Source organism: Siniperca chuatsi, linkage group LG21 (genome assembly GCF_020085105.1).
Source record: "Siniperca chuatsi isolate FFG_IHB_CAS linkage group LG21, ASM2008510v1, whole genome shotgun sequence".
Taxonomy (NCBI): Eukaryota; Metazoa; Chordata; class Actinopteri; order Centrarchiformes; family Sinipercidae; genus Siniperca; species Siniperca chuatsi.
This window is the reverse complement of record NC_058062.1, coordinates 13,102,925-13,163,872: the sequence shown is the minus strand read 5'-3', so window position 1 is coordinate 13,163,872 and position 60,948 is coordinate 13,102,925. Positions and strand designations below refer to the sequence as shown.

The 60,948-nt window shown below is 40.7% G+C and overlaps 7 protein-coding genes and 1 non-coding gene across 11 annotated transcripts in view; 3 read left to right on the top strand and 5 right to left on the bottom strand.

Moving 5' to 3' along the window:
- The first annotated feature begins 585 nt into the window (after window positions 1–585).
- sdr42e2 (short chain dehydrogenase/reductase family 42E, member 2) lies at window positions 586–14,265 on the top strand. 3 transcript variants are annotated; one of them, XM_044182526.1, is made up of 12 exons: window positions 586–1,120; window positions 2,070–2,514; window positions 4,028–4,123; window positions 6,924–6,981; window positions 7,328–7,446; window positions 7,696–7,771; window positions 8,905–8,987; window positions 9,589–9,651; window positions 10,080–10,145; window positions 10,911–10,974; window positions 11,091–11,164; window positions 13,429–14,265. In XM_044182526.1, the coding sequence occupies exons 2-12, from the start codon at window positions 2,071–2,073 to the stop codon at window positions 13,672–13,674; spliced, it is 1,389 nt and encodes a 462-aa protein (XP_044038461.1). In that variant the 5' UTR covers window positions 586–1,120; window position 2,070; the 3' UTR covers window positions 13,675–14,265. The 3 variants fall into 3 exon arrangements, with proteins under 3 accessions (XP_044038461.1, XP_044038462.1, XP_044038460.1); XM_044182525.1 differs by having other exon boundaries at window positions 588–1,120; window positions 9,589–9,726; XM_044182527.1 differs by lacking the exon at window positions 9,589–9,651.
- Window positions 14,266–14,621: 356 nt separating this feature from the next.
- Window positions 14,622–14,703, bottom strand: trnal-uag. The gene has a single exon. It is a non-coding gene; the product is annotated as a tRNA-Leu (tRNA).
- Window positions 14,704–16,944: 2,241 nt separating this feature from the next.
- Window positions 16,945–24,419, bottom strand: cdr2a (cerebellar degeneration-related protein 2a). The gene is made up of 7 exons (XM_044181040.1): window positions 24,287–24,419; window positions 22,529–22,641; window positions 20,680–20,828; window positions 20,362–20,538; window positions 18,821–19,135; window positions 18,414–18,696; window positions 16,945–18,211 (listed from the first exon to the last, which is right to left on the bottom strand). Exons 1-7 carry the CDS (start codon window positions 24,363–24,365, stop codon window positions 17,927–17,929), a joined length of 1,401 nt encoding a protein of 466 aa, XP_044036975.1. The 5' UTR covers window positions 24,366–24,419; the 3' UTR covers window positions 16,945–17,926.
- Window positions 24,420–24,458: 39 nt separating this feature from the next.
- Window positions 24,459–31,877, top strand: mfsd13al (major facilitator superfamily domain containing 13a-like). 2 transcript variants are annotated; one of them, XM_044181041.1, is made up of 9 exons: window positions 24,459–24,563; window positions 24,751–25,341; window positions 25,865–26,179; window positions 26,272–26,700; window positions 27,076–27,230; window positions 27,341–27,424; window position 27,838; window positions 27,975–28,117; window positions 29,695–31,877. In XM_044181041.1, the coding sequence occupies exons 2-9, from the start codon at window positions 25,132–25,134 to the stop codon at window positions 29,834–29,836; spliced, it is 1,479 nt and encodes a 492-aa protein (XP_044036976.1). In that variant the 5' UTR covers window positions 24,459–24,563; window positions 24,751–25,131; the 3' UTR covers window positions 29,837–31,877. The 2 variants fall into 2 exon arrangements, 1 of the variants encoding a protein (XP_044036976.1); XR_006376171.1 differs by lacking the exon at window position 27,838.
- On the bottom strand, window positions 31,047–33,777 carry si:ch211-139g16.8. The gene is made up of 6 exons (XM_044181042.1): window positions 33,620–33,777; window positions 33,161–33,469; window positions 32,967–33,061; window positions 32,783–32,830; window positions 32,438–32,560; window positions 31,047–32,295 (listed from the first exon to the last, which is right to left on the bottom strand). The coding sequence occupies exons 1-6, from the start codon at window positions 33,717–33,719 to the stop codon at window positions 32,242–32,244; spliced, it is 729 nt and encodes a 242-aa protein (XP_044036977.1). The 5' UTR covers window positions 33,720–33,777; the 3' UTR covers window positions 31,047–32,241.
- Window positions 33,778–37,151: 3,374 nt separating this feature from the next.
- Window positions 37,152–43,090, top strand: LOC122868762 (ER lumen protein-retaining receptor 2-like). The gene is made up of 5 exons (XM_044181038.1): window positions 37,152–37,439; window positions 39,354–39,454; window positions 39,560–39,718; window positions 39,868–40,120; window positions 41,641–43,090. Exons 1-5 carry the CDS (start codon window positions 37,349–37,351, stop codon window positions 41,673–41,675), a joined length of 639 nt encoding a protein of 212 aa, XP_044036973.1. The 5' UTR covers window positions 37,152–37,348; the 3' UTR covers window positions 41,676–43,090.
- A 928-nt stretch (window positions 43,091–44,018) lies between these two features.
- LOC122868763 (lipid droplet assembly factor 1-like) lies at window positions 44,019–45,819 on the bottom strand. The gene is made up of 5 exons (XM_044181039.1): window positions 45,649–45,819; window positions 45,336–45,452; window positions 45,004–45,172; window positions 44,749–44,894; window positions 44,019–44,399 (listed from the first exon to the last, which is right to left on the bottom strand). The coding sequence occupies exons 2-5, from the start codon at window positions 45,441–45,443 to the stop codon at window positions 44,337–44,339; spliced, it is 486 nt and encodes a 161-aa protein (XP_044036974.1). The 5' UTR covers window positions 45,444–45,452; window positions 45,649–45,819; the 3' UTR covers window positions 44,019–44,336.
- A 15,079-nt stretch (window positions 45,820–60,898) lies between these two features.
- Window positions 60,899–60,948, bottom strand: part of gpr139 (G protein-coupled receptor 139) — a 19,011-nt gene continuing 18,961 nt past the window's right edge. The window contains exon 2 of the mRNA XM_044181756.1: window positions 60,899–60,948. This exon is cut by the window's right edge and continues 5,161 nt beyond it. The gene's annotated coding sequence lies outside the window, so the exon portion shown is untranslated.

Below are 60,948 nucleotides of genomic sequence, written 5' to 3'. Positions count from 1 at the left end.
CCATTAAGAATGTACAGTTTATTATTGCCAAGAACCAGGGGTTTAAATTTGAGTCTTAACACATTTTTACTCATTTCCCAAATGTGCCCCCCTCTTATTTGAATCTGTGCCCCAGTCTACCAGTTTGTGTAAAAAAACAAAATGCTTTGGTTGGTTGGACCATTTGACCTTTTGGAAAAGGGTCAACATCTAGTTAACAATTACAACTGCAGACTAGGTGTATTAAAAAACATTTTATTAATGATAACATTTATAACTATAGATGTGACTGCTTCTTAGAAAGGGAAAAACTCATGTGCATTTAGTGATGGATTACTGACATTTATAACTGCATTGTTACAGAAACAACAGAAAATATATACAGAGGGAGGGCAACCTACAATTTGCTAAATCTATCTATAAAGAAAGATCTATAAAGCATTAGTAAATGAGTTATTAACAATAAGAAAGCATAGTTACAACCTATAGACACTAGTTATTATTATGAGTATTAAAGAGAAACCAAATTAATATTTGGATATAACATTTACATCTAGCATTACATGGGGGCTAATCGATTTTTACAAGGAAAAACTATAAATGTGACTTTTTAAACATTTTAATTCTGCAATTTGAAAGTTACAGCTAAATGTGGCTAAATTTGAAGAGTTAACTTGAGCATGGACGTTTGTGCCACCTCATCCACGTAGGAATAAGTTAATTTTTCTCTCAGGGTAACAGTGGCATTTGAGCTTTAACTGGGAATTTTGGATCGACCAGAGGCCTACTCTGTTGTGACATTAGGGCAAATAAAAAAACATTTAAATGCCCCATAGGGAACAGACACATCCTGATTAAAACTGTTTCCGGAAGAAGGGCACTTTGGCGCTCAGAAAGGCCAGGAGAGGTTGCCGCTTGTCCACCTGATGCTCCTGGAAACGCGATCCTCACTGCCGCGGGGATGCGCGCTGAATCCTGACATTACGGTAGGAGAGTCCTCAGGTAAAGATGCAGGTGATTGACAGGTGAAAGAGGTGACGCATCGGGAAGGACCACGAAAGCAAAGGGAGGGTATAGACTGGATTATTTCATGAGCCAACCGGCACAGGTATGGATGTGAGAGGTCGAAAGGAACATTAAGGTAAGTGAATTAAGGAGTATTAAAGTGTTCACGTGATGGCAATCTGATCCGCGTATCGGCTATTAATCACTGAATGCTAAATGTGCTATTAGCTGATTCGTTTTGGAGAAAAATACAGCAGAGGTTTTTATTATGACATGTTATAGGATGGGTATATTACTGACTTCTGACTGATGACAACCTGTGAAACATTTCTTGAAAAGTTCAATTCACAGTTGACATGGCCTTTGACATAAACTTTTAGCTTGCTGTTGAATATTGTACATTCAGTCATTCTGACTTTATTCAAATTTTGATGTCCATGACCATCAGGTTGTTATCATGAAGTCTAATTTTAACACATAAGAAGGAATACTGCAGGTTTATTGTGGGTTTGCACAACCACAAATGGGCAAAATCCCTTTTTGGGAGATTCTGGCATTCTGTCCATTTCAACATTTTCTACAATTTTCTTTATTTAGCCCCTTATCAAGCAGCAGTCAGTCATCACAAACTCATGCCATGCAGCTAGGGCTGCACGATATGGAAAAAAATATCGCGATTATTTTGACAGATATTATGATTGCAATATGATTCACGATTAATGGGAATGATTTTTGCATCACAATTTTCATTTTCATTGAAATTGTGCAGCCCTACATGCAGCCAGACATTGTTCAGATCCACAGTACTTTATTTCAAAGACCAGAAAGTTTCCAAATATACCAAATATACCTGGCTAAATTTGGGGAAATGTTATTAAAATGAAGACATCTGACGGAGTGCCACAGCCATCAAAAGTATTCACCCAGTGTAAACATCATATACTGTATCTTCAATAAAGATCTGGAGCAAGCTGATACAGCATATACAGTTCATGGTACTGAGACTGAGACTGAGTGTATGTGTCAAACATTAATGATACGAAAACAATGTATAACCAATATTTCCCTGCCCTTCAACCCATCAGGATGCCTATGGAGCTGTGCGGTCCCAACATGAGTGAGAGTGGAGGCTCTCTGTGCCAGGTGAAGGAGCTTCCCCGCCACAGTGTCCCCTTTTGTCACCTGCAAGCCAGTGGACACCACATGCACATTTTCCCCCACCTCACCCACCAGCCGTGGCTCAACCCCCCTGCCCGGGCCATCGCATCCAACCCAGCCGTCGCTATCCACCACAGGGTAACTGGACCCATGGCGTCCAGCTGCAGCAACCCTGGGTGTGCGGTCTCCAGACTGGGAGAGGAGGCAGCACAGGCTCGGGGTGTCTCCACAGGGAAGGTGGTGGTGACAGGAGGAGGGGGATACTTTGGGTTCAGGCTGGGGAGAGAACTGGCCAGTCAGGGGATGTCAGTGATCCTTCTAGACATGAACAAGCCGTCCTGTGATATCCCTGATGGAAGCATCTTCTATCAGGTATGGAACAGTGGAGAGGGACCTGACTGTTGTGTCCTTGTACATTCTCTCTGTGAAGCAAAGTGCTGTATTTGTTTGAAATCCTGCTATTATACCGATTCTTATTTCTCTATTTTTCCAATTTTCCCTGCATTTTACCCAATAACTTTTCTTTCTTTCTGGTAATTCACCCAATACCACTGTCCCCTCACCAGGGGCATAGGACTCGGGGGAAAAGGGGGGCTGAGTGTGCAGGGCCCTCATATGAGGAGGGCCCACAAAGATACTAGAATGAACAGCCGTGGATGTAGTGAGGGGCCCATAATGCTTCTTCTTTTAAAATGTTTGCATCGCCGCCCTTCACTATGACAAAGAGCAGTCTATAACAGGACCTCATATTAAAGGCCTAATACCTGCCACATGGTTTGGTTGCTGAATATGGGATTTGAAAGGTCTTTTGTAATCATTCAAGATTTTTCTTTTCACTTAATTTTCAATGAACAAACCCTGCTACATATTAATTAATAGTCCAGATATTGTTCACTGTTAACTGTTCATTTAATTTCAACTTAATCTTTTTCTCATTTGGTTAAAATTTCCCACAGAGTAAATTTTCAAAAGACTTTTATCAAAAAAATGGTTTATAATCTTGTCTTGTCATAACACACACACACACACACACACACACACACACACACACACACACACATATATATATATATATATATATATATATATATATATATAAAAATGCTAATTTGGTGTAAGTGTAGATCATTAAACGTCCGGTGGGCCTTTTTTTCTCTCCCTGCACATTAATTTTGATTGTTCATTCATCATTTGTTAGAATTTAACCTGTAAATAAACAAAATTCAAACCACTGCTGACTGACACACGTGGGACCTCACATTTACTGTCACATGTGCACTGACGTAAAGGCAAGCTGCTGTAACAAAAGAGTTTCCCCTCGGGGATCAATAAAGTATTTCTGATTCTGATTCCGATTCAGTGAGAAAAAACATTGTTTCTTGGTTTTTAATGTTCTTCTAGCTTGGGTTATAAACAACATGAAATACACAGTATGTGTTTTCCTTCTAACTTACACTGCTCCGTGCAGACTTGAAAATCAACTATTTCCTTGCTTCAGCCAGCATCAGTGTGTCTCTCTGGTTAATCTGCGTGCTGGCTGGAAACAGACACAGGTGAGTGACCTGCCTCAGAGCACCAGCTGCTGACTGGGTCAGAGTGGGTGGAGACATGATTCAGGTTTCACTTGCAGGCCTCATGGCACACATACCTTAATTACAACTGTCCTTTCATGGGATAGTTATTGACTCACACTGAACCTGCAATGCTCACAACTTGTCAAAGTGCTGATGTGTTGAGAATACACAGTAAATATAATAAGCACTAGTGATAATAGCATATAAAAGCAACACTTTGTCTTCTCTTATGGATGGAGCTAAATAGGACAAGTGTCCTCCAAGTTGACATTAATTCAGTGAGGGTAATTTTTCCTCCCTTTTTCTTACAGAGCGACATCCGGGACTATTCTTCCCTCTATAAGGTGTGTGAAGGGGTCGACTGTATATTCCACACAGCGTCTTACGGCATGTCCGGACCAGAGCAGGTGACTTATTCTTTAGCCTCTTCTCACCACTTCTCATTCAAACAAAAGTCAGAGAATATCAAAGACTGTATGCAGTGAGGATGTTCACAGAATGATGAAGAGCTGCAAGTTTCACTGTAGAAAGTGTACTCTATTCTCTTCAGTGGCAAAATTAAGAATTTAAATAAACTTTTCATTAATTCAACCTTTATATTCAAGACACATTGAGGAATGGAAATGTGTAATTGAATGCTTTTTAGGATTAATTATGTACTTAAAGTATATGACTTCTCTGAGCCTCAAAATCCTCAGCTCAGTAATTAGTGTAGAAATCAGTACCTGAAGTTAATCCACAGAACAAGTTTGATAAGTACCAGAACTCCTTGTGAGAAGTGAAGATGAATACAATGATGGTCTATTTAGTAGATGTTAATAAATAAATAAGAGCTAATAAGACGGTGTAGTCCCTCATTCGTCCAGGAGTGTTCTATCGTAGAAAAGGTTTCAGTCGTAGTCATCTGGACACTGTTTTCAGAATCAAGACGTTTCGGCTCCCATCCGGAAGTCATTCTCAATTGTGAAAAAATTGGACGGGAACTGGAAATTTAAACTACTCTGAGTTACATAAGCCCTGCCCTCAGGAAGGAATCTGCCTGAGTATCTGTAAATAGCTAGTTTCACCTGAAACTGACCTAATAGTTTCAAGATGGCCCAGTAATCAGTAATCAGGCCTATTGTTCTCTGGCTGCATCTACTTCATCACTGTTAAGTGCCTGATTAGCATGTGATTGGTGTGACCAAGGTGATAATACACTCTGATAGACTTTGGGCAGATTAAATCTCAGACCACCATTTCTGTTCAAAGAGGGGTTCTCTTTCTTCACAAAAATGGCTTCCTTGACGCCCCGTTCAAACCAACTCTTCTCTCTACTAAGAATCTTCACCTCGCTGTCTTCAAATGTGTGGTTTGTAGCTTTTAAATGCAAATGCACGGCGCTCATGTGGTTTGTAGCTTTTAAATGCAAATGCACGGCGCTACAGGAAACCAACACATACGGATCAATACCTGCTCTTTGACTCACACCATCCACTACAGCACAAGCTGGGTGTAATCCGGACATTACAGCACAGAGCCAAAGAAGTGCCCACAGGCTCAGAGGGTAAGAAGAAAGAGGAAAGGCATGTCCAGAATGCACTCTCAGCCTGTGGTTATCCTACTTGGGCTATCAACAAAGTTAAAAGAGCCAAAAACAGGACAAAAGTGTAACTGAACCAAGAAGGAACGGTGTCTCCATTCCTTATGTGTCTGGACTGTCTGAAAAACTACAAAGGATCTTTAGACAGCACGATGTTCCTGTCTTCTTTAAACCAGGCAACACTTTAAGACAGAAACTCGTTCACCCTAAGGACAGGTTACCCACACAGAAACAGAGCAATGTTGTCTACTCCATTCAGTGCAGTGAGGAAAACTGCAAAGAACGGTACATAGGCGAAACCAAACAGCCACTTCACAGAAGACTTTATCAGCACAGACGACACGCTAACTCAGGATTACAGAGCGCCGTGCATTTGCATTTAAAAGCTACAAACCACACATTTGAAGACAGCGAGGTGAAGATTCTTAGTAGAGAGAAGAGTTGGTTTGAACGGGCGTCAAGGAAGCCATTTTTGTGAAGAAAGAGAACCCTCTTTGAACAGAAATGGTGGTCTGAGATTTAATCTGCCCAAAGTCTATCAGAGTGTATTATCACCTTGGTCACGCCTATCACATGCTAATCAGGCACTTAACAGTGATGAAGTAGATGCAGCCAGAGAACAATAGGCCTGATTACTGATTACTGGGCCATCTTGAAACTATTAGGTCAGTTTCAGGTGAAACTAGCTATTTACAGATACTCAGGCAGATTCCTTCCTGAGGGCAGGGCTTATGTAACTCAGAGTAGCTTAAATTTCCAGTTCCCGTCCAATTTTTTCACAATTGAGAATGACTTCCGGATGGGAGCCGAAACGTCTTGATTCTGAAAACAGTGTCCAGATGACTACGACTGAAACCTTTTCTACAATAAGAGCTAATGTTGTTCTCCTCTTACATAGAGACGAGCACTCCACTGATTTAGCATTGCATTATCATAGCACTCAATAACATCGTCAGACTCATGATGGATAGTTTTTTATTCCACATATTCTTCTTCCTTGTCAAAATCTGGCGCCTACATTAGCCACAATGCACCTCGACCGCTGACATTTCTTTCGGAGATTCGTGTGCGTTATGCTAGTAGCGGCTAAGCAGAGATGTGGCGCGAGCTACAGAGGACTGGTGAGCTCCCTTCTCTGTAGCTCCACACCCCCAGATTTTTTTCATTTTCAAACTTCTAGTCTTCAGACCCAACCGACGCTGACTCAAGTGACATCACTTGAGGTAATTTATCAGACTTCATGCAGCTTCCTCTGGAGCCACAAAAGGCTTTATACAGCACTCCCCAACACCTGTAGACAGACTTTGATCGGTGGAGTTCTCCTTTAAGGCTGATCTTTGTCGCTGAATGTTTCGGTTTTGTTCACAAACGTGTAAATAAATACACTAATACAGGGACATACCTCCCTGCTAAAACCCTCAGTGCTCCACCAATGAAGCAAATTTAAGCAAACACACCTCACTACAATTAGTCTATGTTTGGTTGCTGGCTTGTTTAAGATGAAGTGTATCTGTCATCCAACATGATGGGAAAACAACGCTGATTAGGATTTCTGTTACCATCCAAAAACCCGAACAGAGGCATAAATAAGCTTCTTGATGTTTTTCTGTCGTTCTGTCTGCCAGCTGAGGAAAGAGCAGGTGGAGTCAGTCAATGTTGGAGGGACCAATAATGTCATAAATGGTAAGGATACATATAACAATGATCTTATTTGTCATAGCCAACACCAAGCATCCTACTGTGATGAATACATTTAATGAATTCTGAATATCATTTGAAATCTGTAAATACACTTTTTTTAACGCTACAACTTTTTACTCTGTTGTGTGTTTTTAATTAAGATTTTCATAGCTCAATTAGCTAAAAAAGCAGAGCAGAGATATTTTAAATTTTTCATACAATCAGTGTCCACAATAGCAATACTTAATTTGATATTCTGAAGTCAGAAAAAAAGTTTATTTTTAATCTGCACACCCATAAAACATCCTGGTAGTCTGTTAGCTTTGCTGCACGATCTTCTCTCTTTCAGTGTGTAAGGAGAGGAGCATCCCAAGGCTGGTGTACACCAGCACCATCAATGTGGTGTTTACTGGGAAACCAATTGAGGAGGGTGAAGAGGCTTCAGTGCCATATGTGCCCCCCGACGTAGTGAGTAAAAAACGGAATTAATCAAACTGAAGTATGACTATTGCTAACCTACAATGGCAAACCATATCAACTGAAATGTTACCCGTAAATTCCTACAAATGTCCCATCCACCCATGTATCACCAAAACTTGGAATGAAGAACCCAACAAAAGACCAATATTTGTAAATATCCCTTACATTTGCCAACAAAAAGACATTTTCAATACTTGTGAAGCCAATATAATGCAACTATGTTTCTTTTTGTTCCAGCACATCGACCACTACTCCAGAACTAAAGCGATTGCAGAGCAGATGGTCCTCTCTGCCAACGGATGCTCCCTGAAAGGTGTGAAATGATCAGTGACAGCATAATCAGACATTTACATGAAAAAGGTGCAATCAGGTGAGATTGCAACCCTAGCTTTTTGGTTTCTGTGTAAAAATGTCTGTGAGAAAGAGTAAAGTAAGTAAATAAGCTTTATTCATATAGCACTTTTCAAAACAGCAGTTTCAAAGTGCTCCACAGTTAATAAAAAATGCCTATTACTATACAGCATGAAAACAGCAAGTAAAAAACTATTTATAAAACGGAAACAGATACTCAGCGATAAAAGCAATAACACAAACAAAACAAACTCAAAAGACAAGTGAAACCAATAGGAATTGCAAGCAGAGAACTCATAAAAACACCAGCCTATACAAATGGGTTTTTAAAGGTTTTTTAAAAATGTGGTACAGACTCAGCTGACCTGAAGGGGAAACACTGAGGCAGTGGTTGTCATGGAAACTCAGTGTGCAATCCAATCCAATACAACAACAGTGACACCAGTTTAAATTCAGAGCCGGACTAAACAGTACCGGTGTGTAGCGCAGCAGTCACGTGACTATTTTACACTTTTCTAACACATTATAGTGGGTTTCAAGTTCCACTACGTTCTTTACATCAACAGGTGTGAAGCGTCCCATTGGCTCCTTCATGTAACCCCACACCCTATCAGTGACCACCACCTTATACATTCAATTAAGCTTAGAGCTACAGGCTTTCCTCGTTGTATACTGCAGGCTAAAGGTCATGTATCTGCCACAGGAAGAAAGGTCTGGTGATACCTCAGCAAGTACATTTACTCAAGTACTGTACAATTTAGACTTTTTACTTCTACTCAACTACATTTCAGTTGGAAATATTGTACTTTTAACTCCACTACTTCCAGTACTTCTTTCACCACTGCACCTCAGTGATGAACAAGTTGTACATGAAACACGTGAAAGAGCTTTTATATAGTAGTTAGCTGTCCTGATACACTTACGTATATGATACACAGTGGAATAGGAGAAATAACAGCATCAGTGAGGAAATCACAAAAACCTTTCTTTGCTAAAAAATATGAGTTTGCTGATACTGACCACTGTCAAAGTTTATTTCTAAAAAAACACATGCATGCATATATTTAGTGAAGGTTTAAATCTTCTCTTGTGAAGGTGGAAGCCTGCTTCGGACCTGCGTTCTGCGGCCCTGTGGCATCTACGGACCAGAGGAGAGGAGACACCTGCACAGAGTGATGGTGAGACACACAAACAAAACGTGTGTGTGTGTGTGTGTGTGTATATATATATATATATATATATATATATATGGTAAAGATTCATTCCTTTCATGTTGGCACTGGAAAAAAATATACATCTTGCAGTGTCTGAAGCTTCCCTCGCAGAATGTGTTTCTGCGTGAAGAGATTACATTATTGATAGAGCTCTCCAGGCATCCGGTTACAACCACATTTTCCTCCAGTCTGTCCTCTGCGAGGCAGCAGTGCAGTCTGCTGAAGGGATGGATGTGTTTGGTGATGATCTGGGTTGTCCAAGTGGATTCAGGTTGATTTTGGTTCATTCTTGCCAACTTTCCAGGCATTCACTTTTTGTCTTTGTTTAGCACCTTTTAAACTGTCCTTAGGCAATGTTAGGAAAACACACACACAGAAAACACAAAAGAGTAAAAGGAACTGATGAAACACTATGAAAACACTTGACCACAAAACAAACAACAAAAGAAAATCAAACTGTCTACCTATTCTATCCTATCCTCATCTCTCTCTCTCTCTCTCTCTCTCTCTCTCTCTCTCTCTCTCTCTCTCTCTCTCTCTCTCTCTCTCTATCTCTCTCTCTCAGATGAATGTGGAACGTCGGTTGTTCAGCTTCAGGTTTGGGGACCCCCGGGCCAGGATGAACTGGGTACATGTAGATAACCTGGTTCTGGCGCACACGCTGGCAGCTGAGGCTCTAACTCTGCAGAGGCGCTGTGTCGCTGTGAGTCAGGACAAACACCCATAGATCCATGTGTTCAGACCACTTTCTGCAATAAACCACATGCAATAAATCAGACCTAAACATTATTTTTAAACCTTACTTTCTTTAGTATCAGTAACTGATTTATGACTTGAATATTGGTTATATTTAACTGAAGATGATTAGTCCCTCTAGTCCTGCTATAAAATTTTTTATTCAACTTTTCTCTTCTGCACATCACAAACTAAGTTCAAAGATAGGATATAGTTGTCAACTGTGTGTTTGTTAGCAATAACCACTAGCTACTATTTTCACTTTAATAGTTGAATTAAATATAATGTACAGTGTCCCCATTGTTTTCTGTTATTTTGCAGAGTGGACAGGCCTATTTCATTAATGATGGCGTTTCAGTCAATCTGTTTGAATGGTTGACACCGCTGGTGAGTTAAATGATAAGTCTGGGGATATTCTATATTTTTCTTATTGTCAACAAATCCACCAATCTACCAACAATTAATTGATCCTACTAACAAGTATTGTCTATGAAGCCAAAGCCTGATGTATCTTATTCCTCTGTGTCATAGAGCTCCATTGTTGTCCAAAAACTATTAAAAATACATCAATGAGCCACACTGTTGCACTTTGTGACATGTTGCTTCAAGATAATGAACATGGGCTTTGTAGTTTATTTTGGCTGAATCCCACACACACCATCCTGCTGCTGTAAATATTCACACGCACCAATTGTGTATTAATCCGCAGCTGAAAATAGTCCCCAACAAATGCACTATTTACTCCTGTTTGAGTAACAATTGCTAAAAACTACAGTGCCCAGCTTTTTAAGAAAATTACTGAGCCTTTAAAAAAAAGAAACTATATATTTGTGACCTGTTTTTAAAGATTTTCATCTTCAGTAGGAACGAATGGGCTTGGGGCTGAGTGCTACAGACAGGGTAGGGAAATTAGAAAGTATTGAGAGATAGACAAACGCACTGCTAGTTTTGGAATTTATTGGCAATAAGAAAAATATAGAAGAACTCCTACCTTTTCCTTTTAAAATGTCAAGAATATTCACAGTTTAATTGACTGTAACGAAAGAGTTTCCCCTCGGGGATCAATAAAGTATTTCTGATTCTGATTCTGAAATGCATTTTGTCAAAACTTAAGTGGAATTTACTTCCCTCTGTTTCATGTTGCCAACGCAGTTTGAAAAGCTGGGCTACAGCAGACCGTTGATAAACTTGCCTGTTTCACTCGTCTATTCAGCAGGTACTTCATCTCTTTCTCTAAAATGTGTTCACCTTTTAGAAATCTCTTAGATCATATTTGTTTAAACATTTGGCAAGTTGTTACTAACACCATGTATGTTTTTCTTCTATTTTCAGCCGTCCTGGTGGAATATTTGCACGTAGTTCTGAGACCTGTGATAGAAGTGCCTCTCCTCTTTACCAGAAGTGAGGTAATTATTCTTCTTTCTGCCTCTTTTAAAACTTTTGTTTTTGCTCTCAGACTTCAAATGAATTCTGGAGAACCAACGTTTTCTGCTCTTGAGCATGTTCTTAATTCAGTTTTTTAAATACCATACTTACTACTAAAGCCTGAGAAAGGTCCTTCAGCTGTCTGACCTGACTGAACTAAGGTGCAATATGGATCATGATGACATGTCTATAGTGTTGAAAGTTACAACACTGTGGAGCTGTGTGTGAACATATGCATGCATATGTACCTACCTAATTGAAAGTATGTGTCTCATGTGTTGGAGATAGGTTACCTGCTCTCTGAGTAGATTCTTGTTAAAGTCTCTCCCACAATAGTGAGGACAGACTTCATTAGGGCAGGTATTTTCCTATCAGCCCCCCTGCTCTCCCCCTCCCTCGTCTGATACTATCTCCTATGCATGAATTATGGAAAACCAAAGGTAGCCTTTAATGAATTCAAAAAGTTTAGCAAATAACAAAATCCCAAATTTCTCATAGTCACAAGACGTATTTTAATACTATCTACTCGTCTGTAGCACTGTTAAAAAAACACAAGAATTGTAATGTATCAGGATAAGGGCAGTTTGCAGCAATCCTGCCTGGGGTGGCCTTTATGATGCATCTCAAGGAGCCTCCGCCGCGGCCTGTAAGGTTCTCATGAATGTGTGATGAGGCAGAAACCAAAGCTGAGGCCGTGGGCCTGCACCTGGAGCTCATTCTGTCAGACAGCTGCTGGCCGGGGGATCGATGATTGTCCTGTGAATAAAACATAAACGGCTGTGGGTCAGAACAGGAAGTTCAAGATGAGGTTTATAGGAAGTGACCTCAGTACGGTGGGTGTTGCTATGGTGAGCATAGTTGGGCAGCCTCTCGACTGGGCTCGAATGATCCTGCCAACTCTCAGGTTAAGCCATTGCGTGACGTGCAGAGGAGTTTTTCCTCTTGTATATAAATTCCACGTCTGCAAACACGTGGAGGAAGATGCAGTTTCAAATGTGACATCAACTACAATTTAAACACAAGCTCAGCTGTCTTTTATCTTGAAGTGTTCAATAAGCTTAAAGGGTAAGTCTAGTGATATTCTATATTTTTATTATTATCAACAAATCCCATGAAAAGACCAAAATCAGCAATTAATTGATCCTACTTACAAGTATTGTTTGTAAAGCCAAAGCCTGATGTATCTTATTCCTCTGTGCCATGGAGCTCCATTGTTCAAAAACTATTAAAATCACAATAATGAGCCACACTGTTGCACTTGGTGACATGCTCCTTCATTATGATGAGCATGAGCACTGTAGTTTATTTCGATTTGATCCCACATACACCTTCCTGCTGCTGTAAACACTCTCTAGAGCATCAAATGTGTATCAATCCACAGCTGAAAATAGTCCCCAGCAAATGTTTTTACTCCTGTTTAAGTAACGTTAACGTAAACTACAGTGCCTAGCTGTTTTAGAAAATTATTTGGCCTATTTTAAAAATCAAACTATATATTTGTGATCTGTTTCAATGCAAAATTTTGATTCATTATCCAGTGTTGGGTACGCATTGTTACATATAAATGAGGGAACATCAAAATATTTTCTTTCTTTAATTTTTCTGCAGAACAAATATTTTTATACTTGTAATGGAGTATTTTTACATTGATGTATTAGTATTTTTACTTAAGGATCTAAATACTTCTTCCACCACTGCTCGAAGGCTCATTTTAATCTGCCCTTTGCCAGTTAATAAAAAGGCATCCTACATCACTACCACATCAGCAACATTACAAACTACTACTTTTGTGGCAGTGAATTTATTTTTTTAATGCAGATTCGTCTCAAGTGAGGGAAAATTGAAGGCAGTAAAAAGGTACAGCTGCCAGAGGGAGATATATAGAGTCAGGATGATTGTCAGACAGGATGAGCAGGACAGCAGTTTGTAGTGAGTCTAACAATGATTGTCCAGCTCGTGTCGGTCTGAACTCTTCTATTACAGTGTGTGCTTCACATGCAGACACCTTATCCCCGAGCGGTAAGAAGATGCAGTAACCGGAGGCATCCATCAGCCACAGGCTATTAGAATGTAAAACCAAGTTTGCCAAATTGAGGTTAATCCGAACCATTAGCTCGGCAATATGACCTTTAACTTGGTCTGGACTGCTCTGCAGGAGTTTAACGAGCTTCTAGAGGTGATTTCTGTCTTGATGAACAATTTTGTGAACTCCATTTAACACACATGCCTTGTCTTCCACTGCAAGGTGAGGAACATAGCTGTGAGCCACACCTTCAAGATCGACAAGGCCCGTAGAGAGTTGGGTTACTGTCCGAAGCCCTACAGTCTCTCTGACTCTGTGGAGCAGTACCTGAAGTCCAGACGGCCTCGCTCCAGCTTGCCTCCTTTCAACCTCTCCTGGGTCTCCCAGCTGCCCCGACACCTCGTCCTGCTGCTGCTGGGTCTCAGCCTGGTGCTACTGATGCTGTCCTGCGTACTCTGTCAGAAGTAAACAATTTTCACTGCAAAGTACTGGACGGACAGCTGCACAATAAACTGTCTCAAGCATCAGAATCAGAATTAGAAATACTTTATTGATCCCCGAGGGGAAACTCTTTAGATAAAAGCATAATTTATAATCAGACACTTTGCCTGCCTGTTAGGAAATGTTTTGCTTAGATGTTGCTTAATGTCTCACAGCTTATGTTTTGTTCTCACAAAGTGATGGTGTACTCTCACCGTATGTGACTTATTAATGAAACTCACCAGAAGCAAAATATGCCCTAAAAATAAGTCTTCAGAACGTCAGGTTATGTAATTCAAACAGTAACAGACGTGTGTGTCTGATTGAAACTACCATGCTGCTAAAAAGTATTAAAGCTGAGTTTTGTGAATGTTCTGGATTTCTTCTCAGTTTCAAGTTACTATGATTTCAAAAAACTATCCAACTTTGTATTAAAAATATTTACATTTTGATTGATTGTAAAGCATGCTTCCAGTTTCTATGATAAAGATTTGTTGTGATTTACACATATTTTGAGGTTAATTAGTATTTGATTAGCAAATTTTGTACACTTTCAGAAATAAAAACATTAACAATGAATGTCAATGATCATTTTATTTACAATTAGCACATTAATTACCTCTTTCTTCTACTTAAGTGAAAACTAATATGAGGGAAAAGCATCGTTTTTAGCTGAAAATCCATATCTACGAAATAAATTAAAAGCGTTATCCTATTTGAGGACTAAGCTGGTGCTTTTTGTGCACATGCGGGCTACCACAAGATGGCGCACTTGCACTGCCAAAGATTTTCTCAACCGTAATAATCTGTACCAGCAGAATGATGAGCCATACAGCAGTATATGTGAAGTGTTTTCACGTAACTAAATACACATATGTCTACTCGGTGTGTGAGTGTATTGGGAGTCAGGGCAGATCCTCAAAAGGAAAGAAATCTGGCAGCGGTGGGATTCGAACCCACGCCATCGAAATGACTGGAGCCTAAATCCAGCGCCTTAGACCACTCGGCCACGCTACCACCGAAACCAGTGTCATTGATCCACATTTAAATATTTTGAGAATGTTTCGGATGATTAATTTTATGTGTGGCTCACGCGACACACCCACCATGTGAGATGTCTATGTTGTTATTATTATATTATTGATTAAAATACGTTACAGGTCTGCTTCACTGTCTGTACTATACCTTGACGCTATAGGCTATAGCCAATTACTGGACTTCAGATTAGTTTTCTAAAGTAGCACGATGTAAAAATACTAAAGGTCCAGCATAAAAAACGTTACTAAAGTAAGTATTATTAGCAAAAGTAACACAAGTACTCACGTATTCATCACAGGATTACATTTTTACATATTAGTATACATTTTTAAATAATATTGGATTATTATTAACGATGCATTGATTTGTATGAAGCATTTCAATGTTGAAACAGGTCAAGGAGAAACTAATTTCAACTACTTTAAACTGCTGTTAGGTAGTTTAACCAACAGCAATCAATGTGGTAGTTATGCCACCACAGTCTAATGCTTAACATTGTCCCTGAAAGGTCTGTGATCATATCTCATTTTGGATATAAAATATTGATTTAACGCCAGCCAGTGATTTTGATTTTGATTACTTTTCTCTCAATATAAGAGAGAGAGAGAGAGAATTGTGCAGTCTGTAGACACTGCCACTGTTTGAACTGGTGGCTGGCAGAGCTCCAGGAGCAGGCAGACAGAGTCGACATGTGGGCTGGGGGAAGCCGGGATCGAACCGCCGACCTTCCGACTGATTGATTGTTTCAGTTGGGACAGAGTTACAAAGCATTTGCTGCTTAACTGACATTACTACATTTGTCAGATCCGTGACTAAAGAAATATTGACATATATCTCCTGCCCAAATGATCTTGTTGGTTTGTCGGCACTCTTTTATTACAGCTGTTTTATAATTGTTGATCTGTTCATTTAGTTCTTCTGCATCAGTTTAGGCTACTGCTAACCAAGCTAGTAACTATACTAGCTGTCTGAGGCTAAAGTGTTGCTTCTGTTGACATTCTACTGTTAGTTAATCTATATAATAGTTAATTTACTGTTAGGCTAACTGGTACATATTTGACTCTTTACTTTTACTCTTGTGGACTCTATGTGTATGTTTATTAAATAAACTACTGTGTTACTTCCTGGACAATGCAACTAATCTATACTTTTGTGAATCCAGTTTTCTTGTTACTGTACTTGTTACATTTTTACAGTATGTTTGGTCTAACTCTTGACACAGACCTCTGCTGATTGCTTTGCTGACGCCTTTGTGAGATGTTTTGTCTGTATGCTAACGACCTTGCCATGACCTGTCCCTTTAGGCAAGCATGGTATGCAATCCCCTTGTTTGGAGGTTTAATGGATTTGGGGCGAGTTGGAAGCTGGGTGGGGAAATCTCAGTTATGTAAAGCCTAATTATGAAAAGAGACAAAGCCCCATTAATTGTTTGCTGGACCACAGAGTACATTGGGGGACGGAGGTCTTAAGGAAGGAGGAGTCCTCTGGGTTCTGTAGGAGACAAAATGCTTCACTGCTGTTTGTTTTAATTGGATTGTTTCTGCAACTCACTGCAAGGACAGGTTGAAACATGGCTGCACACACAAACTATGCAGTGATGCCATCTCTCTTGCTACAGTGCCTACAATTCAGCTTTTTAGATGCCAGGGTTGGTGTTGTAGACATTAGGACACAGAGACACTCAACAGGCTCCTGCATCAATGTTTTTACTACTTAGTTGCAAGAAAAACATGTTAGTCTTCATGGAGGACACCTTTGATCACACAGCGATGGCTTCTGCAGCAGAATAAGTTTCACAGCTTCAAAACAGCACATTGTTAAATGCCCCTAGCTACTGTACTGTATTTTAGTACATCAGCATTGTCCGTTAAGCTTCTTCTTTCTCCTGAGCATCACATGGAAAGTGAAAGTAAAATGACAACTACATAACACTATTTTGATTATTTTTTAGGTAATATATAATATCTTCACAACCGATATGATTTAGATTAATTTAGATTAGATTAGAATAAACTGTCTTTCTGTTGTTTATGACCTGATAAACACAATTCCCATTACATATAAAGAGCAGGAAATTCCACGTCGGAAGAAATATTCTGACAATTTTGAGGCAAAGGAAATTGTTTATAAACAAGGAAACAATTTTTCTTTTGTGCTTTCCATTTACCTCTGTTTTTTTTTCAATCACATGTGTCAGACAGTACACTCACGACCACAAAATAAGCACCTCAGTGTACATTTAATTTCACTTCCAGTCACTCTCAGTTGGCCAATCTACTCTGAATGTTTAGCAAAAAAGAAAATAAATATAATTTAAACTTCTTTCAAAAAAAATAAATAAAGCAGAAAATGTGATTCAGTCATAAAAAGTGCAGAGCTGTTACGTGTCCTACTGGCACAGAGACACTTGTCAGAAGTTGTACAGACATGAAAACAGGAAGCAAAGACTATTAAGAACAGTTTTACAGTGTCCACTGATATTTCTCTGGTGACATGCCAATGACCCTCAACTGCTGAACCAACTATTGCCAACTTACAAAAACTCCCACTAGTCGTTAAGCTAATTATCATAAACTTATTAAGTCTTTAGTTATTACATAGCTGCGGGTTTTTCATCCTCTTACAACATTTCCGTTTGCATAAGTCATACATAACAGCTACATATCCAACTTATATCAACACACAAACAACAATCAGTGTGTTAATTTCTCTTCCAAGCACCAAATGATCAAGTGGTAACAGGGTTAACATTATATAAACAGCGAATACTGTTGGAGGTGGACATAATACTTGTCGATTTAGAGGTCAAGCAACACACTAAAATGCACTTTTTATTAGCCGAGGTTCTGATTGTACATATTTATCTAACTATAAATTTCCCCCCATATAATACTTCTTTAACATCTATAGTTTTTTGTATATTTGTGGTTGAACTTTTTACTTAAAAATCATACAGCTGCTTTATGCAACAACTTTTATAACACTTTGATGAGGACGGAATAAAAGGAACAGTGCTGACTAACAAAAGCATAGGTGTGTCAAAATGACAGGAGATAAGAAGATTGCAGCATAGCTAAGATGAGTGTGCTTATTGCATCTGCCCCCTCTGGATATTTTTATAGCAAAGCAACCTCAAAGTTTCTCCTTTGTCAAAACTTTTAGACACGAACCAGTGCAAGTTCCAGGATGATGAATGATCCGATCATTTGGCAGAGCCCTGGGAATCACTGTCCTTGAATGGACGCCTGTTCTCGCTGAGGTCCTCTTTGGTCTTTTGGATGCAGGTGAAGATCTCGTTGAACAGAGCCTTGTACTCGGGCGGCTGTCCGTCTCCCAGAACCACTGTCAGATCGGACAGAGCAGCTGAGCTGGACAGGCGGCGGCGGGTCCGGCTGCTCGCAAAGGCACTGCTGGACGTCTGGACGGCTTTATGGCTGAGCTCGTCTGTCGCCTGCTGGCACCGCCGCAGCAGCTCGTCATATTTCACCTAGACAACACACACACATATTTTAGAGAAGTGCATACATTTTCTTTTAACTGCTGTGCACTTATTAACAGTGTACATTAACAGTCAAGGAAAGCAAGAAAAAAATCTTAAATTGAAAACACATAATGCAACAAAGTAAAAAGACTTATTTATGAATATTTCTCATGCATAAATTCTACCAGATGTGCTATGAATACACCACCTGCAGTGCGCTGTACTGGGCATCCACCTCGTTGAGCAGAGAGATGCCCCTCTGTTTCACAGCCTCCACTCGCCTTATACACAGCTGCTCGTGACCACGGCGAATCTCATCTGGATTTGTCGTCCTCAAAACACTGTCGCTGTTACACCTCTGCCGGATGTATCTTCTCTGCTCCTCATCCTTTTCTACCTTCTCCTCCATCTCATCCTGCCCCGGGCTGGGTCTTTCTTCTGAGGCAAAGAATACTGTATCAGGCAACAGCAGCTGGTCCAGTCTTCTGACACTGGAGGGAGCGGAGGGGACATGAAGCCATTAGTTTCAGGTATTTTGGGAAATTACGCCTGTTATACAAATGGAGCCAAATAATTTGGCAATTTGAATCTAGTCCACACGCAAGTCAGGTGTACCTGTTGGCACAGTCAGCGCGCCACAGAAGCCGCAGCTGCTCCACTTCGGTTTCCAGCTCCTTCTGCCTGACCCGGCAGCCGGCCAGCAAGGCCAGCCGCTGCTCCAGGCCTCTGTTCTCCCTGACTGTCAACTCACTTTCCCGCTCTGCAGCCTCCCTGCGGCTCCGCTCCATAGCTATCTGGCTCTGAAGGGTCTGGATGGAGCGCTGGAGTGCCGCATTCTCCTCCTCTGGGTCTTGGCGTCTGTCTTGGTCATAGAAAGAGCCCTGCTGTGACCAGAGTCCGTCTGCACGCCAACTATCATGGGCAAGATGCCTGAGCCAGGACAGGGCAATGTCAATATATGTGTGAAAATATCACTTTTATGATAAAAACAAATCACAAACTATCACACAGAGATCACAATACAAATCATACATCAATAGTTGCATTTAAATGTACAAATTTGCAGCTAACAGAGGTGTAGCCAAGGGCATAATTTCCACTGGGGATGGGGGCATCTCACCCCCTCACTTTTCAAAATCCTATTTTTGTCCTCCTCTACTTTTACAGTTTCAGTTTGATTCACTCACTAAAACCTAGTGTCCACAAAATTCAGATTGAAGAGAGAAGCTTCCAATTTTACCATATACTCACAGCAATTAAGCTTTTCAAGTACTAGCATGCTTTTTTCCCCTGGGTTTCGCCTCTCAGGCAACCAAAGTTTTGTCTTATCTTCTTGCCGGAGGTCCTTGGGGCCATGTCCAGCCTGAGAGGGAGACTACTCAGGGCTGAAAAAAACAATTTCACCTCCTCCATGTTTTTATTTACAGTAAATATTATTTTAAAAAGATACTTGAAATTCAAGGTTATTTATCATAGTATCAGGTCTCTATCAAGGAAACTAAATGTAATTATAGGGTTAATGCATTTATAATGCAGCAATTTAAAAAGTAGTCTGATTTTCTTGTAGCACAAAATTCATTAAATCATCAATTCCCCATAAATGTCTACTGAATCAGTGTATTACATTTATCTCGAGAAGTGCGGTGTGGGAGGTGTAAGTTACCAATTTTTAGGGTAACAAAAACTTTTGTTGTCTTACAAACAATAAGTTACACCCCTGCTCTCTCCAAAGCACATCAAACAAGTGGCACGACACGTAGCGAGCTAAAGCAACAGTAGCGTGTATGTGTTAGTACACTGCTGACAATGGGGGGAGGATTAACTTCCTTTGGATTATGTCTAAAGAAGGAGGTCTGGTCTGGCTCTGGGTGACCTATAGGTGTCCAGTCAGCATACAAGGGGCTGAGACAGCAGTGTACTTTGGGTAAGAGAAGATCAGACAACAGTCAGGTGGAGCTGATATACCTGAGTGTCTTTATCTCACAATACTGTCAATTTCCTCTCTGAAAGTAGTTTCTCAGTCAGATCTGCTATTAGCACAATACAGCAGAACACGAGCAATGACACACACACACACACACACACACACACACACACACACACACACACACACACACACACACACACACACACACACGAGCGCGCGTGCGCAATACCTGTCATGGTGTAAGTCATACAGCTCTTTGAGACAGGACACACTTTGTGCTCCGAGGTTGCGTCGCTGCTCTGCCAGATCTCTTTTGTTTCGCTCTGCCTGGGCGGTCTTTAGCTCCTCCACCTGAGTCTGCAGGTCCTCCATGTAGGTCTGAAGCCCTTCAATGGCCTCTGTTAGACTGAAGGGGAAAGACGAGAAAGAAGACACTGAGGTTCTGCACAAATATGTGATATACAGTGTACTGAATATTATCTTCTTACAAACTGCCTCAGGGAATAATTATGTAAAATACAATTTAACTGATAACTGGTAGACGGACCTACGGATCTTCTGCTGGGCCAGGCGGTTGTCCTGCACTAGTCTCTGGTTGCCTTGCTCCAGATCCTTGGCGGCCATGTCTAGCTGCTCATACACTTTGGCATGCTGGTCGTTCATCTGGCGCAGCAGGTCCACCTGCTTGGTTAGGTACTGGTGAACAAGAAGGGAAAATGACAACAATTTAGCTTAATTTGTGTGTTTGAGGTTTGTTATAGGGTATCTTAAACAAATTATACGTGTAGAGATGAAACAATTAGTCGATTAATCTGCAAAAGTCAGGTAAAAATGTATATTCTGCATCTTCTCAAATGTGAGTATTGGCTGCTTTTCTCTGTTTTATATGATTGTAAACTGAATATTTTTGGGTTTTGTTGCACGGACAAAATGAGACATTTGAAGACGTTACCTTGGGCTCTGGAAAATTGTGTTGGAAATTTTTTAATTTTATTTTAATTGGTCGTGAAAGTATTTTTTAGTTTCAGCCCTACACATGCGTTTATAGATTATATTTCTTGATTCAGATTCAGGCAAGAAATACAAACAAGAGTCTGAAGTTCCTAATCCTACAACATGTTAATATCAGGCACTTGAATATCACACATTTAAAAAAATAAATAAATTAAAAAAAAAAAAAATCAAAAAAATCAAAATGCAGAGCTGCAACACCAATAAAACTGCCCATAGAAATGAGAGAGAGGTAGAAAGTAATGTTTTACACATTTGGTTTTATATCCCAGGCCAATACATTTTATTACCAAACAAAGGCATCCTTAGAAGTTAAGAGCTGCCAATTAAGGGCATGAAAAAGGACTCTTAACACTGTGGTAGGAAAATACAACATGAGTCTGTGAGTTATAGTGCATGGTGAACAAGAATGTACTCATTATCTAAAAAGATGTTTCTGCAATAGCCCACTATCTTCTTTGGAACAACTATGTCCCTATTCATTCTTACCACCATTGAATTATCCAAGCTATTTGACTTTAAAATGTACTCAAACAGCAGCACAGCCCTGTAACACACACACACAGCTCTGAGTCATTAGTGCATGAGGGTCACAAAGACGTATGGGGATTACCATATCAACCTCGATAAATCCTCAAGCCAAGGCCCTCTCACCACCGTAAACAAATTAAGGTTCTTATCTTCGTTGACCTGCTGAATGCCCATGTCCTCGAACTCAAATAGATCAGCACTGTCTGCATATGCCACAATTAACTATCTGAGCACTGAAGATCTAAATGTGTTTATTTATAAGCTTTACCTGAAAGCCCACAAGTAAACCAAAAGCTATGCTCTGTTGTGTTAAGGTAGACAGACATAACAACCAAAAGTATTTCCATGACTTTGGTAATCTAGCATTGATTTATGGAATATGGGAATATATGAATAACAAATAAATATGTTATAGATTAAGAGCAAAACCAAAACCTTAATTAAGTATCTTGGTTACTTGAACAATGTCCAAGTAAAAGGTGGAAGGTGGCAAATAAGCTGGTGAAAGTTTTCCTATAATTATGTAGACCAGCATCCTACCAAGAGGATGCACCGTGCCAAAGACTCACTAGGTCAGACTGGTCAGGATTAGCTTTTACTCCGTCCTGTTTAAAGCTGAGAAAAAAATCATGAAGACATTTCCCTTCCAGTGTATGAGCTTTTCAGATCCCTCAACATGGACTTTTCTCAATGAATCATCGCCCATTGTAGTCTCATTCATATAAAATAGCTACATTTATGCAGCAACAATATGTATCGACTGACTAGGCTGACTATGTCTTGCTCACACACTGTCCGCAGAGTGCTGCTGGAGCCTCAAGAACTCTGATTAGTTCCTTCCTAACATTTATCACCTCTATCTCCTGCAGCTGCTCCTGGTTGGTGGAGTACATCTGCTTCAAGGCCTGCTCCAGCTCATGGTTCCTGTCGAGGAGGGTTTTCCCCAGCTCCGCTGCCAAATGGAGGTCTGTCAAAACACAGGAAAACATGCAAACACAAGAGACAGTTTCAATGCCCAAACACAGGCAACGGATAGAACTAGATGTGTGTAAAGGGTATAACCACACACACACACACACACACACTCATTGTCTCACACTATTAGTGTTTGGCACTTGTGAATCACGGAGGAATCTAAGGCATGCCTTGCGATCTCCTTGTGACCCTTTCTCCCACTAAATTCTGGATCTTGTCCAGCATAAGTGTTGACTAGCCCTCCAAGGTGAAGTGAAGCATTATGGGACTACCAGAAGTGCTGTCAATAACAATGCAATGAAACCCAACATGTTTCTTGCAATATGCAGTGTATACCCTGTGGCAACCAAATAACAACCTTGGGCCCCACTGTGAAGTCCTTAGAGATGGTAGCAGAGAGGAGGGTGTTGCACAAACTGTTGCATCGTGGAGAACGCCTCAAACCCCTTCTTAGATCTGCAAACAGCAGAGCATTTGCAGTTTTATTCAGCTCCACTGTGGAATGCTACAGCAAGTCTTTCCTGCCTGTTGCCGTCACTCTGCACAATGAGCCGCCTCTGTGTCGGGACTGTGGCTCTTCTGCCTTTTCCTAAAACTAGAGCAGACTGCTCACTTGGTCATTTACTTGTTCATTTATCATTTTAATTATTAAAGTAATTCATTCAATTATTTTCTTGTTTGATTTATCGTTTTCTAAATCGCTGTAAAGTATCAGAAAAACAGCAAAAAATAAATTAAAAATGGCCAGCATAATTTGCCAGATCCCAGGGTGAACCGACTAAGCGATTAATTGACTAGTGATTTCAGTTCTATAATTTATCTGTTGTTAATCTTTCCTATACTCTCCGCTGTTCTCTCGCACTTTCAAACCTTCTAGATAACCGTCTGCCTACATTCATCTCATTGTTATCTCGTACCCCTGTGTGTATATACACAATGTATATCAAATGTACAAATAATTCCATTTTAATATACAGTATGCAAGCACAGTCCAGGACCTTTTCATACAGCGCATGTCATTATGTGCAGTATACTACTGGGAACCATAACTGTACAGTGTATATTCAATATATATTAAAGAGTTAGTAGGTTCTAGTTTTATCCTAGTTAGTGCTTACTATTAATGGCCATATTTATTTCTTATGTGTTAGGTGACGTGCCTGCTGTAACTGCAATTTATCTTGAGCATTAATAAACTACTCCATCCATAGATATGTCTCTTTATCTCAAACCCACCTTTGTTGGCAGCACAAACAACATGCATGAAAACCAAGTAAATCATATAAAAAAAATCCACACAGCGCCTGTGACAGCCTCGGGAAACCCTGGCCACATCTTTTACCCCATGACTACCGTGATTATGTGTCACAAGGGTGCACTATAGACTTCAATCTCATTTCATCTGTGAGCCCATTTATTTTAAGCTTCAAGAAAACCCATATGTTCTCCAACTGACAAGCAGCCAGAATACTCCACGTGTTTATTTATTAACAAGCTTGTACCGTAGCTGATGTGATAACAACTCAACTGCTGTTCATATGGCACATTATTCTGCTGTCTATATGAGTAATAGCATATCAGCCCACACAGGCAGACAGAGAGTTTAGGGTGCGACCACAGAGCCGGGCAGCTCTTACCGTGTTCAAGGTCCTGCGGGTCGTACCAAGGCTCTCCATTCTTGTCAAACTCTTCCTCCAAAATAATGTCAGTTAACATGTTTACTGCCGCGAGCGAGGACTCCACCTGACAGACACCCGACACACAGGAAGGTGTGTGATAGTTTGGTTGCTTGAAGTTGTCCGCGGTTCACCACCGTGTGTGGAGAGATGTAAACTACATCCTCCCGCTGCGTGTGAGGCGTTAAGTCTGTTGTCTACAGCAACGTGGCAAATCTCTAATACACCCCAACATCCGGTAGGTGGCAGATATATCGTTAACTACGATGTAATTTTATAACTATTTTTACTTTTACTTATTTTTAACCGAATATTCAACTTAACTTTAATACTATTCGCAGCCTAATGTCTACAGGAAAAACTTAACAGTTCAATATTAAAAAAAATGTTTTTTTCTTGTCGTAACTTCCTGGTTCCTTTGACAGCCATTTTTGTCGACGAATCACAAAGCAGCAAGTGAAACCAAAGAACACTTCTGGCCAATCAGATGTTTGTTTCTTATCTTGAAGCCCCGCCCCACCCTTGAGATACAGAAATCGAGTTTGACAAGATAGTTTAGTTTGGGAGAGATTTTCTTAATGTGAAACATCTTCAGTCAACATTAAGGGGGTCTGTTTAACAGGAAGTTAACACCGTGACACGTGGACATCATGAACATGAGACAGCTGGAACAAGAACAAGAACTATTTGTTGCTTGGCAATGCTAAACAACAACAGCGTAAAATAGTTGTTGCACGCAACAACATTTACTCTCTCCAGCTGGTTAGACCGACAGGTAACTTGGTTGTTAAGTTAACAGAACTGTCATGGCCGTGGTGAAGAACCCTGCCAGTGTGCGCTCCGGAAGAATTAATGTAGGCCGACACCTGATAAACTTTGGAGTCAATCCAGCAGCTCTGGCTTATGCCATGACTACACTGGGATCTGGCATGATAAACAATATATTCAGCTTTTACTATGTCAAACTCTTTCTCAATAAATACAAGATATCAGAGGGAGCATTCCACCAATCACAAGTGAGTATATTATCTTGACATATTACTGTTCTTTGTATGCAGATATTTATCAATAACTGTGGAAAAACACTGGTTTATTCAAGAATAAAAGTGACATTTTTAGGGCTGCTTTCCATTGAAAAAGGGCTACATCTTATGACTATTTTCCTTATTGATTAAAAGTTAACTATTTTTACTATTGATTGATTAATTGTTTAGTCAATAAAATGCCTGGTAATAGTTAAAAATGCTGATTACAATTTCCCAGAGTTTGGGAAGTCTTCGTATTGCTTGTTTCATCTGACCAACTGTCCAAAACCTAAAGAAACTCAATTTACAATCATGCAAATTGGAGAAATGCAGCAAATCCTCACATTTGAGAAGCTGGAACGAGCATATGTTTGGCATTTTTGCCAGATTGATCAATTGAAAGATTATTCAATTATCAACATAGTTGTCTGTTAATATTCTGAAGATTGACCAATCAATTAATCATATCAGCACTACTTGAAACATTATTTTTGATAAATAATCCCCTCCACAGGTGGTGTACATGGTGTGGAACGCAGTCAATGACCCTCTCTTTGGCTACATGCAAGATAATTCCAGGTTGCCCTGCTGCTCTCAGCGGCGTCTCTCCATCCTGTATGGCGCTCCCCTCTACTCGCTGACATTTCTTCTAGCCTGGTTCCCATGGCAGACCTACGCCCCCGGTGACTGGTTGAGCGGCTTACACTTGATGGTGGCGCTGTGTGCTTTTGACGGCATGCTGACTTTTGTGCTGCTGGCACAATGTGCGTTGTTTGCAGAGATTTCCAGCCACCATCAGAGCCGACTAAGACTTGTAAAGTACAGCCAGGTTAGGACACCGAACGCTGCCTCCGTCTTTCTTCTGTTGGCCCCTAAGTAAACGGGGGATCCTTCTCATCTCCCCTCCCTTTTATTTCCCAGGTGGCTTCTCTCATTGGCTCCTCCAGCGTCCTCTTCTGCGGTGTGCTGACCAGAAACATGGAGGACTTTGCGGCCTTCCAAGCCTTCACAGTGCTGATCGCTATCCTGAGCTGTGTCTGCATGCTCTATACGGGCTTCCACAGTGAGAGCCGCTTTGATAACAAAGGATCTGAATCAGATGCACTGTGGTCTGTTGACCAGACTTCCCATCAATCAGGATTTTCCTTCTCCATCTTAAGAACTTTGATGTGGCAAATCCTGACCAGCAGAGACTTTCAGCTTTTTGTACTCATGAACTTCTTCCAAGTTTTCATGTTAGCTTTTTTTAATAATTTTACAATGATATTTGCTGAGCACCTGATTCCTCCAGATGTGCTTCCATCACTGGCCAAGAGCATCATGTACGGAGCGGGATTCATCTGTCCACAGGTATTGTCCCTCAGTGGCGTAGGGTTTTGTGTTTTTAATTTTTAAAATAAAAGGATACATGGAAACGTATCATATGTTTTCAGAACATTTATTATTTTTTGGCAGTACCATATGAGCACCAGCCTCAATTCCAATTTACTGTTTAAAACTCTGCCCTATTGTGAAGCACTCATGGGAAACATCTCAGACTTGAGAGTTGAATGATAATTTTCACCACTCTGTTGTTTTCTCATTGTTTATCTTCACGGTTTCTTTTACTTACAACATAGCATGCTTTTCAGCAGCCTGCTCTCAAACTCACACTTTTCACAACACTCACAACACTTGATATACTACTTTATATTATGCTACTTTGTATTTATGTCTCCATCCCAGCTGTTAGTATTGAGCTGTCAGAGGCTTCTCCATGGTCTTGGCTACTACAGGATCATCCTCTTCACCTTCTACATGGAGGCTGCAATGGCGGCCATCATGCTAGCACTCGGTCCTCAGCACTACCATATCCTGGCATTTTTTCTCACCATTAACATGTAAGAGGTTAAATGACTATAACATTCTTTCATTTTTGTTCCTACAATTGCACTATATAATCACTCCACTTTGATTGATACCTACACTCTCTCCCTTATCTCCTATGCAGGATCATAATCCAAGCATCCTTCAGTCTTTTTGGCTTGCCTTTGGCTGACATCATTGACACAGACCTGCAGAAGTACAAGCGCAGGTAAAAAACATATCAGCATATGATCAGCAGCACAATACGTCAGTCATCCCTCACATACAAATATATAGCACTTCATCTGATGTGTTTACGCGTTGATGCAGCAGTCTGTTTAAACCTTTGTGTTTTTACAGTACTACCTAAATAAGGAAAATTAGGTAATAGCACAAATTCACAGTGATGAGGGAGGTGCAGCCAGAAAACAATAGGCCTGATTACTGGGCCATCATGGAAACAAAAGAAGGTCAGTTTCAGGTGAAACTAGGCAGGGCAAACAGCAGACACTCAGGAAGACTCCTTCCTGAGGGCAGAGCTTAAGCTACACAGAGTAGCTTAAATTTCTGAGTTCTCAGACCGTTTTCACAATTGAGAATGACTTCCGGATGGGAGCCGAAACGTCTTGATTCTGAAAACAGTGTCCAGATGACTACGACTGAAACCTTTTCTACAATGGAACACTCCTGGACGAATGAGGGACTACACCGTCTAGCACAAATTCATGTTATTTGAATGGTGATATAATATTTTATCATGTTTTTCCCCCCTTCTACAGTTCCCCCTATCCTCCATGGTGTTTGGGACGAATGCTCTGTTCACTAAGCCGGCTCAGTCTCTGGCCCCTATGATAGTGCTTAATATCCTCAACCAGTTTGGATATGAACAGCTGAAGGACGCAGGAAGGGACTCAAATCCAAGGTACAGAGAGTTTCTTGCTTCTTCTTGACTCAAAACTTGAGCCGAACCAAATGAGTCTAACTAAAGCTGATGTTGGGATGGCACTGATGGGCTGGCAACATCTAGGATTAGTGTACTAAGGGAACTGAAACATAATCAATATAGGTCAGTGAGCAGTTCCCTGTCCACAGTTGCATTACAGTGCAACAATAACATAACTTTGACAAATATTTTGGTTGCTGTAATGGACTGAAAGCAACCTTTAAAGGACAGGCTCAGAATTTTTCAAGTAAAACAATAGTCAATTGCCCATATGTACACTGAAACAGGTTGTGCTCGCTGTTATCATTCCTCCTGTTCATACGGGCCATTAACAAATGGAACAAAATCCACAGTCCTCGCTATGTGCAAAAATACATTCCCAAGTTTATCTGAAGTTACTATGAAGCAGTCTTAGTTAGCTAAATCAAGTGGGTCTTTTCCAAAATTACAATCTTTTTAGTACAAAAATCTCTCTTTGTGTTACTATTCCTCCACCAGAGCCCGACATGGAAAGACAACACAGAAACACAGGATCTTATAGTAAAAAGACTTTGGATGATATCCACTTGATTTGATGAACTCAAACTGCTGAAGCCTCATAATAATTTATGATAAACTTTAGAATATATTTTTGTGGGATTTTGTCATCTTTTACTAATCTATAAACTTAAATTATACTTTGGAAAATTGAGAGTAGTAATGTAAAGTATACATTACTTAGCTGATGGGCTAAAATGTGCAGAACCACCATTGTGGTCCTTTTTAAAATCATTGATCTTAATGATTTAAAATGGCTTCAAGTCACAACTGCTTGGATCCCTATGATTGACGGTCTGTCCCTGTTTTATTCTTGTCATTATTATTCAAACTGTTTATTTAGATAAGCATTTAGCTTGAAGTAGAACAAGCAGAATGACATAGTGATAACTTCAGCTTTAACTATCGCTTAGTGTAATGCTTATACGGAAATCACGTAACTTACACACACACTTTAAAATCTCAGAAACTTTTGAAGTTTCCTTTTTCCCATCAAGTTTATCTTCAACTGAGTAAATGTCAAGAGACAGCCCTCACATACTGCCTTTTTATTTCAAAGGTCACTGGTAATATAACTTCATAAATTCAGAGCCAATGAAATATTTGCTTTGGAGATATTTAACCTGCAGTGTATGTTGGGTAGTGGCTGAAAAAGTTAATGCACACATCTAATAAATAACAGACGTGAAGATTTTTTTTAAAGAAAGTATGACATTCACTTTACATCATCTCTCTTTTTAATTTTATTTTAAACAATCTGCCTAACATAGTCAGTTTTAGACTTTGACTGTTTTCTTCTCAAGATGGTCTTAAATCGTTTTTGTTTTTTTTCATGGTGACTTTAATGTCAGAAACAACTGCATAAACACAGTCAACACACACACAGGTTTTTACATTTACAGTTTCAAATAATTGTCATAACAGTGTGTCAAATGGTGATGCCTAAATTACTGCAGTTGTAAATAAATGCAAACATACAAACAGTTTGTGTCTGTAACAAAACTCCTCCTTGTTTCCAGCGCCTTGGAGAGCCTCCACAGTGTCATGTTCTACTTGGTGTGTCTGGTGCCCATGTGTGTCGCTGCTCTGCAAGCCCTGGCTTGGAGGCCGTTTTCCATACGCAGCAGTCACACAGTTGACACAAAGTACATTGACAGCTAACTTCAGTATTTTCAGCATTCATTTCTGGGCTGGGATTTGGGGAAATTCTTCATTGCTAAGTAAGAGATCATGTTGAAAGTAATGTGTAAATGACACGGGTTATACTGATGCATGGTGAACAACTGTAAATCATCTTGGTTTACTGATAACTGTTTGACATACTGTAGAGAGAAATAATAATCTGTGTAAGAATGAGAGACTTTACTTTCTTAGTGATGCCCATCGCCTGCAATGAGAGTTTCCCTCCAGGTATGGCATAGAAGGGAGATTTGGGTTATTGATGACCACTAGTTTGATCTGATCACATAATCACTTTTGTACTTTATGTGAAGGCCAAGTGATGAGTCCATAACTAGTCCTTTACTTACTCCTAACTGTCTGATCCTTTTCCAAACACTTCATGATGGATCATGATACTTTATGTCAGTCCTCTTCCTCGATAACATTTCAGTGTCACACCGTACGATGGCTGTGCTCTGCAAAAAAAAGAGCAGATTCCTCAGAAGGCATGTGGAAAAATACAGTTTTGTTCTCAATAGAGGAACTGTACTTGTCTAAAAACTGAAACTGAATGTAAATTGGAAAGTTGCTCTAGAAACTGGCAAATAATTGTAGGGATGCGTCCTGAAACCGTCAGCTGAAACAGAAGTGATACATGCTGGCAGTGGAAATTAGGAGTGGGTGTCTTCCGTGAATCATAACAGTAACATCCAATTAAAAAAATATAATTCCAGTACGGCGTTCAGTAGACTACTGACTACCTCCTATGTACGAGCACATTTTGTCACACCATGTAGATTAGGGAAAAATGTAAATAATAATAATTTGTATTTTTTCAGTCATTCCAGGTCTGATTTTGGTTGTATGATTAAGGGCATTGTTGTATTGTAATACACACAAAAAAGACATTACAGCTGAAACCTGAAATGTTTTTCTTAGTCAACATATCATTCTGTTATATCCATCTGTATGGTGGATAGTGGAAACAAACTAAAAGCACTCCATGTACCCTGGTTACACTCTAATTGCAGATGCATGGGTCGCGAGTATGGTGTTTGAGTGAAACATGTCAAAATCAGTGAGAGGAAATGATCTCCTGGTTAACTGAGTGGCACATCATTTTAATCTAATTTCATCATTTACGTAAATAATAGGCGCACCTTCTTTTTACCTGAAGAAACAAGGTGAAAGAATGTCTCAAACATTTTAATTTGATTAGATTCCCCTTTTATTATCAGAATGTGTTTTTTTCTGAAATGTGTCTCCAAGAGGTACACTGTTTCACATACAAAACACATTTTACCAAACAACAAAACAAAGACTACAAATATATATTGCGTCAGACATTACGAATAGGTGACTGCAGTGCAGTAAAATACCGTCATCTTTGCTGTAAACATGGGCAAAATTACAAATTGCAGCTTTAATTCCAGCCGTGCTCCAGAGTGCATTAATCCATCTGTGGGGCCTCACTGTAAATTATAACCAGTACTTAACATTAGAGCTTAAATGTTTTGAGTCAAAATGTGGTTCACACCATTTAAGCTTAATGGATTTTCCTTATTTGAGGTTTACAGTAGAGAGTAATGACGGAGAAGAGGCAGAAGATGACTCTGCTTAGTTCATATCAAGCTTTCAGTGTGTAAGAAAATGCACAGACATGTAAACATCCACTTTGACTTTATAGGTAACGTAGAAGTAAATTCTAATATTTTCTCTGTGTGGGTGTTTGCAGTGAACAGATATTTCTGGAAGTCAGTGTACAGATCTTTTTACTGTATCTTTTTTTTTTTTTTTTTTTTTTTACATGTTTGTGATTTCCTTGTGTTGAGAAAGTGTTGGTCAATATCAAAATATTACCTTAAATCATCTCAAGAGTTGGCACATTCTTCTACCAGCTTTATTATCACTTTCTTTAGTGAACAACGTGATCTGTGTCCTGAAAATGTACATTTCGTGTGCTACTTTTTACTCTGTTCCTGAAAGCACAATGCCCAAATGATTCTAAATATATGGAAGAAATAAAATTGAAGAATTAAAATCATGTGACTCAGCTACATTTCTGAACACTGCCCTGGTTTTGAAAAGAATGAAGTTGCTCTAATATTTATTACAATCAACAAAATGTAGATAGAACTACAAATACCATAAGTGAGTATCTATCTCTGCTGAAACCGAAGAACTGGAGGAAAAAGAAACAGTGATTCAGGACCTTTTGTTATGGTTGTTAGTCTCGCATCATGAGAAAAGGTGAGGAAGCACACAGCTAACATGCAGCTGGTAGATTTGCTCATTTCCTCTGTCACATAACGACGGGGTCCATCGGGTGTTTCGTGGCTTTGGAATTTCCTCTCAGTCAGGACGATGGAGGTCTGAATCTGTCATGTAATATCCTTGACTGTCATTTACACATTTTGATAGATGTCATCAGTTGGGCTGTTGACCTCAGTGCTTGCAGCCTGCGACGAGATGACATTTAAAATGAAAATGATGATAAATCAGCTGAAAACTACCTGCATGCTGTAATACAACAAGTAACAAGTTTCATGCTTTCTCAACCTGTCTGTTGACTCAATCTAACCATGCTGCAACAGGATTTACCTCAGTTTGAGAATGGTTTCTGCTCACAGTTTGTTTGCCTCTCTCCAAGTTCCTTCTGTTGTACATTTCTTGCAGCACTTCATGGAATTGCATTTTTTTTGTTGGGTTATTCTGTTCGGAAAGCTAAGAAGAAATGCATCATGAAACATAGATATTTAAAGATTTCTATTGTTTGTATTTAATTTACTAGAAAAGCCAGTGAACTGTGTGGAGTTGTAAGAGCCTTTTCTGGCCAGCCAGTTACAGAGGCCATGGTTCCTCTTCCTCTTTTTGCTTATGATACCTTTCCCCCATTTAGTTAACACTACTCAGTTTATACAGAAAATCAAACACTTATCTACAAACCTTTCCAGTTTTTCGCATCCTCTTACTGATGCTCATATTGCAGCCGTACTAAAACAAAGAGGAACAGATAATCTCACATCAGCACAAAGTAGCCTACATTTTAAGTTGTCAGTCTTGTTAGTTTGAACTCTTTTAGATCTTAACAATACATAACATTTAAACTAAATATGTCTAAGTCATTTACCTTCTTCAGAATAAATGTCACTACCAAGCTGTAGATGGCCAGGAGGACAAATGATAGCCAAAGAACAGTGTTCCTCACCACTATTTTATCTTGATCTGAAAACAAAAGAAGAGCTGTCTGTCTCATCTTAATCAACACATCCAAACACCTGTGCCCGTCATTTAAACGAGTTGTCTCTCTCAAAAGACTCTTACCCCTCACTACAAGAGTTGTACCCGACCCAACATGCTCTGTGCCGGATGCATGTCCTCCATGCGATGCAGCACAGTAGTAGATCCCGCTGTCATTGTCATGTACTGAACTGATGTGTAAAGATGCTCCGTTCAGACTGTACTTGAGAGGATTGTCAAGCAGGTTCAGACGAATATGGAAGTTTTCTTTGAAAGAAAACCACTCATAACGCACGTCTTCGGCCAAACACTGTGAACTGAGGGTGCAATGGAGAACAGCATTTTGTCCTGTTTTCTGCCAGATCACCTCGTCGTGCTGTGATATGCAGCTCTCTACAGGCAGAGAAATTGAACAGGCATAACATTTAGTATCTTCTAGCCCAAAATGTTTCAGAGAAAACACTGAGCTGTTGTTGAACAGAAGCTGTGATGCCTTATTATTTATGTGGAACAATGAATTCCCTGAAAACAAAGACATCTTACCTATTACTGGCAGGTAGGTGAGCAGGAGAGAAAACCAAACAAACAACCGGTCCATGTCTGTAGCTTGACGGCTTGTGAATGATCTCATTATTCCTTGCATGAGGCTGCCTAAATTGTTGACAACGTGTGAGTGGGTATATTGCAATATTGCACTTCCTCAGCACGTAGTTCCTACTTATTTCTCATGCAGCTGAGTGCTGGGTTTCCATGAGCATGAAGCGTTTCAGTGTGTTTAAACATGACATGATAAGGATGACATTCATAATATCAGTTGCAAATAAATGTGATGCTTAAGATTTAACTAAAAATGTTTTGTGTGTCTTTAGCAGTAGAGGAGTTGAAGGCAGCTTGGACAGGGCCAACGAACTTAATCTGTTCTTTAACAGATTCGACACACCGGCTCCTGCTCATCCCCCCTCTAACTCAGCTGCTGTCTGCCCTCAGACTCCTCTGAGTCCACTGCTCCCCCCTTGCCCCGGACCCCTCCTGAATCCCCTTCAGTTCGCCTACCAGCCCCAGCTGGGAGTTGAGGACGAGGCTGAACCGCATCTACACCCACCTGGACAAGCCGGCAAGCACGGTGACGATCATGTTTTTGATTTCGAGTGCTTTCAACACCACCCAGCCAGCCCTGCTGGGTGAGAAGCTGGCAGCGATGCAGGTGGATGCCCCCCTCTTGACCTGGATTGTTGACTACCTGACTGGCAGACCACAGCATGTGCGCCTGCAGCACTGTGTGTCAGACAGCGTGATCAGCAAGACTGGGGCCCCTCATGGGACTGTCCTCTCTCCCTTCCTCTTACCATCTACACCACGGACTTCAGCTACCACACAGAGTCCTGCCACCTTCAAAAGTTTTCTGATGACTCTGCTGTGGTGGCATGTATCAGCGGTGGTGATGAGACGGAGTACAGGGCTGTGGTGGGGAACTTTGTCTCATGGTGTGAGCAGAACCATCTGCAGCTCAATGCGACAAAGTCTAAGGAGCTGGTTGTGGATCTACAAAGGGCCAAGGCACCAGTGACCCCGGTTTCCATCCAGGGGGTCAGTGTGGACATGGTACAGGATTACAAGTACCTGGGAGTACACATGGACAATAAACTGGACTGGGCTAAGAACACTCAAGCTCTGTACAGGAAGGGCCAGAGCCGCCTCTATTTTCTGAGGAGGCTGAGGTCCTTCAACATCTGCCGGACAATGCTGAGGATGTTTTATGAGTCTGTGGTGGCCAGTGCTATCCTGTATGCTATTGCATGCTGGGGCAGCAGGCTGAGGGTAGCGGACGCTAACAGGCTCGACAAACTGATCTGTAAGGCCAGTGACACTGTGGGGGTGGAGCTGGACTCTCTGGCGGTGGTGTCAGAGAGGAGGATGCTGGCCAAACTACATGCCATCTTGGACAGTGTCTCCCACCCACTCCATGACGTGCTGGTCAAACTAAGGAGTACCTTCAGCGGAAGACTCATCTCCCCAAAAAGCATCACAGAGCACCACAGGAAGTCATTCCTGCCTGTGGCCATCAAACTCTTTAACTCCTCCCTCTAAGTGTTAGTCTATATGACCCTAAGTCATCAAACTGGACATTGGATCATTAACATCACTGCAATACTTGACATAATTGTGCAATATTCTCTGTTTAATACTCCTGTGCAATATACTCTATTCAGTTTAAAATTCCCTATTTATTGATATTTATTCATACTTCTATTAATGCTGTGCAATATCCACCGTCTCATAATAATCTTAATAAGCTACAGTTAACTTGACAGTTCATGCACTATTACTTATTATTACATTGTATTATTATACCGTACATACTTACCACTTTATACTTTACACTTATTTTAATTTATATTTATATCCACTTTGTACTTAATTTATCTTGCCTGTATTATAGTGTATTATATTTTGATTTGCTTAGTACTTCTATTCCTGTGTGCACTGACGTGATAGTGAGCTGATGCAACAAAAGAGTTTCCCCTCGGGGATCAATAAAGTATTTCTTATTCTGATTCTGATAAACAGGAAACCCATCAGCCTGTTATCGCCTAATGTGAACATTTCTGACATTCTGGCGATGGAGCAATCTAGGAAAGGATGAATGTCTGATATGTGGTTAGAAATGCTCAGAGAGCATTATGCAATGTAAAGAAATGGTAAAGAAATGGTGATTTAGTAAACAGTCTCAGCCGACTGTTTACTAAAAACAAAATAGACAATGGAATGAGGCTGTCAGCAAACCTATTAAACAGGTAAAAGAAAGCTTGTTTAAAAAAAAAAAATATATATATATATATATATACAGAGAAATAATTGAAAATACTGAGACTAAAAGAAATGTTATATTCAATGAGTGAGATGTGTCTTGTCATGGCAAAATGAGCTGCCAGGCCTCTCTATGTTTATCACCACCACCCCCTTTTCTGCATTATGTACAGTATTCCTCTTCTGGGAGATTACATGGCCCCAGGTTTGCTGTGTCGTAATTTGATTAAACAAATATGTATTTATTATGCACCATGTAAGCACAGTATATCAGCCAAAATGATGAAGTTCTCAGATGTAGATTTTGACACAAGGGCCTTCTTTAAAGACTTAAGTTTGCGTAAATAAGTGTCAGTTGTGCTTTAGTAGTGGATATTCCTATATTACTAAAGAAAAATTACAATTAAATACACACACAGTGAACCTGGGGCTTTTAGGGGCCTTTGGGAGCACTGCAGTACATTTATTTGTAGTACATGTACTGTAAATGTTTTAGTACTGTATTAAAAGGCCCTACATAACCACACAGGTGTTTTCACTTATTGCCTGATTAGACCTCTTCTGAGTACTGTGTGGGCATGTGCATACTTTGCTTGATTGACATCTCTCTGACCCCCTTCTCCCACCCCTCTTGTTAGGGTAGGAGAAGTTACACCATCATTCTTATTGGTTTGTGTATTTTGGTGACCTCACGTAATCCCAGTATATCTCAGTTATGAGATACTTGTAATTTCCTTCTACTCCACTACATTTCAGAAGGGGCATATTGCACTTTTTACTCCATCACATTTACTCTATTTGACATTCCTAGTTACAGATTTACAGATTAATATACCAGATTAAACTACCCAGCAGCGCTTACATGTTAATGCATCAGTAATAACAATCCAATGATATATAATGATGTAATATAGCAAGTACTTTTAGTTTTGATACTTACATTGTGCTGACAATACCTACTTTTATTTTATTTATTTATATACATTGGACCATCTATCTATCTATCTATCTATCTATCTATCTATCTATCTATCTATCTATCTATCTATCTATCTATCTATCTCATTACACGAAGTTATTTATGCAGTGCTAATATTAAAACTATAGTTAAATGCTGCTCAAGTACTAGTCCCACCCAATGTAACGTCCCTCCTTATTCGCACAGCGCCCACGTGTTCACTCCCTCTCCCAGCAGCTCGTTGTAGGCGGATCATCTCGTGCTGTCGGTCAGATTTCAGTCCAATCCAAACCTCTCTGTGTGTTTTCTCCCGCCCCCTTCCACGTCGACCTGCACTCTCGCCATATTTTCAATCCTGTGAATCCCGCAGCCCGGTTTGCCACTAAGGTGAGGAGGAGAAAACCTTCACACAAGACAGCATTAAGTGTGCAAACCATCTGCTTCAAAGGAAAAAGGGACGTCTGCGTTAGCTTCCTTAGCTGCGTCTGTTATTTCATTCTGCGACAATGAACGTCTTCAGGCTGACAGGGGACCTCTCTCATCTGGCTGCTATCATCATCCTGCTACTCAAAATATGGAAAAGCAGGTCATGTGCAGGTGAGCCCTAGCTGTATTTTTTATTACATATGCAATAATATGGTTTTCCGAATGTTACTGATTAACTTTGCCTTTCTTTAACCGCTAAAATTGTAGTTTCAGCTTTGTCTCTTCTTATCCAGCATGCTAGCTAACGTTAGCTATATGCTAACGTTTCCCACTCATTCATTTGAATCAGTGGCTAATAGCGTTAGCAGTCAAAGGGCTAACTGCTGATAACATCTCGAAACTGCTGTCTGCACCCACTACTACTGCTATATTCACTGGAAATATATGGTTAAATATTGAAGTTAGTGTCAACAATGTCCAAATATAGCAAAGCATCAGCTAACTTGATAGGGATTGCTGGTGTGACTTTACTATGTTAGTTAAACGATGGGTTGAGGGAGTGTGTAGTACCTGCTGCTTATTAGATGAAAGAACAAACGAATAAAACATTTATCAGAATTAGTTTGGGGGTATACTTTGCCCCAGTTTCACCGGTTGGGTTTGCCTTCTCTACACATCACCCATCCATTTACTCCTGCTCTGTTAATTTCTTCTGTTAGGTTCGGTGCTCGATTTTTTTGGTCTGACTTCTGACGTGGCGTTCTAGAAGGCGATACGGAAGTAGCTATGCTGCTAAGCTACTTTGTGTTACTTTATTTATTTATATTTTTTTTTACCGTGCTTCATATCTGTAGCTCTTATAAACATGTGTTAGGTATTAATCGTAAACCGCACATTGAACAACACAGATAACAGTGACTTCTTTCTCACTACAAGAGGGCACAGTGGTGGATCCTACTTGGGTTGTTAGGATAAATGCTGTGATTGGCCCCTAAAGCTGGATGGTTGACTGTGGGTTCAAAGTTAAAGGAGGTTATGTTAACAGCAAAGAGATGGTAATGTTTATGTATAATTTCAGTTAACATGTTTACATATAATGTAGTGATAACTTTAATCCATAATCTGCATGTCAAGTCTATATATATATATATATATATATATATATATATAGCCTAAAATCACAACTCACGTACAACAGCCTCTATCCTATCCTCTGCTAGGACCCCAAAACCTCCTCTGTACCATGAAGCCCTGGAAAGAGGACAGACTATACATACACTGCAGAGGCAAAACTCAAGGACACCACTCGCATAGAGAGAAAAAGAAGAGAAGAGACAGGGATGCTAAGAGAGAATGAAGCAGTTATTGCAGAGCAACATGTGATGTGAGGACAGGTATATGTGGAGAAAACACTAGCTCAGTCTCCTGGATGACGAGGACCCACTTATCCTTTGCAGGCTCGCGAGAGGCCTATCCCACCACACTGCTCTGCTGCCCTGTGTGGATCTGTATGAATCTTAAAGCATGTTAAGCTTATTTACAAGATACAAATAGTAATGTTTAGGCATGGTAAAGGTCAAGGAAAGCTGTGGCAGGGATGTCCATATCTGCCTGTAATTGTCCTTGAAACCAAAATTATGTTGTAAGAGGCTCCGTTTAGCTGATCAGGTCAGAAATGCATACAGACCCAGAGAGAAACCTGTACACACTTCTTGTTTTCTCATGATGCCCTGTGATGTCTGATGTACTGTGTAAATTCAAGAACACAAATCCATGCACTTGAGATGCTCTTGTGCCTGCCAACCTGAGAGGTCATCAGTTGTGCTTTGTTTCCACTAAGATAGCGTTAGTTAAAAAAGTAAGTGACTGCAATTTCATAATTTATGGATGAAAATATTTTGTGATTGGCCTCTGAGATTGCTGATGTTCCAGATAAATCTTCATCATGTTTCCAGTAGATGTCACTGTTCAATAAGGAAAAGCATTATGTTTTATCCAGACTACTTGTGAAGCCGGTCTGAAGTTGCTGATGGCTTTGGCATACCTCAACCTGAATGGTAAATCTGCTTGATATTTTTGTTAAAGGTATCTCTGGGAAGAGCCAAATCCTGTTTGCCATAGTGTTCACCACGCGCTACTTGGATCTGCTCACCTCCTTCATTTCTCTCTATAACACATCCATGAAGGTAAGACACCAGTCGCGTCTCAGCTCTGACCAGCAGCCTTTCATACAGGTCCCATATTTCTCCTCAGTGCCTTCATTGACAAGCTGTTCTGTTTTGTTTTACCAGGTGATCTACATCGGTTGTTCGTATGCCACAGTCTACCTGATCTACATGAAGTTCAGGGCCACTTACGATGGCAACCATGACAGTTTCAGAGTGGAGTTCCTGGTTGTTCCAGTTGGGGGTCTTGCTGTTCTCATCAACCACGACTTCTCTTTCCTAGAGGTGGGTTCAGCCTCCTGTATTGTTGTCAAATCGTGACATAATTCATTGATAACGAGCTGACCACTATGAGAACATGCAGTCCTGTTTTTGTATTTTGTAAAAATTAATTTTACTCCTGCACATTTAAGTGTAAATGTATCCATCTTTAGATCCTGTGGACGTTCTCCATCTACCTGGAGTCTGTGGCAATCCTGCCTCAGCTCTTCATGATCAGCAAGACTGGCGAGGCAGAGACGATCACCACCCACTACCTGTTCTGCCTGGGCCTATATCGGGCCCTCTATCTCTTCAACTGGATCTGGCGTTTCTACTTTGAAGGCTTCTTTGACTTGATCGCCATTGTGGCCGGTGTGGTCCAGACTATCCTCTACTGTGACTTCTTCTACCTTTATGTCACCAAAGGTGGGTTTCCTACTGGTATCATCCTTTATAGCAAGCACCAAATTAGACAGATAAAACTAATGAAATAAGAGATACATTATCAGGCAATACCTGGGGAACAAAATTATTTGTTTATATTTATTAATTATTATTTAATTAATATTTATAATTATTATATGTTGTGTTAATTCTTATTTTTTACTGTGTAAGTACACTTTTTAACACATGAAATATGATGTTAAATGACTAATAGTCATTAAATGACTGGTTCAAAATTCACAGAATCCTCCTGTCCACACTGGCCCTGAAGCTATCCCTTCCTAGAATAACTTCGAGGCAAGAAATGGGGGGCAAAACCCAGAGTCCTTGTTCCTAGTAAAACCTCATTCTTAAAGTTCAACTGAAGCTAATATGAGGCTTTAGCAGTCTGAATTTCCCAAATCAAGTGGTTATTTTCCAAAGTCAGTCTTTTTTTTGTACAAAACTCCCTCTTTGTATTACTGTCCTCCACAGTAGCTCAGCAAGGAAATGCTGTCATAGGAAACACACAAAGGGAATTTTGTGCTAAAAAGACTGTAAATTTGGAAGTACGCAGTTGATTTGGCTAACGCAGACTGCTGAAGGCTCATATTAGCATCGGCTGAACTTAAGAATCAATTTTTCTCACAAAACCAGGACTGTGGATTTTGACCGCTATTCCTTACAGTCGCATTAGAAACAAATTGCTTGTGAGTCAAGTCAAGATAGTTTGTCAATTACTATTTCTGTGCAGTAACTTCAATACAGTAGTTTTCTTGTGCCAACATCTAGTTGAGGAAATGTATCTTTTAAAATCCGTCATTGATTTGGTGGTTGTTACTTGTAACCTCTTCCCATCGCAGGACCTTTTCCAGGAACCTTTTTAGGAACACAGGAACTTTATTAGCATTTCCACTGCAGAAAGTTCTGGTTCCCTTCCGTAGCTTATCCTGGCCCACAAAAAGTCTGTGGGTAGTACTTTCTGATTGTCCAGGAACTGTACTTGTGTTCAGCTTGATTCACATTAGTGTGCCACAAGTATCAATAATAGGATGAGAAAGGGGCATTTCTTGTAATGTTTATATTATACTTTAAAAATGTTACATGAACAGTGAAGTATTTGGCTTTCTGACTGAAAGAGCAAAATCAAGAAAGATGAAGTGCAAAACGAGGGAAAACAAGTGAACGTGAGAAACAAAATTTAAGGTGCCATTTGTTTCAATGCGGTTATGTTGTTAAGCAGAAATACACTCAGCAGATCATCTATTTAGGAGACAGTCGCTTTCAGTCTCCTTTTTCATCTCTTTTGCATCCATTCAAACCCGACAGAAAATTACGAAGAACGACACATCACTGTGTTATTTTTTTTTTTTTTTTTGTGAAAATCCCCTTTAAAAGGTCCATGAAAATGGAAACCGGCATTTTCAAGCTATCAAAGAAAAGTGGTGTAAGTCATCTATGGCAGCATGAACTGGCCCAGTGATGGGCTTACTTACTGTCTCACTTTATATATCACCCCTCAGTGTTGAAAGGCAAGAAGCTCAGCCTGCCAGCGTAAAACGTACAGGAGACGGCAACTCCCAGCAGACTCAGGGGGTTTGGAGATGACATCATGGAATCTCGTGACCTACAGCAAAAGATGCCTGAGACAGAGAGACAACTATCGGGGAAAAACACTAGTCTTCTTGATGATTGCTGATGGAACTGGTAAATGCCAACAAACACCAGAGCTGAACAAAGATCATCCCAGGTCAACATTTGGATTTCTGTGTTCAGCATCTTGCCTTAAACTTCTTTTCATTGCTGTTCAAATAGGAGAAAAGGCTCTTTTTTTTTCTACATGTGAGGTGTATACTCTTTTTTTTTTTTCAACTTTTTTTTATATATAATGTCACAAATAGGGTCGACTCTGAGGAAGTACCTTGTTTGGCTTGGTAATGAAAATGCACAAATGTACAGTCTTATTAAAGAGTGAGATAAAGAGTAAAGTATCTGAGTGCCTGAGGAGAATTATGTTCGGTTTCTCACAGTATTTTTTCTTTTAGATTTTTTTTTTGTTTGTTTGTTTTGTTTACATAACCGTATTCATATACTATAATACATGTAACCTCTCTAGGAAACATTTAAAGAGGCCAAAAGCAAGAGTTTCACGCCAACACACATTTTGTAAAACCATTGCTTTCTAAAATTGCTCAAAACAACATTTTAACAGGTTACTCTCGTCTAAAAATCTGAACTTTTTTGTAAGCAGAACTCATAGGAGGATTTGTAGTTTCATTTTAAGATTTAAAAAGTAACCCATGAAATAAATTACTTTAGTGCCAGCAGTCTTTTTAACATAGGTGTCAGTATTTTCAAATGGTCTTATTTGAAATGAAACTTTTCAAGTGTTTTATTTTTTCTTTTTTCCTCAGCTTACTTCATTGCAGAAACTAAAATGCATCAATTGTTCTACAGCTTTAATATAGATTTCATACAATCTTAAAACAATGCTTTATACATCACATTTTTTTGGATGTAGTAGAGCACAAATTTGTTTCTGCTATCATCGCACCCCATACAACAAACTAATGAACACTTTCCAACAGTGACTTGTCAGTTATCGCAAGGTTGAAATTGATGAAGTCAGAGTAAAGCAATAATGAATGACTGAATAATGATCACACTTCTGATATTGGGACGAGAAGTGTGCAGTTATTTGGCACGAGAATCCTCCAGCGCTTTGACTGGTTGTGACATTTCAATTGTTAACTGTATGTCTGGAGTGTGAACAATTAAACAGATTTGACATTGTGCTGATCAATAATTGAGTAGGGGTGATCGTGGTGTTCAATGGGAGCATTTCTGTTCAATTTAAAGGCCTCTTGTAAACTTCAGCTTATTCAGATTAGTCTTTCCTAAAGGATTATTTCAACTCTGTCTTTTTTTTGTTGTTGCATGATATCACCTCCATTAAAAATTTTATGAGAATCACCTTCCAGTGTTGCTGTTTGATTATTGAAATCATGCAAGCACAAATGAGAAGCACAACTTTTTAAAAAAAATTTAAAAAGAAAAAGGTACCTTGTGGACATTTTTACCACTAGTAGCGCTATGGATCAGTGTTTTTACCTGTGGGCCCCTGTTTTGTTTGTCCTGTGACAAGATACACAGGTGGTGCTAATGCGCCAAGAAATGCAGCAATACATCCCAAAAGGCACGGAAGAAGACTGTTAGCAAGTCAACCTGGATGTAAACAATGTAGGGTTTTAAATACTTTAAAAAATAAGTTTTGCAAATATTTTAGTGAGTAACACCAAATAAAAACACTTAAAAGAAAACTTAAGTGCACCTTTAAATATTCAGTGCCTAAATATGTGCATTTTTTCCCCAGCAACATTTACGTGTAATCAGATTAAGAACACATATGTTGCTATCCCAGCATATACACATGTACAATAAGTGTCAAATAGATAAAAGCATTTGAAACCCATTATCCCACTCACCCATTCCAATAGGAGGGAACCCATAAACTTCCCCTTAAGGAAGTAAGTCAGAAATAATGAAATATGACCAGTCACACAGATCATAATATGCTTAGTAAGCTCAATACATTCCAATAAAGATTATTTATGGTCACTCACAACCAAAATACATATTAAGGATAGACTGTTCTTTCCCAAACTCATCTAAAGTTCCTTGTAATACAGGGGATATTCTCTAGTTATACTATATTGATAAAGTAGGTGTATACAAATCGAGCAAAAAACATGGAGGACACAATTGGTGTGTGCCGTACGACAGATTGCATTTTCACCAGCTGAAGAGCTAGCACCAAGAATAATTGTTTTGGATCCATTTAATTTTAAAGTCAAGACGTTTCTCCATCTCTGTTTGGACAAAAGACCAGGACAAACGTTAATTCAACATCATGCTCTTTTAAAAAGGTAACAGCAAACATGTAACAGTTACTTTGTAGTGCTTTTTTTCCCCTAATTGACATGTGTCTTCAGTATTTGACTATTAAAGGCAGTGAAAAGATTAGTTAAACCATGCTTTGGCTGTTGTAGACATTACAGTAACCATCAGGGAGTCTTTGGTGGCTCAAGCCACCATACAGTACATTCAAGGGTCCTCTGAATCAAGCTTCAGTAGTGCTTTTTAAGGGCTCTGGACACTCAGCCAATTTGAGCTTCTCCACATGAAAGCTGACAAACTAGAGAGAGAAGAAGACTCGAAGCTACTGCATTTCCTTCAGTTTTGAAGTTTCACGTTCACTCTCCTTCCCCTGGACTTGACTTTGCTGGTAAGAATAAAGGACAACAGAGAAGAGAAGAAAATAAATGCAATGTGTACACATTTAATAGCTCCTTGTGATAGTGTCACATTAATGTGAATGTGAGCACAGTTTATCACAATTTTAGAAGAGATTTTGTCCACACATCAAACTCCAATGACTTGTATCACCGACCAAAGTGTCAGGTACAGACTTAAATATACATACACTCAAATGGGCTTTTTAAACTCTGACTGGTGACATCATATTTTTGATGACTATAGATTGATTGTATATTTAAGGCTTTACCTAAAACTTGAACTTGCCTTGAAAAACTTTGGTGATACAACAAAATAACTCCTCTCCAGTACATTACCGTTCTCAGATGCGGGTAATAGAGGTTGAGGCTGTTGGAGATAGTGATATAAAACACGTTAAAGATGAATGAAACCACGACAGAGAAGAAGGCGATGCCGGAGAGCACACACAGCAGAGTCAACCCTCCTACAAACAACAGGAACCCTGGCAGACACAGACAGAAATAATGTTTTTGGTAATAAAAAGTACTGTTAGATTAGGCTTGTAGAGGTGCATTATCATAGAAGATTGATTTTGACATGAGTACACCTACCCTCAAAGAAAACAAAACCCACTGCCGACATTATAAGGGTCACAAGAGCAAATGTGAGGAAGAGTCCGACAGGCAGTGCAGCCATGGCGCTGAACAGCAACACCGTCAGAGCTAAGAAAGGGTGGCTGCTGAGGTACTGCCCGATTCTTGTATTCATCAGCTGTGCTATCTGTTAAAGAGAGAAAGAAAAGATGCAGCTGTTACTGCAAGTTAGCTGGGAGGAAATGCAGCCCTCCAGCAGACTGTCCCTCTCTGATCTGCTGATGGAAAAGCAAACATGTACACAAAATAAGTAATAAAGAACAGGGCCGAAGGCAGGTGTTTAGTTTTACCTTGGGGTCTTCATAAAAGCGGTTCAACAGGGTGGTCCACCTTCCTCTCAGCTGCTGAAAATCAGTCACACTGCTGCTGCTGCTGCTGCGCTGCATCTCCACAAACATCTGATCAGACTGAAGACATGAGTAAAACTGAGTAAAATCACACAACTGAGGTTAATCCAACAACTTGCAGATGCAGACTGGATTCAAGTGAGCCACAGTGACTGTAAAAGAAGACAAGCCTTTAGTGAACTAGCTGTATTGCACCATAAATTACTTTAAAACATTTCTGAAAACATATAACAAAGCTACATTAACAAGTACAAACCTGAACAATGTAGTGAACCTGGTTTAATTCCCATCAAAAGGCAGCTCTCTACATATGAAACTGTGTCCTGTAGTTGCCTCAGACACTCCAGAAGCAGCAACACACCCTTTTAAAACACAGACTTTCTTCTACTTCTTCTTCTTCCTCCTCCTCCTTCTTGCTCTTCTGGATTCCTGATCAGAGAGACTCTAAAAGGCTTGTTGGTATTGTTGCTGCCATCTACTGTTCACCAAATATGTTTCAGCACAAAGACTGGAGCTGAAGTCATTTTGGTGTGGGAGGCTTCACTTTTCTAAAGAATTGTGTCAGTGTTATTTGTGGAATATCATATTCATGTGAAAAAAAAATTAAATTATTGGAGAAAACTGCATCTACATTTCATAAAATATCTGGTTTCATCCTAAAGATCTATATCCTCTGATAAAGTATGAGAACTTAAAACTAAACTAAATAACTAGATAAATGAGGAAATACATGAGAGCAATGCATTTTGCCACAAAACACAAAAAATAAATAAATAGACTAAATAACTAGTTAATCAGAAAGAAATAAAGTATTTATATTTATTTTTTTCTGTCATCATGTTATTTATTTTCATTCATTCATTCAGTACAAATAATACAGACATTTATACTGATTATTCTTGTTCTCATGTAATAATAGATTTTTGACCTGAGTGTATTTGGAGTCATGAGTGCCCTCCAGCGGTCACAGTGAGGAACTGCAACACTTTGTTAAATGAATGGCGAACACGCAGTGATAACAGTGTAGTCATTATTTATATCACAGTGGGCGACTCATTATTAGCGTGATTATAAGAAATAACAGCATCATCAGTATTGTTAATAACTGCATTAATAAAGAGCTGTTTTCTGAGACTAGTCTTTCTGCTACAGTGTCAAGGCAGACACGATAGCATGTTAGCATTTCTGGTGACTACTTAAAAAATTAAATAAAAATTATATAAATGCTTGTTATTATTATTACTACAAAAACATCAGTTACTGTGATAGATTTAATCTGCTCTATGCAACATTAAAAGGCAGTTATATACTGTGCAATCCTACTGGCTCAATTTTGATTTGATTACAAAGAAACATATAAGCATTGGTTCTTCTAATTCTCAAGTGTATTACCACCTGTACAAACCACATATCTTCTCTTCCTTCTCTGGCATATTACTCATTGTCATTAAAGGACCACTGTCACAAATTATGATGGATATCATGGCCAGCCTCCTCTGCTTCTGCCTAATTGCGCCATAAACCTTCAATTGTCTTTATTGGACAGGTGATGAATTATCAAATGATTTGTTTGTGAGGTAAAGGAAGCTTCTCTTTCTCACTTATTTTCTGTCAGGTGACTAAAATTGAATTTAACCACGAATTGAGGAATTAAGAATACAAGCACTTTTCTGAATGTTGTATTAAATAAGTTTACACATATTCAAAATGCAAACATGCTGCAGTCTGCATGTAACTCTGAACCCTGTTGGTGTGTAAATAGAGAGCATTAGCAAAGAATACAAACCCTTTTAAACATGCACGGTTCGATACTGTGATTGATTGTTGAGCTGCTGCTGTGACTGGTTTGTTATGAGGGAAATCACAACAGTAGTTCTCCAGAGATCCAGAAGCGGGGGGTTCCCACTACTTCACAGCTGTCACACTGAAACAGGCTCCTTAAAAATAATGACCACACTTTCTCCCCTTTCTGCTCCGCGCTGCTATTAGATGGCAACAGCCAGATTTCTCTGTGAAGACGGAGACTGATCAGAATATTAAATGACTGACTTCACCACCACCACTGATTACTTCTTCAATCAAAGATAAGAATTGCTGGTGTTGCCACTGCCACCCACAAATTGAGTTTAGCCCCTTGAGTTGTGGATAGCATTAAATATAGTGTATGTGGGCACGTAACTGCAAGGTCTTCGCAAGGGAAATGGCAGTGTGATCTGTTCTGAACTACAGCAAAGAGAGACACCCCCGGGACCAGCGATGACAACTTATTTGGACCCTTTATAGCTGCCGGCCATACCAATTAATCACACTGTTGTATTGAGTACTGGGGAATGATTTGGTGAGAGAGAGAGGAGAGACTGCCTCCACCTCTCCAGACTGCTAAACACAATGAACTCAGTGAACCAAGGTGTGAGGAGTTGCATAGTGTGCGTGTGCAGTTTATGCAATCATGTACACAGAACAAGGCATTTCTAATGATTAAGCACAATTATTTTTTCTTCGCTCCTTTTCTTACTCAAGGCTGTCATTTGTATGACTCTTCCACATCAGATTATACACCTCATGGAGGAAACTCCCACTTCACACATCGGCTCACTGCTTCACTCGATAACAAGGCCTGTTCAACAGCAGGCCTCAGTTTTCATCTTCTGTCACAGCTGTAAAACATCTGGGCAAGCAAACAGCCTGTGGCCACAGTTCAGTTATCTGTCACACAGTCAGTAATTGTATAGCTCCGCTGTGTCCCAACTCTAAGTACGTAAGTAAAATTGTATTAATTTAGCACCTTTCAAAACCTAGGTTACAAAGTGCTTTACAACAGGATAAAAGGTTAAAGAGAAGAACACACATAAAACAGAATAGGATACATGACTCAAGCACAAAAACCCTTAACTCTATACTGCTTACTAATTGTAAATCTAAAAAATAATCGTAACAGTGTTTAGCATAAATGTTTTTCTGTGCTTTTCTCGTCTATTAATCATCTCGTGACCCCTCAAATTTATTTTGCGACCCCTTCTGAGAGTCCCAACCCCCAAGTTGGGAACCACTGCTAAGTGGAGTATATTGTTTACATACATTACTGTTTTGTACCAAGAGAAGATTTAATACTTTTATGTTTTCCTAGCACATTTCATTAGAATTTTTTGCAGCTGTGAGTAGCTCCCCCATTTTCTTTGTACATTGTCTTGTGGGACAATAATGTTCAGCAACACCTCGCTCAAAAACCAGGTGTTTTTAGAATACATGATTTACCTCACACTGTGGTTGTAGTGGGCAGCTTCCAGATGTGAATATGTGACACTGCAAACGAGAGCCTGACTCTCAGTGAAACTTCCCTAAGTAAATATAAGTTATAAAAACTAATTGTGTCGTTTATCTAGTGTGAACATACATACTCAAAAATGGTGAAAGCCCAGAAAATTAAAGACCAGCTGTTATAGTTTTACTGAGAGTGTGTTTTTACTGCTATCTCCTTCAAGCAGTGTGGTTTTTCCACTCTTATAGGTACATAATAAAATAAAATGTTACTAGTTCTGTCACACCAAAAACCATTATGGATTTTATTTAAATGACATAATGAAAAAGAAAGTTCAAAACTATTTAATGTACCTGTGAAATTGTTGTTGTACAATGTGCTGCCATTGTGTGAGCTGAGAGAACTGAACTCTATGTTATCAATCACTTTCTGAAATAATCAGTGTCAAGCATAACAAAAAAGGTCAGCACATTAGGTTGCCTTTGCTGGATGTTGCACAACTGCAACCAAAGTAGCTGTAGGGAATAATGGTGCATTGTTTCTTCAGAGCCATTTTATAGAATTAGCATTTTATACACTACATATGTACAGCAAAACATGCCACAACTAGTAAAATACAAAAAGATATTGGTTGTTTTAATCTGAAACATCACATAATGATTTGTAGTTCAACTAATAAACCAGAAAATTTAAAAGGATATAAGCTCTGGTTTGTTATTTCCACAGTGTCTGGCACACTCGGGACACTCACACTACTCTCCCTCTCCATTGTCTCGCTGTTGGACTGATATATATTTTGTTATATATTATACTATATTTATTAGACGGTGTAGTCCCTCATTCGTCCAGGAGTGTTCTATCGTAGAAAAGGTTTCAGTCGTAGTCATCTGGACAGTGTTTTCAGAATCAAGACGTTACGGCTCCCATCCGGAAGTCATTCTCAATTGTGAAAAAATGGACCGGGAACTCAGAAATTTAAGCTACTCTGTGATTACTTAAGCCCTGCCCTCAGGAAGGAGTCTACCTGAGTATCTATATACTATATTTATTATTTATTATATATTATACTACACAATACTCTATTATATATTCTATGTTATATTGCTGTACTATACTCTATATTATGTTATACATATACTATTACATTATGTATTATATTAATTTCTATTATTTCTATATTAATACAGACAAATGATCATATTATATATTATTTTGATGTATGCTGTTTACATACTATACTTTGCTGCTAATAATCACAGAATTGTAGCCTATATGGCTCCTGAGACAATTGACAGACCGCACTCTTATTTGAGGGTAGATGAACATTAAGTTCTTGATGTGTCCCATACACCTGTGGTGCAGAGATATATCTGAGTGTCTGAGAGCAAACTGACTGTACGATATGTCCACTGGCACATGCCGAGCCGCTCAACATGTTGCAGCCAGGATGTGATTGATGGGCTGTCAGCAAATTCAATTTGCATCTGCTGATTGTAAAACCTAACCACTGTGAGGGGAGGAGCATAAAGTAGAAATCTCCTGTGGTTCCATGTTACCTGATGCATGTCCTTCTCTTGTGTGGCTTTTAAAATTATACCATGCGTTACTATATTGACGTCTGTCCCTCACCGACACTGCAGTTGGAGCCTGTGTGTTTTATGAGAAAATGAGAAGGACCTTGTGCTTTTTTTTCTCTTTCTAGCTTGTCAAACTCGATACCCACACCTCTCCATCACACTATCCTTCTCTGCAACCACCTCCCCTCTCTCCCCAGTCCCGACTTTGTTCACCTCTCTTTGAAGTTGCACAGGAGTGTTCGGCCAACAGCTGGCCGCAGAAGAACAAAATGTCTTGCCCTGTGTCAAATAGAATAGATCTCAGTGGTTGTCATTTTGCCAGATGAAGTGGGCCATTTTCGGTTCCTGTTCCTCTGACTGGGGAGAGCGAGAGGCTCAAAGGGAGCTCCCTGGAGGGTGGTAAGGGCGCAGCTGAGGACGGAGCCAGAGCCCTCGTCAAGCTCTCTAAGCTCACCAACAATGGCAGCAGCTTCACTGCTGGCTTTAGCTTCATTACAGACCTGAGAGTGGTATCAACCTCCTCATCTCCCTCTTGCAAAAAAAGTAAATGTGTATTTCCCAAAATGTCCTATTTCTTTAAGCAATAAATGCACCCATTTAGCCCACTTATAAACAGTCATGTTTTAGGAGTCACATGTTGCTATTTGCTTCTATCAGCACATTGTACGTCTCTGTTGATAAAGGCCAATGTCAGGCTTTTGGTTTATGACCCACTTCATTATGGACAGTGATTGAATTTGCAATATCAGCGTGTTTCCCACATTCAATAATAATGGATCAACACCGCCGCTGCAGTTTATCAGAAAACAAACTTTTCCATCAATTAGATGCAAAATCTATGAGGTGCCGTCAAATAACAAAGTAGTGTGGAAATTTTCAAAAGTTGGGTCAATGGGTTTACAGTTTGAAAAACAGCACCTCAAAGAAAAATGGATGTGATCAGCAAAATGTTGTTGCATTGTGTTGTTTCTGCTCCTCATCAGATATGCAGTTTCCTTCTCGGCTCCAGTATTTTGATGGATTGCTGTTGCTGCCATTTGTTCTTGCATTTTGATATACCGTTATGATTAAAGATGGAGATGGATGGCTAAAAACTGATGCAGGATTAGTGACAGGATAAAATAAAAAGGAGGAGGAGGAGGAGTGGTTGGAGAGGTTGTCGAGTAATACACCCTCATCCATTATTTGTTGCACCTTTGTGCGAGTCTGACATGGAGGAGACCTTTGGACTAGAGGAAGAGGAGGGGGGAGTAAATGAGAATAAAGAGAGAGGATGAGGTGGCAACATAGGGCTGCAAGAGGAGTTCCTCTGTCTCATTAAACCTGTAGACATCCTTTCGTATTTTCCATCACTTCACAATGTGTCCCTGAGGAAGAGACGGAGAGTCTCGCTTTAATTTCAGCCGCTGGACTTGCTCATTAAACCTCGTTTGATTGTTTTGAACCAAGGGGAGGAATTCATGGAGCAGTGTGTGTCCTGTGGAGGAAAAAGAGCTTTGGATCTGTCATATTTCATGTGGTTTTAGGGGTTTCTACAGTGCACCACGTGGTAGAATATCCTCTGATCACACTGCAGTGTGCCCCACAAATATTTTATAATGCAAGCATTAATAAATTTGTCAGGTGCATGTGCGTATCACCCACACAATCTGACACATGCATAGACAAAAACACACGCCTTCTGCCAGTGTCAACTTCACAGGTGACCTTTTGTGTCTGTAGCTGTTTGGACTTGCAGATTTTTTTTTTGATGCTCTAACCACCCTGAATTAAGGACTACTCCAACATCAAGGTGGTGTGGTTAGTTAGATGAAAGCAGAGGGGGTTCCGCAGCAGGTAATACATTAAACAGGCCTCACAGGCAGGTATTCACAGCCCTGAATACCTGCCTGTGAGGCCTGCAAGGCAGCTGGGGAGAAGGATGAGGTGTGATGAAAGGGGGGATTAGCATGGATTCATCATCTCTCTATATCACAGGAAAGCCATGAGTGCTACACGAAGCTACTCTGCGATTGTCAGAAGAGGAGCTCAGCAGGTTTGTTTGTTAAAGTAGCAGTTTGTTAAAGATGTTTTACAGTTTACAAAATCTCCAATTATCAGCAATTTTCTGGTGCTTATTAAAAGCATATAAAGTACCAAATTATGAACTTACTGTATGTAATGTTTCAGTGATTTTCAGAAGTTTAAATATGATGCAGAATGACACAGTGAAATCATACAAAGGTGTTCAACTACAGAACTTCTCATGTTCATGATGTTTTAGGTACCAATCCATTGGTTAAAACCCCTTAACATTCAGTAGTTTAAAGCCCCTGAAAACCTGAAGGGACTTTAGGGGGCTATTTCTCGATAACATTAAGTATTCATGTCTAAATAAACAACAACTGAAGTTAGAGTTTATAATAGAAAATAAAACTTCCTTAAAGGTACCCGGGGAGTTTTTTGACCACTAGTAGTGCTATGGAGTAATGTTTTTCGAGGAGGTCCCCATTTTATGTGATTGTGACACGCATGAGGACGTGGGCAACATGATACACATTCCTGCAGCTGGTTTCGCGCTATTCTGCTGATAGACAGTTGGTGGCGGTAGTGCTCAAAGAAACATAGCATTGCACCAACAAAAGCAAGAAAGAAGAAGACTGAAAGCTAGCAAACATGGATGTAAACAATGTAGGATTCAAGTATTCAAAACAAAAATCGGCATTGCAAATTATAAATTATTATTATAAATTATTATATGAGGAAGGAAATACATTCAGTGGGTTTGTTAGACCTCAAAGGATAAACACAATGTGTTTTGGTGAGAATGTAAACAGAAGCTTTGGTTGTTTACCAAAACACTTTCACAAGGCCGGCCCCACGGGGCCCGGCCGGGCACAGCCCGAAGGAGCGACGTGGGGCCGTCCTCCCGTGGACCCACCACCCGCAGGAGGATCCGTAAGGGGCCGGTGCAGAGAGATCTGGGCGGCAGTCGAAGGCAGGGGCTTCGGCGACCAGATCTCCGGACACAGAAACTGGCTCTAGGGACATGGAATGTCACTTCGCTGGGGGGGAAGGAGCCTGAGCTTGTGCGGGAGGTTGAGCGTTACTGGCTAGATATAGTCGGCCTCGCCTCCACGCACAGCCTGGGCTCTGGAACCCGTCTCCTCGAGAGGGGCTGGTCGCTCCATTTCTCTGGCGTTGCCGGGCGGGGAGAGGCGGCGGGCTGGTGTGGGCCTGCTCATAGCCCCACAGCTCAGCCGTCCACGTGTTGGAGTTTACCCCAGTGAACGAGAGGGTCGCGTCCCTCCGCCTCCGGGTGGGGACAGGTCTCTCACTGTTGTGGCGGCCTCACGGGCCGAACAGCAGTGCAGAGTACCAGGCCTTCTTGGAGTCCCTGGGAGGGGTACTAGATAGTGCACCACCCGGGACTCCGTTGTTCTACTGGGGACTTCAACGCCCACGTGGGCAACGACAGTGACACCTGGAGAGGGGTAATCGGAAGGAACGGCCCCTGATCTGAACCCGAGCGGTGTTCAGTTGTTGGACTTCTGTGCTAGTTACAGTTTGTCCATAACTAACACCATGTTCAAGCACAAGGGTGTCCATCAGTGCACGTGGCACCAGGACACCCTAGGCGGAGGTCGATGATCGACTTTGTTGTCGTATCATCTGACCTCCGGCCGCGTCTTGGACACTCGGGTGAAGAGAGAGGCGGAGCTGTCAACCGATCACCACCTGGTGGTGAGTTGGATCCGCTGGCGGGGAGGAAGCCGGACAGACTTGGCAGGCCCAAGCGTGTCGTGAGGGTCTGCTGGGAACGTCTGGCGGAGCCCTCTGTCAGCAGGGTCTACAACTCACACCTCCGGGAGAGCTTCTCCCAGATCCCGGGGAGGTTGGGGACATTGAGTCCGAGTGGACCATGTTTTCCACCTCCATTGTCGATCGCGGCGGCTCGTAGCTGTGGTCGCAAGGTTTCTGGTGCCTGTCGCGGCGGCAATCCCGAACACGGTGGTGGACGCCGGAAGTAAGGGATGCCGTCAGGCTGAAGAAGGAGTCCTATCGGGCCTTGTTGGCTCGTGGGACTCCCGAGGCAGCTGACAGGTACCGGCAGGCTAAGCGTGCTGCAGCCCGTGCGGCGGTCACAGAGGCAAAAACTCAGGACTGGGAGAGGTTCGGAGAGGCCATGGAGGAGGACTATCGGTCGGCCTCAAAGAAATTCTGGCAAACCGTCCGGCGGCTCAGGAGGGGGAAGCAGTTCTTCACCAACACCTTGTACGGTGCGGGTGGAGAGCTGTTGACCTCGACTGGGGATGTTGTCGGACGGTGGAAGGAATACTTTGAGGATCTCCTCAATCCCGCTGTCACGTCTTCCGAAGAGGAAGCGGAGGCTGGGGACCCGGAGGCGGACTCATCCATCACCCTGGCCGAAGTCACTGAGGTTGTTGGCAAGCTCCTTGGTGGCAAGGCTTCGGGGTGGATGAGATCCGTCCTGAGTATCTTAAGTCTCTGGATGTTGTGGGACTGTCTTGGCTGACACGTCTCTGCAACATCGCGTGGCGGTCTGGGACAGTGCCTCTGGACTGGCAGACCGGGGTGGTGGTCCCTCTGTATAAGAAGGGGGACCGGAGGGTGTGTTCCAATCACAGAGGGATCACACTGCTCAGCCTCCCCGGTAAGGTCTATTCCAGGGTACTGGAGAGGAGAATTCGTCCGATAGTCGAACCTCGGATTCAGGAGGAGCAGAGGGACGTGGAACACTGGACCAGCTCTATACTCTCCATCGGGTGCTCGAGGGTTCATGGGAGTTTGCCCAACCAGTCCACATGTGCTTTGTGGATCTGGAGAAGGCATTCGACCGTGTGCCCCGGGGCGCTTTGTGGGGAGTGCTCTGGGAGTATGGGGTCCGGGGCCCTTTGCTAAGGGCTGTCCGGTCCCTGTATAACCGGAGCAGGAGCTGTGTTCGCATTGCCGGCAGTAAGTCAGACCTGTTCCCGGTGCATGTTGGACTCCGCCAGGGCTGCCCTTTGTCACCGGTTCTGTTCATAATTTATATGGACAGAATTTCTAGGCGCAGTCAGGGGCGGAGGGTGTCCGGTTTGGGAACCACAGGATCTCATCTCTGCTGTTTGCAGATGATGTCGTTCTGATGGCTTCTTCAAACCAGGACCTGCAGCATGCACTGGGACGGTTTGCAGCCGAGTGTGAAGCAGCTGGGATGAGAATCAGCTCTTCCAAATCTGAGGCCATGGTTCTTGACCGGAAAAAGGTGGTTTGCTCTCTTCGCGTGGGTGGGGAGTCCTTGCCCCAAGTGGAGGAGTTTAAGTATCTCGGGGTCTTGTTCACGAGTGAGGGACGGATGGAGCGTGAGATTGACAGGCGGATCGGTGCAGCGTCTGCAGTGATGCGGGCGCTGTATCGGACCGTTGTGGTAAAGAAGGAGCTGAGTCGAAAGACAAAGCTCTCGATTTACCGGTCAATCACGCTCCTGCCCTCACCTATGGTCATGAGCTTTGGGTAGTGACCGAAAGGACAAGATCGCGGATACAAGCGGCCGAAATGGGCTTCCTCCGCCGAGTGGCTGGGCGCTCCCTTAGAGATAGGGTGAGGAGCTCAGTCACACGGGGAGCTCGAGTAGAGCCGCTGCTCCTCCACGCCGAGAGGAGCCAGCTGAGGTGGCTAGGGCATCTGATCCGGATGCCTCCTGGACGCCTCCTCGGGAGGTGTTCTGGGCATGTCCCACCGGGAGGCGGCCCCGGGGAAGACCCAGGACACGCTGGAGGGACTATGTCTCTCGGCTGGCCTGGGAACGCCTCGGGATCCCCCCGGAGGAGCTGGAGGAAGTGTCTGGGGCGAAGGAAGTCTGGGAGTCCCTGCTTAGACTGCTGCCCCCGCGACCCGGCCCCGGATAAGCGGAAGAAGATGGATGGATGGATGGATGGACTTTCACAAGGCACCTTTAAAATAACTCTTCTAACTTGTGTGCAAGAATCACATTGAGAAAATAATCAGAGCTATTCTGTCGTTCAGGTATGAGGATGTGTTGCAGCCTCACACTGTTTGACATCATCACACACTTTATATATTATGTATCAGCTTGTTCCAGCTCTTTATTGAAGCTATATGATGTTTACATTGAGTGAAATATTCTTACTAGAAACTGAAATAAAGTTATGTGGGTTTGAACAATGTTTGACTGCACAGCATAAGTATGGGCTTCAAGAAATTAAAAAAGCATTTTGCGTTTCAGGAGATTTTTCTTCCTGGAACAATACTGAATGATGCTTGTTTGCGTGTGTCACTTTAACTCTCAGTGTCCCTGAATTTAAACCTCCAGTTAAAGAACCACTTTGATGCACTTTGATAATTTTGTCACACTGAAGGTGTAATTTTCCACCAGCTGCAGTCACAGGCAGAAAGAGGCTCAGGGGTAACACACTTGTGACTAATTTTGCAGATATAAATTGTTCCTGATGTCTTCTGCCATGTCAGTCAGTGATATGTGCATGCTGAGACGTGTTTGAAAATAAATTGCTGGTAATATTTCTGTGCTTTTCTGTATGAACTTGAACTCATCAGTTGAGTCACAAGACAGAGTGCTGCCCTTTTTATGTTTTATTGTATTTATTTTGCTTTTTGTTTTGTTTTTTCAATCTCAAGCACTCAGTCTGACTATACAAAAGATGATAGCAGTTATTGCTCAGTAAAGATGATGAGCTGAGTATTTTAGAGAGAGCCTGGAGCTGTCATGCACACAGACACCTACTGTACATCACAGACTGATATGAGGTGGACATAACAACAATATAATGCAATCTAATACAACAGCTTTGCAATGAAATCAACCTTTTGTGAAGAAATTATCGGGAACAACAATGTGCAAGAACATCTACGCGTTAGGAAATACAATACAGTCCAGTACAACAGCGCCACAAACTCTTCAACACACAAATGTGAACATTAATATTTGCACAGTAGTAGTTGTTGCAGGGTCATTGTATTGGATTGCATTACATTATACAGGCAGTACCTCCTTGTAGATAAACCATATTTTACATTAGCAGTTTGTGATTTAAACACTTAAAAAGCTCCTCATAATGCCTACTCAAGGATAAGTGGAAATGCCATTAAAAGAAAGTGCAGACGCGCTGAGCTCATGTGGAAAAAGCACAAACCTAAAGTGTTTCTTCTGCAACTGAAGGATCTTGTGACACAGTAAAATGCCACAGTATAAAGTCTACAAGAGCAAATAATTTTGCCCGGCATATAAATGATAATCATCTTAATCCTTGAACTTTATTTGAATCAATAAATTGTCTTAGAACTCTCCCAGCTTCTGCTCATTTTTAAAAGTTCTTTGCTAAAGCTCCATTAAGGAAATTTGTGATGTTACAGTAGCATGAAATCAAATGACTCGGTGTAATGTGAAAGGGTTGCTAGCACTTCTTATTAAACTAAGAATCAAGAGGTCTTTATGGGCTAGGTTTGCAGCTTTTTCTTTAAACATAGTACAGAAAAGTCTGAAATGACATCCTTACAGCTGCTCCAACCTGGTCCTTTTTGATCCTAGCTGTTTGTGGGGATGGGATTAGAGGCTAATATCACTACAGCTCAGGAAAACATTGTTGACTCATCACAGGAAAATAAAAACTTGCAAAGTGGAAGAAAACTACTGTCCCTACTGTTAAAACGTGGCTATACAACTTAATTAATGCCCTTCATTTAAAAAACAAGCTCTCTTAATAGGTCTTTTTCACCGCAGACATTTTGTCTTGTCATCGTAGTAAAAGGTGTTACTAATAACATTAATGATGGCTCTGTGGTATTCAGGTGTCCCTGTAAACCATGACAGTGTGACAGTGAGTCAGCATTCACAATACCAGGACCCTGAAACTGAAGCAGCTAAATGGAAGCCATTATTTACAGCCATTATTAATTTTATTCTTTAAAATTTGACAACCCTTAATTAAGAGGCTTGCAGCTTCAAATTAGAAGACAATTTATATTTTATGTCTTTGCAATATTTCACAGTATCATACAAATGATACTGAAATATGAGTGAGAGACAGACAGCGAAACTGGGTGACAGGATGTGATTATTTTTAAATTTTGCTCAATTTATCGTCACTTACTGAATGAATGTCAGTGGATACATTTAAAACACATCTTTTGGTTTATGTTAAATTGAGCAGCAATTGAACAAATGTTATCTGTATGTGAGTAAGCTGCTCAGTGTATATTTGAAACAGAAATGACCACAAAAATGAACAGTTCTAGTGTTTGGTTGGAGTAAAACTCTGCAGCCTCTTGTCCCTACATTGCATGATTTATAGTCCCTGCTTTGGATATTGACAGACATATATAATAAATAGCCTTGACACAGATTTAGAAATGTCCTTTTATTTCAGTGATGCTCAGAGGATGTAATGTTTTTTCTCACCTATTTTCTTTTTTATTCTTTTACATTTTATATTTCTGTTTTTTTTTCTTTCACTCCAAAATGCACACACCAGCCCTAGCTCCAAATAAATAAATAAATACATCTTTGCATGTGCACACACACACACACACACACACACACACACACACACACAATCAGCAGCAGCACAATCACAGCAGCAGCAGACAGGCTCATCCATCTTTATCACTGCAGCAACACAATCGTAAGACTTGGCAGTAAGCACACACGCACAGGCACAGGCACACACACACACACTCCTTTTGTTTTTTTCTCCCTGTCTTTCCATCTTTCTCTCTTCATTCTCTCATTTTCTTTTCCCGTGACTCTCCTCGTCTGTTGCATAAGCTTCCCACGAGGGCTGACAGGACATTTATTACATAGACCTGTATACAGTATACATTACAGAATAGATGAAAAAAGCACGGTGACCTCAGCTTATACAATGTGGCGGTGTTGATTTATTGAAAGAGGCCAGTTGCAGGTTGTCTCACTGAAACAGACACAGTGATCCTTTTGTTCAGCTGCTTGTGACTTGATTGTTTATGCAGGAAAATGTCAGTTAACAGTGAGCCGTATTTGGCAGGAATGGGGGTTTTTGTGTGTGTGTGTGTGTGTGTGTGACAGAGAGAGAGGTGTTAATTGGCTTGTCGTGAGCTCTGTGTGTTGACGATTGGTAGACTGTGAATATGAGCAAGACTGTGATTGGCTGTGCCTACGGATGTAACCGGGGGAGTTCAAAAGCTGATACACTTGTGTTGCTTTAACTCCAATAAGAGGTGATTATAGATTAATAAAATAGCGTCTTCGTGTGTGTGTGTGTGTGTGTGTGAGAGAGAGAAAGAGTTTGTTCTCATGTGCACTATTCTCTGTTTCTCACTTATCCTGAAGTTGACAGGGACAAAGTGTCGGCTGACTCAACGCTGCTATCAAGACTTCAATTGGACACACTTTCTCCTTTCTGTCAGAGCTTGTGATTATCACCCGGATTGTTACAGTTGAGTTGGTGCTGTGGAACAACAAATCCCTTTGCACTGCAGTGTACAGTGTATCCCTTTGAATTATAAGAAACACACTAACAGATGCACACAAGCTGTGATCACAGGCAGCTGGTGAACGTAGCCAGCACTGTTGTAAGAGCTTTGTTTAGTGTCCCCTCTGTGTATCCTGCTCAGTGATCTGAACTGTTGCATATACTAAACTAAGTGAGAATTTGGGAAATGAAGCAGTTTACGTCATCCTGATACCTTTGCTTATTAGAACTGGATACCAGATCTTAAGATGACGCCTATTCAGTCCAAGATGAATTGCTCGCCTGGTGCATATGCCAAAAATTGTTTCTAGCTTCTGGGTTTACTTCCAGGGTATGCAGCCTGCTGAATATGCGCAGTAGTGTTTCTCCCACTGGCCCCGCCTGCTAGCTTCCGCTCGGCCTGTAGACTTTACATTGTGATGACATCACGGATTTTTAAATCGCTTTACACGGCACAAATATAACACCTCCATGGATCGAAAATTCATAATAGAAAGAGTCATAATTGACCTTGTTTGCAGTTTGAGGTGTCCTGTCAACAGTTTTACAGACGTCTTTTTTATAATGGTCGTCTATGGGGAAAATGCTTTTTGGGCCGCAGGGGAATTTTTCGTTGCAATACAGCGAGTGGTCACTGGAAAAAATTGGCAGGAAGGCTGAGCGGCGCCACCGCATCCAGCTCTAATAATACATCTAGTGGCTGGTAGTCTGACTCACAGAAAGCAGTGGGTATAAGTCTGCCATTGGCCGACTGTTTCAGTCAGAATTATCCTAATACAGACAAGCCAGAGTGTGTCTTTCCCCTCTATCAGAATGATAATGGTTTCAGCCAGACCTTTCTCCAGCGCTGGCACAGCGCTAAAACAAAGTGTAGAGATTTTTTAGTTAAATCCCAGCAATTTGTGATTTTCTTTTCTGAAATAAAGCTCCCCATATGCATTCATTAGTACTGAACCACCAGATCTTCCAGTGAGACAGAACATTGTGTTGGTGCTGAAATCAGTAAAGTGATGTACTAAACACAGACATGCCCAAAATACAAACAAGACACTGCTAAATATGAGTTGCGGAAGTTTACCTGCCTATATTTTCTTTATTTCCTTTAAATATGTTAGTGTGTGTGTTTGTGGTTGAGTACAGCACTGACTCTTTCTTTGAGTTTAGAGTGTGATCTTACGTGCAGAAAAAAAGACACAGATCCTCAGCGGCACTAAATCTGAATCCTCAGAGCTACTGTTCTTTATTTGTTT

Bases quoted from the DNA above. Each gene is read 5' to 3' on its own strand.
- sdr42e2 (XM_044182525.1), top strand. From the start codon at position 2,071: ATGCCTATGGAGCTGTGCGGTCCCAACATGAGTGAGAGTGGAGGCTCT. The intron at 2,515-4,027 runs GTATGGAACAGT...TTTTTCTTACAG, and splicing joins ATGGAAGCATCTTCTATCAG to AGCGACATCCGGGACTATTC. The intron at 8,988-9,588 runs GTGAGACACACA...TCTCTCTCTCAG, and splicing joins GACACCTGCACAGAGTGATG to ATGAATGTGGAACGTCGGTT.
- cdr2a (XM_044181040.1), bottom strand. From the start codon at position 24,365: ATGTTAACTGACATTATTTTGGAGGAAGAGTTTGACAAGAATGGAGAG. The intron at 19,136-20,361 runs GTATTGCGCACG...GTCCTGGCTCAG, and splicing joins TATGACTTACACCATGACAG to GCATCTTGCCCATGATAGTT. The intron at 18,212-18,413 runs GTGGTGTATTCA...TGTGTTGTCTAG, and splicing joins CCCAGTACAGCGCACTGCAG to GTGAAATATGACGAGCTGCT.
- mfsd13al (XM_044181041.1), top strand. From the start codon at position 25,132: ATGGCCGTGGTGAAGAACCCTGCCAGTGTGCGCTCCGGAAGAATTAAT. The intron at 25,342-25,864 runs GTGAGTATATTA...TCCCCTCCACAG, and splicing joins GAGCATTCCACCAATCACAA to GTGGTGTACATGGTGTGGAA. The intron at 26,701-27,075 runs GTATTGTCCCTC...TCTCCATCCCAG, and splicing joins CGGGATTCATCTGTCCACAG to CTGTTAGTATTGAGCTGTCA.
- si:ch211-139g16.8 (XM_044181042.1), bottom strand. From the start codon at position 33,719: ATGCAAGGAATAATGAGATCATTCACAAGCCGTCAAGCTACAGACATG. The intron at 33,062-33,160 runs GTAAGAGTCTTT...TTTTGTTTTCAG, and splicing joins TACAACTCTTGTAGTGAGGG to ATCAAGATAAAATAGTGGTG. The intron at 32,296-32,437 runs GTAAATCCTGTT...ATCTCGTCGCAG, and splicing joins GAAACCATTCTCAAACTGAG to GCTGCAAGCACTGAGGTCAA.
- LOC122868762 (XM_044181038.1), top strand. From the start codon at position 37,349: ATGAACGTCTTCAGGCTGACAGGGGACCTCTCTCATCTGGCTGCTATC. The intron at 39,719-39,867 runs GTGGGTTCAGCC...ATCCATCTTTAG, and splicing joins ACGACTTCTCTTTCCTAGAG to ATCCTGTGGACGTTCTCCAT. The intron at 40,121-41,640 runs GTGGGTTTCCTA...ATCACCCCTCAG, and splicing joins CTACCTTTATGTCACCAAAG to TGTTGAAAGGCAAGAAGCTC.
- LOC122868763 (XM_044181039.1), bottom strand. From the start codon at position 45,443: ATGTTTGTGGAGATGCAGCGCAGCAGCAGCAGCAGCAGTGTGACTGAT. The intron at 45,173-45,335 runs GTAAAACTAAAC...TCTCTTTAACAG, and splicing joins GCTTTTATGAAGACCCCAAG to ATAGCACAGCTGATGAATAC. The intron at 44,895-45,003 runs GTAGGTGTACTC...TGTGTCTGCCAG, and splicing joins GGGTTTTGTTTTCTTTGAGG to GGTTCCTGTTGTTTGTAGGA.